At 46.6% G+C, this 70,154-nt stretch overlaps 4 protein-coding genes across 6 annotated transcripts; 2 read left to right on the top strand and 2 right to left on the bottom strand.

The window, feature by feature from the left end:
- The first annotated feature begins 9,507 nt into the window (after positions 1-9,507).
- On the top strand, positions 9,508-24,878 carry dapp1 (dual adaptor of phosphotyrosine and 3-phosphoinositides). The gene is made up of 9 exons (XM_028805112.2): positions 9,508-9,688; positions 15,203-15,325; positions 15,630-15,763; positions 17,538-17,668; positions 18,987-19,034; positions 20,528-20,590; positions 20,996-21,081; positions 23,587-23,674; positions 24,285-24,878. The coding sequence occupies exons 1-9, from the start codon at positions 9,636-9,638 to the stop codon at positions 24,306-24,308; spliced, it is 750 nt and encodes a 249-aa protein (XP_028660945.1). The 5' UTR covers positions 9,508-9,635; the 3' UTR covers positions 24,309-24,878.
- A 1,387-nt stretch (positions 24,879-26,265) lies between these two features.
- Positions 26,266-39,244, bottom strand: lamtor3 (late endosomal/lysosomal adaptor, MAPK and MTOR activator 3). Of its 2 annotated transcripts, none has more exons than XM_028805113.2 (7): positions 39,123-39,244; positions 35,129-35,158; positions 34,743-34,780; positions 31,908-31,966; positions 28,117-28,250; positions 26,837-26,900; positions 26,266-26,734 (listed from the first exon to the last, which is right to left on the bottom strand). In XM_028805113.2, the coding sequence occupies exons 2-7, from the start codon at positions 35,135-35,137 to the stop codon at positions 26,661-26,663; spliced, it is 378 nt and encodes a 125-aa protein (XP_028660946.1). In that variant the 5' UTR covers positions 35,138-35,158; positions 39,123-39,244; the 3' UTR covers positions 26,266-26,660. The 2 variants fall into 2 exon arrangements, with proteins under 2 accessions (XP_028660946.1, XP_028660947.1); XM_028805114.2 differs by having other exon boundaries at positions 34,743-34,777.
- A 91-nt stretch (positions 39,245-39,335) lies between these two features.
- Positions 39,336-56,226, top strand: gar1 (GAR1 homolog, ribonucleoprotein). The gene is made up of 7 exons (XM_028805115.2): positions 39,336-39,439; positions 45,140-45,313; positions 48,524-48,678; positions 50,907-50,966; positions 52,297-52,477; positions 55,119-55,196; positions 55,942-56,226. The coding sequence occupies exons 2-7, from the start codon at positions 45,145-45,147 to the stop codon at positions 55,950-55,952; spliced, it is 654 nt and encodes a 217-aa protein (XP_028660948.1). The 5' UTR covers positions 39,336-39,439; positions 45,140-45,144; the 3' UTR covers positions 55,953-56,226.
- A 3,334-nt stretch (positions 56,227-59,560) lies between these two features.
- LOC114655103 (protein TBATA-like) lies at positions 59,561-66,298 on the bottom strand. Of its 2 annotated transcripts, XM_028805986.2 has the most exons (6): positions 66,037-66,298; positions 65,596-65,687; positions 64,816-64,899; positions 63,515-63,596; positions 60,848-61,007; positions 59,566-59,765 (listed from the first exon to the last, which is right to left on the bottom strand). In XM_028805986.2, the coding sequence occupies exons 1-6, from the start codon at positions 66,293-66,295 to the stop codon at positions 59,714-59,716; spliced, it is 729 nt and encodes a 242-aa protein (XP_028661819.2). In that variant the 5' UTR covers positions 66,296-66,298; the 3' UTR covers positions 59,566-59,713. The 2 variants fall into 2 exon arrangements, with proteins under 2 accessions (XP_051785802.1, XP_028661819.2); XM_051929842.1 differs by lacking the exon at positions 64,816-64,899 and having other exon boundaries at positions 59,561-59,765.
- Positions 66,299-70,154: the final 3,856 nt, after the last annotated feature.

The following is a 70,154-nucleotide window of genomic DNA, read 5'->3' as shown; positions in this document are numbered from 1 at the left end:
CCATGCTAATCTATGTATGTTGTCCCAGTGCACTGCTTTGCCCGGGCACTGCCCAGCTGCCTTTCCTTCTCTCAGTGACCTCTCGTGATCCTCTGAAGATGTCCGGAAGTGATTTGAAGATATTTGTAGCAGGTGGGCGGGGCCGGGCGGATGACTGACAGCAAAATGTCCACAGGTGCGCTGAGCTCAGCACTCCACGGACCCCCTGGAATATTCGCCCGCCAGGGGTGGGCATCCAGAGTCTCGCAGTGGGTCGCAGCACACGACCCTGATGAGCGGATTGGGGACAATGAAAGCACGGAATAGTCGGGCTAGTCACGGCGGCGGTCGGCTTTTCTAGAAGTGCGCTCGTCAGCGATCCGCCATTAAATGAGGCTGGACTCTCGCTGATCACGTGTCTCGGACTTTCCGGTTCTTTGCCTGCTCCTCTCACTGAAACAGCAACACTGCAGTTAGGGTATCTTTAAATTGTCATTATGTTATACTTTATGTTCAAGTTGTTATTAGTTGTCAGATATTCCCTTCAGGACTCGGACTTCTACTGAGCTGGAAGCGAAGCGCTTTATGAACGGATCGCTTTCATTTCCGTTAAATGACCTCCTCAGTGTTAGAACACAGCGGCACTCAAGTCATCCATTGCTACCTGGGCTCCCAAAAACGATTTGTTCCGAACTTTCGCCGCCCGTGTCCTGATCGCTTATTCGACAGTCAACCGCACAGGCAGCTGCCACTCCAGCAGGAGGCCCCGCCCAGCCAGCGCACTAGTGGGCGGGACGACTGTCAATCAAAGTCGATTTTATCCAATCACCTTGTCGCTAGCACAGGCACGTCTATCAGGCTGCTCAGTCGCCAGCCCATGACGTGGGACTCCAAACCCCAGCACGTGTTTCAAGTTTATTTCATTTCGAGCGCTCGGGACCCCCGGTACTGCCGTCAGCGTGACCGAGGAGGCTCAGTGGATGGGCCGAAGCGCCCGACGGGTCCCGCTGTCCTCTTTGAGCTGACATGACATGACATGAGAGTCGTGCTCGTCTGTCATCACGCAGGTTTTAGGCGGCCCAACAGTTGGCAGAACTTCAAAGTTCCCGGCTGTGTTTTAATCAGGAGGGTCTCAGACTTCACGAACAAGCGAAGTGTGAAAGGAGAACCTCCGAAACGAATGGAGAGCCCATGTGGAGACATCCCAAATCTCTTGGCCTGTGGACTGTTTGTTAAAGTCCACCTTGGGCTTGACCTCGAGCAGCTTTACCTAAGGGGGCATGTGGGGGGCTCACGTCAGTCCCCTGACCCTTTGGGTGAGCGCCACACTCATTTGGAGACCATTAAGGCCTTCAGTGCTTCACTTACTTTTTGGCCACATGGGGTTCAAGGTGACTTTTCTGGTGGCACTCCTGGGGTCATTACTGCCAAAAAGATAAAAGTGTGCCAGCTGATGTGGAGGATGGGTAGACTCCTGAAAAAGTGGACCCAAACAGACACATAGATGATACCCCAATACAGGGGCAGTGGGTGCAGTGGGCTCAGCAAGCCGAGGGGCCATGTCACATGGCATCAGGTCAAATGGAGACCAAGTGACGTTTGTGGCCGAGGGCTTTGCCAGGCACCAAACCCCCCACCTTGTGTCCCTGTGCAGGCTCGTAAAGCGTCTCACGACGGAAAGGCGCTATAATAGATAAGGTAGTGCTGCCCTGGGTTTGAGTCCCGTGCCCCGTGGGTAACTGGTGGTCCCAAAGTGGCCATTTTGAGGGGGAGGTCTTGTGATGGACTGGCACCTCATCTAAGGCTGATCCCTGCTTTGTGCCCCAGGCTGCAGGGATGTGCTCCATCTGTACAGGGTGGTATAGCATCACTTGTCAAAGTGCTTCGGGTTCACTCCTGGTGCCAGTCTGTAGCTGGCATCTTCTCCCTGTGTCTGTCTGTCTTAGCTGCCCTCTGGGTGCTCCAGTTTAACCCCCAGACATGTGCAGGACAGGCCAACTGGTACTCTGGGATGGCACAGTGCCCAGTCCAGGGTGGGTCATGCCATGTGACTCACAAGGTAGTAAACAGCAACGCTGACAACAAGCCACAGGGGCCACTGGGGCAGATGGCCTTGCCCTGCATTTATACAGTGGAAGTGAGACAGCAAGTGGCACCCTGGGTGAAACTGTGCCATGCTCGCCTAGGATGTCAAAGGGGCATTGTGCCACAGCTTGTGCTCCTAACATTGTGATGTGCCAGGACTTTTATCTTTCTGCTTCAGACGCTGCCCGTCAGGATGCCCCCTCGGGACCCTCACCTTTGTGTTTTCCTTCCCGTGGAGGCTCCTTTTAAACGCCTCCTCCAGCAGGTTAAATTTAGCCAGCTATTTGAAACATGGGCCCACTTGTGCCCGTACGGCCGTATCGTTTACTTGGCGTTGCTGCATTAAAACAGCAGGTGCTAAATCACTGAGGCCATTAATCACGGTGATGGCGGGCGAGGGCTGCAGGGGCACAACAACGAGGGCAATGAGTGACCGGCCTGAGCCAGACTGGCATGGGACAAACTGTGCATCAAGACTGGCACTCAGGTCAGTACTCGGCCTGGCTGAGCCCACTTGATCATTCAGCTTTGGTTTTATATAGCGCCTTGAAGAGCTCACGGCAGAAGGAGAGCCCAGATACCTAAAGTGAACGTAGCAGATGCCCGCCATACACGGCACTGGAATAAGCAGGCTGGATGGGTCACATGAAGTGCCAACAGGTACAAGGGCACCCAGTAGCAGAGAGGACAGATGGGCAATGCATTTCTAGGCAACACAAATGAAGGGGGTCCCAGGTGCCCATTTTGCCATTTTTGCTGCTGAACTCCAGACATCTCCAATGGCAACTTCCTCTGTGCCTCTGGAAAAGAAAACATGAATGTAAGATTGAGTACGGGGCAAATGGTGCCCTGCACTGCTGGCAGCGCTTTAATAGAAGCAGGAGCAGTCCTGGCTACCAACAGGTGGCGCCCGGGGCATCACCAAAGCCTCACTGGAACTGGCAAGGGTGGCACACCTGCCAGTCTTTGAACACCTGTGTGGATGTGGGTGGGGGATTGTGACTTGGCTTTATGCAAATTAGCATTTGGCCCACTGTTGTATGAGTGCCCTCACAAGTGCCCATCTCATTATGGCTTTGGAGTGGCACCAAATCAGAGGCACACAACACAGCCATTGAAATATTTCTTGAATTTGAGTACCAGCAGGCGTCGTGACTCTCTTAGGGTGTCATTTGTGGGGGGGGGGGTGCAACGCAGCCTGCACAGTCCAATCACTAAGGCACAGGGGTTCCAAGGTGACACGCTGCATAAACCCCTTTACCAGGATGAGCGCCGTGTCAAGGCACCGTGTTCATGCCATGTTATTGTTTCCATGTTCCTACACCGTGCCACGACTCCCTTAGGTGACACAAAGAGTTAAACTGGCATTCACACTAGCTACCTTAGCTTATATAGTGCCTTGCCACAGAGACCACCATGCCAAGCTGATTTCCTGATGCTGTGCAGTTGTTCCCCTGACTCTGTTAAGACCAATTAAGCAGACTGGTAACCTGTGATCTCGTCATGTGCAGTCCAACACCTCAGCCACTAGAGGGAATCGCCCCTAAGGTGACAACAGGTGACAGTCATAATGGACTATTAGTTCCAGTGACCTGCTGCTCGGTGTGCCGTCAAAATTTCCTTTAAAATTTCTTCTAGTAGTTACATTGATAGCCACAGGAGGGCGCCACATTCCCATTCTATCTATCTATCTATCTATCTATCTATCTATCTATCTATCTATCTATCTATCTATCTTATATAGTGCCTCTCAGTCTATGTTTTATAGTGCCTTCAAAATTAACTGTCTAGATATTTATTATATAGTGCCTTTCATATTATCTATCCATTATATGGTGCCTTTATTTCTGTATGTTTTATGGTGCCTTCCACATTAACTGTCCAACTCTCAGTTATATAGTGCCTTTCATATTTATCAGTCTAGCTATCTGTTATATGATGCCTATGAATCTATTATCTGTGTATTATACCTTTTCCATCTGTTATATAGCGCCTTTCACACCTCTCTATTTACACGAATCTGTTTCCAAGCTCTCGCTTTTATTTTCATTACGATTTCCTTAATTTTCCACCGGTCCGGTGAGGCGGGTCGCTGGCGCTGCTCCAGGGGGTCCGTGTCAGACAGGCTATCTGTCCAGGAGGGGTCGGTCACTCGGGCTGGCTGGCTGTTTGTCCAGATGTCGGTCTCTTGTGTCCCTTCGCCTTTGGGGTCTTTTTTTTCTCATTTCCGTGCCCCCTTTACGAGTGCACTGACCGCCTGGTGCCCCCCGCGGTATAAGCGAGCTGTCACTCGGAGTGACGTGGCGGCCGGACGTGTCTTCATTACTTCTCTCTCTCTCTCCTTCTTTCTCTTTAGCTCCCCATTCGTGGACCCCTCGCTACGGCAGAAGCCGCGGGGCGCCGAGATGACGTGCCAGGCACTCCAAACGCGCCGGGGATGCGGTCGTTCGTTTTGCGGCTCCCGCTCGTCGCGATGGCCGATGACCCCGCCGCAGTCCACGAATGTCACCAAAGCCCGCGCGCGGACGGCGTGGACTGGCGGAGCGGAGCCGCCGGTGATCTATGAGGCTGTCATCGGGTTTTCAGAAATCTCCGGCATGTGTCATTCCTGCCCGCTGGTCCCACAGCTTCGATTTCACACGTCTATGAGAAACACGAGCCGCCATGCCAGCCTGACAAAGAGCCAAGCGAAGTGTGGAGGGGCTTCTTAAGGTGGGCCGTCCTCAATGGGGGTGCTCGTGTCGATGGTCTGATCCAAAATGAAGAGTGCGAGCAGCAGGGGGCTCCCATTGTGTTGGTGGTACCACCGGGCCAAAGGAGCAGATTGGCACTGCCACACACATACACACAATGCAACACAATCTGTACCACATGGCAGACAGGGGGGCACAAAAGACAGAAAGATGACTAGCGTGGTACGGCTAGTGAGTGGGCACACGGTGAGCACCAAGCATGCCACTTTTACTCAGAGTTTGGTTTCTTAATCTTAATCCATGTGCAGGTGCTGTGGAGCCAATCACAGTGGGCAGAACACAAGATCCTGACATGCCAACATTACTAGTGTAGCATGCTAAGTGATACATTGGCACATTGAGTATTGGAAAAGTAACCTGGAGATGCCAATTGAGAAACCAGACAAAGTGCCCACTCCAACTAGGGTTAGTGCTGCCCTATCTGTCTGTGCCAACCCAAACCTGACTAAATAAATTCAATAACGGGTAGACGCCCATCTGCCAAATATTTTAAACAGTCATCATCTGGGTCTGCTGCCCCTCAGTTGCCCATCTCTGCTTCGTAATGAAAGCTATGAGGGTTTGGTATAATGTTTGGCCGTCACTGCTGATGCCAGCCTCTTTAACTTATTGTAAGGAATGACATCCACTGTTCTTGTGCCAGCCTGGTAGCAGCACTGGCTTATCGTTTAATGCCAGGCCTGCCAGAGCTACCTGATGCCAACGAGCACAACATCCTCCATGACATTCTGTGGTCTTCCTTGCCAGGCTGCACTGTATGCCCACTGACCGACAGCTGGACTGGTCAGCTTTCCAGGCACCCATGCGAGTCCACTGAATGACTCAAGGTTGGCAAGATGGCAGTGATTAGTGAGGGACCAGGGTTCAATTTGCCATGTTGACATCCCCAAGCTTTACATGTTGGCTTACCTGGCACTGTCAAGTTAGCCCCCTCGTTAAGGCACCTGTGCCCCCGGGTCCCCTGCTATGAAGTTCACCTTCTTTGTGCATCGGAATAAGTGAAACTGGCCAAACGTGTCTGCAGCACCAGTGGCTGGAGCCTGCACTCTTCTCAGAGGGGACACTCGTTTCCATAGCACTGGGACCACCAAGGGGCAGATCTGAGCTCCACAAGCTGCTTATTACTTCTGACTACGCCACATTTTTATACCGGCTGTACATTATGAACCAAAACTGGAATTTAGACGTTGTAACAGAAGATCGCAGAGCACGGAAAGATGGGGGCACCGCATGGCAAACCCCCACTTGGCCGTGTGGCCAAAACTAAACCAAAAAGAAGAAAAAGAAAAGCAAAGTTGACTTGTGCAGTTGATGTGAGTCGCTGACAGGCAGGACACCGAACACCGAACTCCGATGTCCAGCATTGTGGGATCTGACATGGGGGGCATAGAGGAAGGGGCGGAGCTCCTGGGCGGGAGGAGGAAGTGATGTCAGTGGGGGCAGGCGGTCCTGACAGCGCCACCTCAGTGTTGGAGTGGCAGTGCATTTCAGTGGCTGTGCGGCACACGCTGATTACGCACAAGTCCTTGAATTCTGGAAATACAAAGCGATGATTTAGGAATTGCTAAGCGCGTAAGCCTTGAAGAACTTCCAATAATGCCCACTAGAGGGGGAAATCCTGTGAAAAACATCAACTACACAGAAAACGGCCACAGAGACTCTTCATAAAATAAAAGATTTATAACGGCCATTATAACAAAACCATCTGCCAATCACACTGAGGCTGCGTGGAGCACAAAAGCAAAATGGAACTTCCTGCCACATGAAAGAAATTCTGACAGCGACGTCAAAACACAAAACCAAACATCCAGAACTCGGACGAGCACAGAAGAGCAATAAACACAATGAACCACCAGGGACTGTGAGAGACCCTCCTGTGTCTAGGGGGACCACCCAAAAAACACTAATAGATAGATAGATAGATAGATAGATAGATAGATAGATAGATAGATAGATAGATAGATAGATAGATAGATAGAGTGAAAGGCACTATATAATAGATAGATAGATAGATAGATAGATAGATAGATAGATAGATAGAATGCACTATATGATAGATAGATAGATAGATAGATAGATAGATAGATAGATAGATAGATAGATAGATAGATAGATAGATGTGAAAGGCACTATATAATAGATAGATAGATAGATAGATAGATAGATAGATAGATAGATAGATAGATAGATAGATAGATAGATAGATAGATAGATAGAGTGAAAGGCACTATATAATAGATAGATAGATAGATAGATAGATAGATAGATAGATAGATAGATAGATAGATAGATAGATAGATAGATAGATAGATAGATAGATGTGAAAGGCACTATATAATAGATAGATAGATAGATAGATAGATAGATAGATAGATAGATAGATAGATAGATAGAGTGAAAGGCACTATATAATAGATAGATAGATAGATAGATAGATAGATAGATAGATAGATAGATAGATAGATAGATAGATAGATAGATAGATAGATAGAGTGAAAGGCACTATATAATAGATAGATAGATAGATAGATAGATAGATAGATAGATAGATAGATAGATAGATAGATAGATAGATAGAGTGAAAGGCACTATAGATAGATAGATAGATAGATAGATAGATAGATAGATAGATAGATAGATAGATAGATAGATATGTGAAAGGCACTATAGATAGATAGATAGATAGATAGATAGATAGATAGATAGATAGATAGATAGATAGATAGATAGATAGTGAAAGGCACTTTATAACAGATAGTAATGCAGGAGGATGGGTGGCAGCCAACTGGGCGGGTGAGATTGGGTGGATGGGGCCAGCGATTGGTGTTGGAGTCAGAGTGGGTGGAGTTAGATGCCTGAGTGGCAGCTGACTGGGTGGGGCTAGATGTGTTGAGAGGGTCCTTATTGTCACGTGTGATGTGAAATTCCCCTGTTTGTGCACAATGAGGTGTAACTTTCACGCGTGTCCAGTCCTTGGTGTTTCATATTTTCCATGTTACATTTTCCCACACTTATTACGTGAAGCCGTGTGTTTTTTAGGACCTTCTCAATCCACGCACACACTCCCAATACTTCCTAGTTCCCATTAACCCCTTCATCATTATTGACCCGAGTACTTAACTCATAAACTAACGTTGAACTCTGAACTAAATGCAACACGACAGACAGAACATACAAATGTTACTACAGCCCTCGGCTCCCACCTCTTCCATGCGCGTCCTAATCAACGTGTAACTCCTCGTCACCCTTGGGCTCCCTGATGTGACAGGCGCTATATAAGAGGTGCACGAGGCCTGATTGTCCTCTGTACAGAGCACAGAGTTGATCACCATGTGACTCTGACGCCAGGACTGCTAAGTTGAATTGCCAGACCCTCAAAACATCTGACTTTGTGACCTATAAATCTCAGAACGCATTCACAGCAAAGGCCAAGGTGAGCTTCCCTGCATGTCGTTCTTTTTACAGCAAGCGCCATCACAAGGCACTTCACGAAGAAGGTGACGCCTTCCTCACGAGGCCTTCATGCCCTGCCTGAGTGTTAATAAATGGACGGTGTGATGTTTAAGACCGAGACCCCTTGATTTCTTATTAACAAATAAAAACAACAAATGAGATACAAAATGAGCCAACGGACGTCCATCATACAATAAATAAAGAAAAGTGGAGGTCTCTGTAACGTCGATCTGCTCAGGTCCACAAACTCTTTTGACGGTGGTCTTAGCTTTGGAAACACCTGCTGGGGCAGAACGAGAGCAGCCACAAGACACGCACTGAAATAACGGGTTTAATTAACAGCAAGAGCCGCTTCTGATTAAGAAACTGCTTGGAATGAAAGGAGTTTGAGACCCCAGCCTGGCTGGTCACCTGTTGGCTCACTAACGTCACATCTCAGTCTTGTTTGGTTGACATTTAAGGGAACACAAATCAATTCAGAAAGGTTTGTCATAAAAAACACAGCAACAATTAAAATGGAGGATAAAGAAGTCAGTAGACAGCAGAGAATGAAGAAAACGGCAGGAATGGAAAACCTGCAGCCAGTGTGGCCCTCCAGGATCAGAGTTAGAGACCCCGGTACACGCCATCGCCATCACACTCCTCTTTCTCGCTCGTTTCTTCTGCATTTTAATGCTCTTTGCGTCTTTCAGTTCCTAGGCATCATGTTCATTGACTTCTAATGATTTGTCACCTTCATTTTGAATGGCGCTATATTAAAACTGAGGTTTTTTAATTTGCATTGCACATCTCCTACTAATTTTCCTAATTTTGAGTTTGAACTCAATTAGATGAGCTCGGCTGATTTTTAATTTGAGTTTTATGACTCTCCCTTTGAAGGAATTTGGGAAATCAGGTTTCCAAGTCACGTCAGACGTCACTCAGCAGCTCATCGAGCTTCTCGTTCCATGTTGTTTCTCCCTCCACTCTCCATAGACACGCCTGACTTGGCCTTGTGCGGTTATTTCCTGCCTTGTGCCCAAAGCTGCCAGGATGGGCACCGCCACCCCACAAAGTGGAACACATCAACTGGAAAGCGGAAATTGTGCCCCCGTACCGTGTGCGCGGCTCTCTCCCCCCTTACAACCCTGACCTGGGTAAGCGAGTTTGGGAATTGAATGAACGGACGCGGCGATGCAACTGAAACTCCATCTCCCATGAGGCCACGCGCGCCGCGTTCTCTCGAGAGGTGGGGCGCCAAACTTCCTCATTTCACAGAAAGCTGCGCTTCTGGTCGCGGGGTGCGCGTCTACCTGAGCGCCTCTCGGTCGGGACGTGCCGTTTCACTTGTTGTTGGTTTCGATTTGAGGCAGAAATTCCAAGGAAATGGGCGACTCCGTCCGCAGCGACTGCACCGAGGACGGCTTGGAGTCTTTAAGGTAAGAGGCGTGAACGCGAGGACCGGCGCACTCCGTCGGCACCCCGACTTTTAACTTCTTCAAAGGATAAAACGTTCAAAGTGCAATCGCCGAATTAATGAGCCAGACACCGCTAGCAGGATCCCTGACGTGGACTCGATTGCCACTATGCACTGCGACAGGGACGCCGCCCCTGGAACCCGCACAAGTGTGCCCCCAAAATGTCACACCTTTTGGCTCTTTTTTTTTTTTTTTGGTTATTTAATTCTTCCAAATCTGTGCTGGCTCGCCAAGTCTAAGGGAACTCCATAAGAGTAAAGCGACTTGCAAAGACTGGCACCCTGGCCAGACAGGGGGCGGCTTACCCACCGGACTGCTGAAACAAAAGCGAATGAGAAAGCGGGGGTGTGTGTGTGTGTGTGTGTGCGCGCGTTCACGCTGGTGGACAGGCGGCCCGACCAGGGCTTGGTCCTGCCTTACCGGGGTCTTCTCCAGCTGCCCCGCGACCCTCTCCTGGAGGTAGGTGAATGGCTGGCTGTGTCTGCGAACTTCTCCATCTGGCGTGGCTGCAATTGCAGCTTCCGCTACCCGACACGGGATCGAATAACGGAGGCAGCGCATTCAAAAGATGGATTACCGCAAGATGAAACTCCGGGACCTCGTCTGCTGTTAGAGATGGCGCAGGGGTTTCGAGTCCGGCCTCGCTGCACCCGAAACCGGAGTTCGCTTCCTACGGAAGCCGTTTGTACATCGAGAGGTTAGCAGGCGGCTATAAATGCACGTGAGCGCGTCTCGCCATAGCCGGGCGTCCCGTCCAGTCCGTTATCGGGCGAATCAGACGAGCGATTAGAGAGAATGTATGGATGGACAGACCTCCTCGGTGGTCTATGCGCCTTCATCCTCCAGACGTGAAACCCCTTTGTGTCCTCAGTTCAGGCAGCGTGCACGGTCTTAGAAAGATTAGGCTTGGTGGGCAGTTTACAGCACGACTGAGGAGCTCTCTCGGGGGTGTGTGAAAGGGGGCAAAAAATAAAAACCGAATACCCCCCGGTCGGTCAGTCAGGACCTTCTAGTTTGAGCCCCAAATTGTTTCTCCTCCTGCCTTCTTTACTTTGATTGTGATGTGCTGCATGCCTGGGCATTGGCACTTCGTATGCCCTCCGTATGTCATCTTGTAATGTCGCAGGTCGAGTGCACAGCTTTCTACAATGTCGTTATTGTCACGTGGTCGGAGGACACCATGCGCTAATTGATTAGATTATTTAATTGAGATATCAAGGTGTGTCGCTCAAGTGGCAGGTTTAGTAAGGAGTGTCGCTGTAATAAAATAATAAAAGTTGTATAGAAAAGCCTGACCCTCCGCAGCCCAATTTACTGGAGTCCGTCCAGGCGCCACTTCTCCTAACCAGCATGAGACAAATCCAAACTAAAATCCCGTAATGGCAGCTCACTGGCTTTCTTCCTAACGATCGAGGCAGATCTTCAGATGTAACCGAGTCGTCAAACTGGAAAGTCCGCTCCGCCTCAGGCAGACTGGAAGAGAAGGGAAGGGAAGGGAAGACTGCAGTTTGTTTGGTCTTTCTGGTGAACGGGCAGCAGCTTCTTCTCCGGTCAGCCGGGCTCATTGCAAAATGGCTTGCGACACACGGACTTCCGAACTCGACCGCCACACGTACGGCACGACTTGCTTTTAGTTAAAAAGCTCAAACTTTCGTATTTCGTCAGTGAGACAAATCTGTCGCAACAATAACCTTCAAAAATGAAGGGCCAGAGTGACACTTCGGAGCGATGCCACATAGCGGAGACCTTTTAGGGTTACGAAGGTTCCAGTAAAAAAAAAAAACTCAAAACAACGTTTCATAAATGGCCGGAGACAGCAGGTTTGCGGGTTCCTGATTTTCAGGAGGGCTCCTGCTGTTAGATTATCTTCACCTGTCATGTTATAACGCTGAAGATTTCTGTTTGGTGCCCAGAGAGTCCATTTTCAATGTCATGAACGGCTTCTTTATCAGGCAGTGGACCCAGTAAAGTGCCAGTACTGTCAAGGGTGAAGCTGGCAAGATACCGAGCTGCTCTGCACCCCGCCATTAGTGAGAAGGAAAGTCCAATGAGATGGGAGTGTAAACGGGGCTCACAAACGACCGCAGCAGATGGCGATGGCGACACAGCGACGCGTTGGGCTGCACTTCCTTTTCTTTGAAAACGCCCCGCGACTGCCGATGCAAGCTCGATAATTAATGGAGGGTGAAATGGAACAAAGGGTTAAAGACGGTAAGTTGGGGGGTCGGTTAGTCGGTGCTGCCGTCTCGTAGATGACGTTTACGTTTGTGAAGCTCATCACTGGCACAGCGCGGCCCTCCTCCCGTTTGTCACATTCCTCAAGTTGGCGGCGTGCGGGCACCGTGACAACTTCACAAATAAAACGCAAACTTTACACAGTGCGTAAAAGCCCGCGGTTATTTGTATTTAAAGAAAGGTGAAAGACGCAGAGGCACTAAACACACAGAAAGACAAACCAGTTTGAAACCAGTTAACACAAAGGAACCGTCGCAGTGCCCAACCAGACCAGTCAGTCATTGCTGTGCTGATTGTCGACGTCTGCGTGGAGTTTGCAGGTTCCTCAGGTTTCTGACATGACTGCGGTGGACTCTGCCAGGGATACGATTGAACCCCACAGCCCTGATATTTGGAATAAGCGGTGGTGTCACTGGGGGGCTCAAACCCCTGGTCTGTTGTGCCAAGTTCATTTTATTGTGTATCCATTCCTTCCTGTGATCTTTAAGTTTTTCCACGCACTCAAAACTCCAAAGGGGACCCCAAGCTCACATCCTCAAAACTTCAAGATGGCCGTAAAGTGGGTTAAAGACCCTGAAACATCCAAAACTGGGGGTGGTAGCAATAAGAAGACTGGGGTTCAGGTCCCGGGTTCCCCCAGTGTGGAGTTTGCATGTTCTCCTCGTCTCCTTGTGAGTTTCCTCCCACAGTTCAAAGACATGGAGGTTAGGCGGACTGATGACTCTAAAATGGCCCCCCGTTGTCAGTGTGTGTCTGTGTTTACCCTGCGATGGACTGGCGCCCCCTCTGGGTTGTGTTCTGGCCTTTAACCCCTTGCTTTCTGGGGTACGCTCCAGCTCCCCCACGACCCTGTTTAGCAGATGTCACCCCTTTTACCCAACTCTGGCCTTTGGGATAAAGTGAGAGAGAAAACGAGTTTGAACAACAGCAACATGAAGCCAAGGTGGGTGGCAGGGACGTGGCGTGGAGTGGTGGTCTTGACTCCTGTCTCACAGTTCCTGAACCCTGAGTTTGCTCCTCAGCCTGATTACGGATAGAGTTTAACAGGTGGCTAACCTGCTTGGTCATAAGTGGATGTGAGCGCCTCCCGCCACAGTTGGGCATCCCACCCTTTACCATGGGGCACAGGCCCAGTAACAGGAAATGGTGGACGTGTGGGTGTTGTTTCAGCCCACCTCTAAAAGCCCCTATAAACTGTTTGCTGCCTGCCAAAGTCTCCACGTCTTCCCCAGGCAGTGAGTCTATAAGGGCTCCATGTGTGTTTTATGTGGGCACCACATGGGTGACCCATCCAACTGTGCACCCAAGGATCATATGGAGCCATGGTCCGGGGGGGGGGGGGGACCCCAAACTGTCCAGGTTTTTGCTTGCATATCAGGCAGTCGGTAACAGAGTACACTGACCCCTAATGTCACCTTCAGAGTCACCCATTAGATTTGTGAATGTTCAGTGATGTCCCTTGGGATGGCAAAATGTAACAGAAGCTTCAACCCCCCCCCCCCCCCCGACCCCCTGCCCTCCCAGTTCGATTGCCCTCTTCAGCCACAGTAAGCCTGGATTGCAGTTTGCATCAGATGGCAGAATGCAGTGTCCAAACTCGACTGTGTTGGCACAGGGCACAGACTCTGGTACACAATCCTAATTTAGCACGAGTGCCACCTGAAGTTCAGTGTCCACGAGATGTGACGCTTAGTTGTCATGTGTCCTTCTAAGAGAAACAAAGGAGGAGTGAAGGACCAGGGCAGAGGCCCCCCGAGTGTCTGATCTGGATGCCAACACTGCGACCTGGAGGGGGCGCCACTGGGCTCAAGGCTTCAGAAGCAGTCGGGAGTCCTGCCACCCTCTGCCCACCATAGACGTGCAGGAACGGTGCTGAGGAGTGTGGAGTGGAGTGGGGTGACATCCTCAAGTGGGTGGGCCAGGGCCTGCTTGGTTTGGATGTCGGGGGGGACCCATTCGCCACTCTAAAGTCAAGCCCACCACCCTCCGGTAACCCACGGTGTTATGTGGGGTCATCACATGATGAACCCCCCCTCCCAGCTTGTGCTGAATGTCACACGTGTGTCCTGACAAATGGACGTGTCACTCGGTGCACTTGAACTGAAACCGAAATGAAATCCGTGAGCGACGCAGCACGAGGGTCGGCTTAGTGGGGGGCTTTCGTTTTAGTAGAACGAACCGGAGCTGCCCCTGATTGGCAGAGGAGGCATTGCCCGGCTTGTTTACTTCTTCAGCACTTTTCGCTCTGAGTGCTCCGCTGTTTGTGAAATGCAAAGCAGGAAAAAGAAAGCAAAAAAGAGAAGTTGACGCCGTTCTGCTTTCATCGGGCACTTGGTCTCATTGGCGGGTACCAAAAAAAAGCGCCACGATGAAGAAGTGCGAATGACGACCAAGTTCCTTTTTCAAAGCGCCTGTTGAGTGTCACAGCAGGTGCTAAAATGAGTCGAGGCTTGTGGGCAGCAAATTGCTGACTTTGGTGGGCTTCGAGGGTAAAGTAGACGCAGGGGCGGAGGTGGCTGGGAGAAGACGCACTTATTTTTGGGAACAGTGAACTCCCTGCGGCTCTGCCCCTGTGGAAGTGGCTTTAGAAGGCGGATGTTTTTGGACCAGGTTGACTTTTTTTTTTTTTTTCTTTTTCAGCACCCCCCGTTACCCCCTTTTTGTTACAAGTGCAGGACTGAAGCCTGCTGCTTGAGTTTGGGCACAGATCCCCTTGATGGTAGACCTCAGGGCAGCTTGACGCCCATTTTGAGGGTAGAGAGCTGGGCAGATCATAACAGACAGCAATCACGACACGAAAGTCAAAGGGGGGTCTCTGCCTGGCGCCCCTCGTACTCCAGATGACAGAGAGAGAATCGTCAGACCACGGTGGCTGTCCCTTGTCATCTGCTGTTGTCTGAAGGTTCTTTAAGTCCTGCCGCCCGCCTCACTTCTTGGTCACTTATTCCTGGGTTTGTGGTTCTCCGTGTGAAGAGATCGTTTCTACCATTTTGGGTGAAGTTTCCGGCCGTGTTCTTTTTGAAGAGCCTTTTTTCACAGTGACAGCCGGGCCACCTCGTAGTCTTCATCTGAAAGGTGGCGTTCCTCCTCGGTGGCTCTCCATGGTCCTGAATCGGCCGGTCTCTGGACCTTCTCTAGTGCTGCTTATAATGCAGAAACCCCGAAGTTTCTTTTGCCCACCAGGTGCCACCCAGCTTACTGCCATTTTAATTTCATTTAATTATTTTTTTTTTCTCCTAGTTGGTACCACCATGACCTGACCAGACACGCCACCGAGGCCCTGCTGCTCACCAACGGGACGGATGGCAGTTACCTGCTGAGAAAAAGCCATGAAGGCCCAGACAGCTACGCCTTGTCGGTGAGGTGCGTCCTCATTTAGACCACTGGGTTCAGCCACCGTAGACGGACCCTCATGCAGGGTGGGCAGCTGTTCATTTCATGGGTATAAGAGGCGGGGGGGGGGCTCCTTCACGTTAGCTGGGACCCCCATTCCTTCGTGGGCTTTACTAGGACCCTGATTAGCTTAACTTGTCTTCAGGTCAGCCCTCTGGTGTGCTCTCGTTGTGTTCTTCATCACCTTGTGGGGGGGGGGGGCTCTATTCAGAAAGACTGAAGCCCCCTCCCCCCCGTCTATATCAAGATGTCTGTTTCTGACTTTCCACTGCAGAGCAAAGGACTCGGTGAAGCATTTCCACGTCACCCACTCGGGCTTTACCTACACGTTTGGGTTCAACGAGTTCTCCTCCCTTAAGGATTTCGTCGGCCATTTTGCCAACCAGCCGCTTATCGGCAGCGAAACAGGTGAGGCACGTTTGTCATTCCTCTGTACGTCTTTCTGTCACCAGCAGGTGGCACCACACATGCTGTTAGACCAGGGGTGGGCTATGCTGGTCCTGGAGGGCCGCAGTGGCTGCAGGTTTTGTTCCAACCCGGTTGCTTAATTAGAAATGTCACGGCTTGTTGGTGCTTTGACGCCGCCGTGTCGGGCCGTTCTCGTATCCCAGATTTCCTGTTTTCCGTTCTAAGGATGTCACCCTAAAATGGAGGAGCACTTCTCGGTCCTTCACTTTCCTTCAAGCATTTAATTAAACCCAATAGTGCGCGATAAACACACACGGGTGTCAATGGAGGGCTGCTGCTTTCCTTTGTTATTGGCATCTTATTGCTAATAAGGAGCCTTTGAAAAGTGACTGAAATAAGCAACAGGGGTTCAAAACCTTAACGAGCGAGACCACCAAAATGTGGCAGAAGTGTCACTTAGGCAAGAAGCGCTTGTCATTAGGCAATTGGGTTGGAACAAAAACCTGCAGCCACTGCGGCCCTCCAGGGCCCACCCCTGTGTGAGAGATTTAGGGGGTCCTGATTGTCACATGTGCAGAGTGTCCTACTGGTATGTGCCAGATGACACACGACGTGCCTGCTGCTGTTGACGTAATGCCACTTAAAGTGCAGACTCGACGCCAAGCCACATGACCGCTTAACGCTGGTGTGCAGGGTCTGTCCTGGTGTGGTCACCGGATGCTGCCTTTACATACACCCCCCATTGTGCCGTTGACATTCCAGAGAGGAGGACATCAAATGTCACCAGATGTCCAGTTGTCATCGTTTAACTCGAGGAAGGTCGACTCCTTCAGTCCTCCCTCCTGGGTTGCTCTCCTTCATGTCCTGAGGCAGCCTAGTTGCTCTTCTCACGTGTGTGTGTGTGTGTGTGTGTGTGTGTTCACCCTGTGGTGGAGTGGTGCCCGGTCCAGGGGGTCGTTTCTGCGCTGGCCCTGCTCGGGTGGGGGAAGTGCATTCAAACACTTTATTCCTGTTGACTCCTCCTCCTCCTCACTGATTGCTCTCCATGGTCCTGACTTGGCCCCACATGCTGTCCTGAACGTTGCTAGTATGGAGACCCCAACTGCCTGCAGGATTCCAGATAAGTGTGTGCTGCACACATCAGGGCGCTATATAACCTAAAGTCCTATTTAGCTTTCTTACTGGCTTCTGTCCACAGCCTGGATGTAAATAGTGTGGCTGGCCCACCCCCCCCGAATCTTCACCTAATTCACTGCTGGCTGTCCCACTGGAATAATCAACGCAGACCTCAGCGTTAACACTTGTAGAGCGCCACTCGGTGCACACGTCTCTGTCATATGCCATCTGGCATGGGATTCATAACAGCAGTGCTAACGTTTGTGAAGCGCCATCTGTTGGAATGACAGAGACATGGCGACCCTACAGACACTTGTCCTTTTATTAAGGTGGCTTTCTCCTGGTTTGGTGTCATCCTCCACTTGTTACTGACAGTCGTCCAGATCATTAATGCATATTTTAAAGACCGGTGGCCCCAGTGCTGACCCCTGCAGGAGACCTGGGGCGTCTAGCGTCCTATCTACTGTAGCTCCTCTCCACTAAATGTGAGTGAGTGACCCCTCTGGTCGACAGTGGCAGGTAGGAGGAGATCTCTTTAATTCTGTATTCATTGGTGTTGCTCCCCTTTGTCCCACACAAGAGTGGACATTTGGACAAGTAGAATTGCCCCTCATGCTGACCCGTGGTCGGGTCTCACATGTCCTCTTCTTTCTTTTAGGCACCCTCATTGTTTTAAAAAACCCATACCCTCGAGAGGTGGAGGAGCCGTCCATTTACGAGTCGGTCCGAGTCCACACCGCCATGCAGACCGGCCGCACGGAGGATGACCTCATTCCCAGCGCTCCCTCGGTAAGTCCTCAGGTGGGAAGTGAAGGGTCTCTGGTTAAAGCTGGTAAGCTGAGCCCAGGGAGGCAGGGCTTTCATGGTGCCCAGTCTTGGTGTGCCCTTGAGGTGTCTATTCTCAGTCTTAAACCTTGGACCCCACTGGACCTCCAGTGGGCTTTTGGCCATCTTTCATCCTGTGACTTGAACCCAGGGTGTGTGTGTGTGTGTGGCACCACTAGTGGGCTTCTCAAGACTGGATTGTTACACTGCTGATTCGTTGTAAGAGACCCTCGACTGAAGATTTGGGTCATCTGACAAATGTTAAAAATGGTAAAGTGGGCAGTGATGACGTACCGTCCAGTCGCAGTGTCCTGAGAGAAGTGACCATGTCTTGGTGACCCCCCACCACCCCAGGCTAAGCTTTGCTTTTCCTGTTCTTGTCTCTGGACCACACTGACCTCTCTGCTTTTGTCTCGTCCCACGCTACTGACTGGCCACCCATCAAGTGCTTCTGTCACACAGGTGGACTGGACAAATGCTTTGGGTCTTAACGCGTGTGCCACTCATCGATAATCATCTGGGGGCATTCATGAACCCACCAGAATACAAAAAATGAGCAGCCAGTCCTTTGAAATTCATTGAGGCCGCGTCATTTGTGTCATTTTGATGTCCCCCTCAGGCCACCACATTCTGTGAGGTGATCAGGAATGGAATGTCCCCTGATGTCCTGGCTAAACTGTCTAGCATGGACTGACCATTCTGGACCCCTAATCACCCCCCCCCCCCCCCCATCTCTAATTGTCTCCAGCAGATACCTACTGTGTGGTGAGCACACTGGCATCAAATGGCTGCTGTCACGTCACCCAGGTGATTGAAGGGGCTCCCCACCGTCTATGTGAAGCACTTTATATAAATGTAATGAATCGTTCATTATTGTTACCCCGACATGTTATGTTCAGGGGTCCATGCCCAGGGCAGCCTCGTGCCTAGTAGTTCACCTGTCATGTGTCTCGGTGGATGCCACTTCATGCCAAGTTTGGCCCATTCATCACTCTTCGTTACCAGAACCCACAACTTCATCCTAATAAGTAAAGGTACGTGACATGAGCCTCCTGCCCATGAGACCCTAAAGTGGGTGAAATGGGCACCAGTGCTAATGTGCCAGTCTGCTGTAGTGGTAGGTCTTGATGTCATCTGTCTTTGCCACAAAGGTACTGAGTCTTCAGTCTTTACGAGTAGTGGCACCATGGCATCTCTGTGCTGTGTCACTGGGCCACGTTAGGCCACCATGACATTACTTGTTGGGGAGCTCACGATGTCCCGCTTCTCTTCTGTCTCACAGTTTGGGACAAAGGAAGGATACCTCATCAAACAAGGAGCCATTGTGAAGGTAAGACCCCAGAGCGCATCGCCTGGTTTTTTGGTTGGACCCTCTTTCTGACACCAATACCTGCTAATATTGCTAATTGTGAATTTCCCCTTGGGATTAATAAAGTATCTATCTATCTATTATATAGTGCCTTTCATATCTATCTATCTATCTATCTATCTATCTATCTATCTATCTATCTATCTATCAAGCCAACTAAAAACTGATGGACAGATGGAGCCTGAAAAGCTGGGTCCAAAGTCAATCCTGGCTCTTTGTGACATTGACAAAGTGACAAATTGGGAAATGAGCTCCTCAAGTGAAGGGGGAAATTTAAAAACATAGGGGGTAGTCCTGCTGATGAGGAGTTGCAAGGAGGGGCATCTGGCATCCTGAGGTGGGCACTGATATTTTGTTATGAGGACACCAGCTCATTTCAGCCACAGCGAGTCCTTGTGGTTGTTCACCTTTGCTCAGGTGTGTGAGGGTCTACCTTCAGCTTCTCAGTTCTGCCTTGACCCTTCAGGGCTGTGCCCCATTTAGTGGGTCTGCAGTGTGGGGATTGGGGTGTACAACACGTTGGAGCAGAAGCGGTAAGGTGGTGTGGCATCTGGACATGAGGACCACAAGCGCTGGGGTCAAAAGGGGATAACGGCTTGTTAGGCCTCCTGTTTAAGCCGCCTTCCCACCCAGTACTGCGGACCCATAGGTGTGATTGGCAAGAGGCTGTTGGCCCCCCACCTCAGTTTTCTATTGGGTGCTGCCCCCTTATTGCACCCTGGGCCTTATCAGGGTCCACAGCACAACTCGGGGGGTCAAGGAGCTCCCAGAAGGAGAGAAACAGCAATGCCACCATAGTGAGATACCATGGAGGAGACCCCCAATTGTGCAAAAACTGTGAAATTAAAATTTCTTCCAAATGAAACTGTTAAATAGTAAAGTGCCCCCAAGTAACTGGATATGCCGATGTGCCCCTTACAGTGCCCGTCTGTAAATTTTTCTCCTCGAGATGTAGAGTCTACAAAACGTCTCCATGCCAGCCAATCAATGCAGTTGCAATTGGCAACGGCTCAAGTGGTGCTAATCTGGCAGTTGCTTGCATTTTAATGGGGTGCCCGGCGTTTGTGACTCGCCATATTCACAGCACACCCCCTAATAACTTAGGGGCAGACTAGAGGTTGCCAGTTCATTCCCCTCTAGTGACGTCCCTGTCACTTTACAAACCTTCAGCCTGAAACACGCAGCTGGTCCTGGGGTTGCCAGGTAAACTCGCCAGATGGCACATGACTCCTCTGGGCTTCCACATTTTCATGCCAATCACAACACTTGGCCCTCTGTGATGACAGAGGGAGGCTATCTATGTTTTATATAGCGCCTCTCCATATTTATATATTATAGCACCTTTGTGAATTCTGAGGAGTTGCCCTCCCAGTGCACCTTTGCTGTATGGCAGGATGTCTGCCCGCATGTCTCCGGGCTCGGTTGGCTCTCATGTCCACTCTTTCCGTTTGCAGAGCTGGAAGACCCGCTGGTTCACTCTGAACAGGAATGAGCTGAAGTACTACAAGGACAAGATGGTGAGCTGAGCAAGCGTCTTGGGGGGTCTGCCAGTGAGGAGTGAGTGTCCGTGTGTGCAGACTGGGCACATACAGTAAATGCCTGGCACCCAGGTGGGCTGTTTCTCTGTGTCTGATGACCCCAGATTGGCTTCCATTAAGACCTCTCATGGTCAATCCCAGCATGCTTTCCACTGGAACCCAGTTGGGCTGACAGGAGGTCCCTACAAGCAGGCCGCTGATTCCCGGTCACCCAGAGAAGGGAAAAGTGGGGGGGTATGGGGGGGGGGGGTGGATGGACGACACACATAGTGTGATATTATGACCACTAACTCCCTCATTTAACCCGGCTGGTCCCGAGACCATCGCACTTGGAGTGCCACCGAGATGCCAGCCTGCCTGTGTGACACGCCTTTGTCCTTGCAGTTCACTGAGCCGATCCGCACGTTGGATTTGACCGAATGCACAGCTGTCCAGTTTGATTATTCTCAGGACAAAACCAACTGCTTCTGGTAAGTCGCCCCTCAGCTTCATTATCTTCATTTATTGGGGTGGTGGTGGTGGGGGGGCTTGGACTTGCCAGTCTCGAGTCTGCCAGTGGCACTCTGGTGACCTCCTACCAACATCCACAGACTCGTGTGCCACTGTGGGCTTAGTGGGAGACCCTCGCTGTGACAGTAAGCACTCCGTGTGGAGTCGGCGTGTTCTCTCTGTGCGCGTTTTCTATTTCCTTATCTCAGACGTGTGTGTTAATCGGCCCTCAGATGTGGTCTGAAATCCCATCCAGAGTTCCTTTACCCAGTCTGTCACCCATGATGGTGGTCTTGCGGTGTTGTTGTGGTGCGAAGTGTGCTCTGTGGTGGACTTGCACCCCCTTGTGCCCAGTGTTTCTCACTGACTCCTGAATGACTCAGAGTGGGAGAAGCAAATTAAGGAAATGGAGGAATGAATGTTTATGCCCACCTAAAGGCGCTATATAAAAGTTAATACTTGCAGCCTGCTGTTTCTTGTTACTGATTTGAATTTTTGTCATCTGTCCACCTGTTGTGTGACATCACAGGCACATCTGCTTGCCAAGGGTGGCTGCGCAGCACCCTCGCCATCCTGTGCCTTCCCAGTCATTATTTTCTTTTAATTTCCTCATTGTGGGGGTCCTGTTTGGTCACTTCATATAAAACAACACGCCGGTCAATGAGAGCAGAGTGGTGTGAAATGTAAAATGTGGTGGGTGACCATTTGGTGATGTGGGCCACTTCAGTGTTCCATTTCATGCCAGCCCGTGTGACGCCCCAGAATTGGCTCCCTGCACCAAAACAAGCAGCCATTCGCTGCCCTGTCTCAGCACAGCGCCCTCTGGTGATAAGGCAAGACCTCCCCTAGCAGGCCCACCATCTCTCTCCTATTATTATTATAGAATGTGGTAGGGTGGGCCTGGTACACTGTGTGGCGCCTGGGCGTCCTCGTGTCTCTTTTAGAGCTGCATTTTGTCACTTTTTACAGCAAGTACCAGCCAATCACAGGAATCAGATGTGTTCTGGGTGGGAGAGCCGGGGGGCCGTCGACTGAGACGCTGCAGTTATATTTAGACCCTCTATGGCTTCACTTCCTCCTTCCTGCAAAGTGCCAGTCATACTCTGTAGCAAATGCCACGCCGATCTGAACGGCTTGCCCACGAGATGAACAGATGGCAAAGCAGTCGTGAATCAAATGTCCAGTAGAGCAATGAGCACATGTGCTTCACAGATGAGGCACTGGGCTGGTTGTATATAGCGCCTTTCAGAGTCATTAGCTTTATATGAGTCAGTGCCCATACCTATCCGTCCATCCATCTTCTAAACCCACCCTACCTTGAGTTGGGTCAAGGGGCAGCTGGAGCCAATCCCAGCCAGCAGAGGGGGTGCAAGGCAGGAACACCACCAGGACAGGACAGGACATGTCGGTAACCAATGCCATAAAAACAAGCAGTATACCTAAGGCAGCCACAGCTTCAGCCCACCAGGGGTGGTCTTACTGTATATAGCTGCTCCTTCTGCTGTGATCGGGGTCCCTGGCGCTTTACAGTGTAGGAGGAGATCAAAAGGAGCGAAGTGGAGATAATGAATGAGGAAGTGTTACTGGAGAGCCGCCAGCAGCTTTGAGCCGAGGAACACATTGGCATCTGGACGTGTGAGCAAAGCTGAAAAATAAAATGCCAAGTCTGATGACCTCTCATATATTAATGCTGTGATGTTGTGGAGCTTCAGCGGGCAGGCAGGAGATCATCAATCGATGTGTCCTCCATTATCGATTTGGACCACTCGACAGCTTGTGGACACTTTGGGGTCCTACACCATGAAGCGATGTGGTCCCCTTTCTCCGCTGTGCGAGGTGTCAAGCCCCCTAACTGGGGACCCTAAATGGCCCTGCTGGCAGCACTGGACTGGGATGTCATTTCTAGATATTCTTGCATATTCAGTGAGTTCTCGTTTTCTCGATCCCCTCGTTATTCTTACCTTTTACCGTTATTTTTATCTTTTTTTTTTTTTAACTCTTTCTCGATCCCTCGTTTTTTGATCCGAGGCTCATTGGCCACGTGGGTCACTTTAACGTCAAGGTTTGCTTTCCTGGTGTCCCAGGTTTTAGTAATCGATTTCCGGGTGAGGGCCGTGGTGCCCAGCAGTGGTGTGTAGGAGGGCACATTGGTGATGTCCTCCAGGGTTAAAGAGTACAGTCCATGGAACTGCTACCCCAGTTAAGTTTACTGTGACGAGTACGACGTGTGCTGCGCTGGCCACAATCGTATACAACGTGTGCCGCTGCCGATGCCGCCTACACGGGATGGGGCAGAGCCACTTGTGGGCAGGTCAGGATGGCCAAGGTGTTTTGGCAGAGTTAATGTAACAGGCTGCTGTGCCAGTGTGGGGTTTCTCCAGCCGTAGTGATGGTGGCACAGAGGATGAGCAGGACAGTACAAGAATGGAATGGCCGATGTCAAGAGGTTACTAATGGACGGCGGGCTTTCTTGTTTCTGCTCTCAGCCTGGTGTTTCCTGAAAGGACCTTCTATTTGTGTGCCAAGACGAGTGTCGAGACGGACGAGTGGATCAAGATCCTGCGCTGGAAGCTGGTCAGTGAGGTTTCATTTCACTTCAGTTTTACAGCATTGTAGTGGAAGAACAATTCAGAAATGTCCTCTCCATGTTGGGAACGTTAACTGCGAGGCATGGATTGGGGGGGATTTGGGGTTGTGCAAATGATTATCACTAAAGGGGATGGGAGGAGACCCTCACAAAGTTGTCATCTGCATCTCCCTTCCTCCTTGGCCCTCAGGAGCCCCCCTACTGATTTTTAAACTCTGACCTTTCCAATGGTTGTCCCCGTGTGCTGTGCCCTCAGAATGACTGATGCGGGTCAGAGTGGCACCATCCCACTTTCACAATTTGGTCACAAACATTCTCTCCGTATTGGATTGTGTGGAGCGTTTGCACCACACAAGTGACTCTGGAGGAGGTTTTAGGTAATCTGTGGCGCGTCACCATTCACACGGCCAGTTGACGAGGTTGCGTATCCAGTGGAGGACCTCCGAGTTTCATAAATCCCATCACCTCGTTAACACCTTGGGAACAAAGTGGGATGCCAGGTGTTAACAAGTGGCACAGCCTGTGGTCCACGTGCCCACCACACCATTTAATACCACAAAGTGGGACTTTTAATGAGTGATTTTTTCTGTTTTACAGTCACAAATCAAAAAAGGCATCTGAAGACGACGCTGTGATTTTGTCATCAAGAAGCGGGAGAAGAATAACTGAGACCCCATTTGATGGTACCTGAACAGGACAACTCTGCGGCCAACAGCGTCACTGGACTTCTGCAGCTGTCAAGCAACACGACACGTGACGTCACAGGTGGTGACTTCCAGATGTGCTCACATCTGCTCGATGGCCTCAGTCACTGGACCTGGAGAATGGAATGGCGCAGGGTACCGAGGGCTTTAACACCCACCCGAGTTTTTTGTTTTTATTTCCGATCCCCTGCCGATAATTAAAGCTTCAAGCATTCAGGTGGTTCTCCGCGTCCACGGCCATGTCCTGAGATCTTTTACAAATCTGCGTTCCAAGTCCTCGTACTGCTTCAGCTCATGCCAGTCAGAGTCCATCATCACCAGCTGATGGCCGAGTCGCTAATTTGTGACATTTTGCGGGGTGTCCCTTGTGAGCACTTTGGCTGTAATGATGGAAGACCACCCTGGAGCACACCTCGACTAAGCTGCTCTTAGTGCTTTTCCTCTTTTTATTGTTTACAGTGACTGACCAATAAAATATTGAACTGCACACTTGGCTCGTGTTGGGTTTCAGGTCATAGCTGTCTTTGACTTGTGTGCCCAGTGACTGAGGGACTGGCACCCCATCCTCCCTTGGATCCCAAATTGTTCTCCTCACTGCAATGCTGAGGCAGAGGGTCAAATCAGGAGTGCAGCCAACAATTACTAGCATGTGAGAAGCACCAGGAGCCATAACTGTCATAATACAGGGCGTGAAAAAGTATTTGCCCCCATCCCGATTTCCTCAGTTTGCTTATTCATCTCGTATGCTACAAACGTCAACCCGAGTAAACACAATCCACGGTCTTTAAATGGTCATTTCATTCACCACTACCTCTATCACCCATCTGAAAATGTAATAGCCCCCTTAGTCAGTCACTCAGCAGGTTAAATGAGACTAGAGACACCCCAGCTTGATGGCTGCCAGCCCTACTGCATCTAAACGTCAGTTCAACAGCACCGTCTTAGCAAAGTTGGTTAAAAGGTCTCAATAAGCGGCACGCTACACCTTAAAAACAAAGGCAGTTACTAAAACGTATCCGTCGGAAAAAGGTAACAAAGCCATCTGTAAAACTGTGAGACCCCAGCAGACCATCTCGGAAACGGAGAAACTATGAAGAGTGGTACATCTGGCCAAACACACAGAAGAGCATCTAAGGGAGTGCAGGCCTCTCTCAGCCCAGTTAATATCGGCGTTCGAGATTCTACTGTTAGAAAACCACTTAAGCGCACAGTCAGACATGGCGGTGGTAGTGGAATGGTGTGGGGATGCTGGGTGAAGCAGCACAAATTCACAAGTCTGGGATCTGCAGCATTAGTGCAGCAGGCCGACGACAGTCAGAAACCCTCCCATGTGGCAGGAACTCAAGAAATTCTGTATTCAGGTGGTCCGTCGCGTGGTGGGTGCAGTAATGGAGCGATCAGCGCATACTCTCAACCTCTGTAGAAAAAAAGTGGGCCAAAATTTCGCCACAGTGCAGGGGCACAACCGTGTATTAAGCTGATGGGGGCAATTTTTTCACATGGGTTTTTTTTTTTTTCCCCTTCAATCAACCAACTGCTCCTTTAAAAACTGCGTATTGTGTTTACTCAGGCTGTCTTTTTAATGTTAAATCTGTTTGGAGATCAAGTGTTATGAATAAATAAATAAAACTAGAGGAAAGGGGCAAATTCTTTTTCACGGCCCTGTGTATTCTGATACAGGCAACAGCGGTGATAATTTCATTACAGCGATTTAGAAATGGTGCTGTAAATGTTCTGTAGATCCCATCATGTCATATTACATTTTATCATTCATTGTGGTATGGTGAGGGGGCAAATACTTTTTCACAACACAGAGCTCAATGCACAAGAATGAAAGGTGAGCGCTTGTAATGAAAACCTGCAGCCACAGGGGCTCGAGTCCAAAGATTTATTTTAACAGAAGACATAAAAAGCAACAAGTAGACAGCAGGAGAGACTTTGGGACGTGTGACATATCTGAGTGAATCAAGCTGACGGCCAAGTGTCCCTAAGTGGTGCCTCCGGCCAACAGACATGACAAGAAAAGCCTCTCACAGTGAGGGGCCTGCAGTTCCGCACAGCCTCAAAGCAGACGGACGACTTCTTAATTTGGAGCGGAGAGGGGAAGTTGCTTCAAGTTTCTCTTCCTCCGGCTTCTGGCAGCTTCATGCCATGCAGCTTGGCTGGCGATTTTCAAAATCGGATTGAGCAACGAGAAGTGCACACAAAAATGGAAGAGACGGCCATTGACCAACCACAACGTCCAGGGGCGCAGTGACGAAATCCACCTTTAGGAAACCTCCACCACTTGTCGCAACTTCTCAATTAGAGGAACGAGATCTTTTTCCAGGTTTATGATCAATCCTAGCGGGGATTACAAAAAAATAAAAAAATAAAAATGAAAGTGCTTGGTAAGCTAAAGGGGGAAATAAAAGGAAGAAAACAAAAGCAATGGCATCAGATTACCTGTGTTGGCGGTGCTGCTGGCTATGAAGCTTATGACAAGAGGCAGGCGGTTAAACTGCACAATCTACAAGACAAAAAACAAAGTCACGCAAGGTGGGCTCACTGGGGCCGCAGCCCACTTTAGCAACAGTAGCTCTGGACGGGACGCCAACATGAGCCGCTCATTAACCGAGACTCAGAGAGAACACGCAAACTCCAAACAAACACAGCCTGGGGATTTGAACCCAGAAGCACAGCTAGAGAGCGAGAATTTCAATTCATCACACCTGCTGTGTTAACTTGGCGTTGACGAGCCACATGCCAGGTTGTCAGTTTTATTTTACAAAGGCATTGTGGTCCTATGCAGGCTCCTCCCCCCAAAGGACTCGACTTGATGTGGGTACAGTTTTGGTGTTGGTCTTGATCTAAAGCTGATGACCCGACACATGCTGGTAATTCAGTTAATCTGAGCTGGCGGCCACCTGATCTCAATACATTTCCAAACCTCTCAGAAAACGTGACATGACTTTGTCATTATGGGTCACTGACTCTATCAAATGACACTTGTATCCATTGTCCTGATACGGACAGTTCAGGGTCCGTGTGTAGTTTTCATTAATATTCCCAGAGATGACAGGAGGACAGGTTACTCGGTGACCCTAAGTCAGCCCAGTACACGTGCGTGGATGTGTGCGTATGTCTGACCTGCAACGAATCGGCCTCTCATCCAGGGTTGGCTCCTGCCTTACGGCCAAGGCTGCTGTGACAGGCTGCAGCACCTGCAGGCCTTAAATGGACAGACTGGCTTTAGTAATGTAAATCCAGGCCAGACATGTCCACTTGCACCCGTTTCTTGGAGTTCCTGTCACATCTGGGTCCAAGGAAGTCAAGTTATGGCAGCCAGTGTAGCATAGTGCTTAAATCTTTGACTTTAGGCCCCGAGGATGCAGGTTCAAATTCTGTTACTGACACTGTGTGACCACGAGGGAGTCACTTCACCTACCTGTGCTCCAACTGGAAAGAACAAAGCAATGTAGCCAAAAGTACCCACATGATAAAATTATCAGTCAAATAAGTAAATGTCCTTAAGCTATACACTGCGTATAATAATGACATGGACTGATATCACACACACTTAAATGTATCAAGATAATACAAGAGCCGTGTTCACATACGCCACAGGCTGCCCTTCAGTCAAGTGCGACTGCAGCTTTCCATTCAATTACATTATTATTTAATATGGTAAATCGGAACAACAGCTACACGATTACTTAGAAACAAATAAACCAATAAATGAATACCTGGTAGGTGTTGTAGTAGCAGATTATGCTTTTATTCTTTGAAAGCCCAAGTTTACTGCCCTGGTCTGTTGCTAGTGCGAAAGTGGAAAGGAAGCCGGGCCTCAGCGCATATTCTGGAGCGTTATCGTTGGCCACTGCAGAAGAGAAAGGACAGCATGAGAGGAGCAGTTTGTCCAGAAGAATCCACTCCCTCCCTCCCAGTATGGTATCCCTGGCAGGCTCTGGTGTGAAGTGCAAGTGAATGGAGCCTGCTGGGTGCACACAGGGGGTTCTGTGCTGCCTCTTGAGGTCCTAGTGGTACTCAAAATGGAACTTACTAAACATCTCAAGGGGGGGTTTGGATACACCTGATGTAAGGTGACTGGAAGGCACCGTTCAAGAGAAGAGCAGAAAAGGAGGACAATCAAGACGCTGAAAATAAACAAGGACTGCAGAAAATACACCACCAGTGTGAAGTCACGAAGGGTACCTGGGAAGACAGGCTACTTAGGAGAGGAAGACTACTGTACAGGTGGAGTAATGGAAATATGGAAATCATGCAGCAGAAAAAACAACCCGAGATCTGGAAATGGCCGCGTTGAACGTCAACCCAAAAGAAATGACGAGGCAAGACCAGAAAATGGCCAACTAACAGGGAGCAGCAGCACGAGTTGGGTCTTTAAGGATGAACACACAAAATATGACCCGAGGCCGGTGTGAGGGGCTAATGCCTTATGGGTAATGCAGGAGCAACGGCTAACTTGATGGTCCAACTACGACCTCTGACCTGCTGTGTTACCCGAAAGGACTCAAACGCCGGTCACCTTCACTGCTGCCACATCAAGGTGCTGATCTGCGGATCTGTTGGACTGTGAAGAGTGACGATGGCAGGAGTACAAATGCCACGAGGTCTCTGAAGGTGAGCGGGACTCAGTCAATCGTTCAGTGGCTGAGGCTCAACACTCTGTGCTCCTGTATTAAGACAGGTCGGTTTGGATATATACCGAGGCTTTTAAATGGGAGCTTCTCCCATTTTCAAAAATATGTACAGCACACTCTTAGATATCCCAAGGAAATCCTGACAAACTTCTTTAAAACAAAAATGGCAGAATATTTCTTTAAATGTTACGTACTTCTTCTTGTATGTAGTCCTATCAGAGAAGAACCATTAGTGTCTTGTTGTCTGTTGAATGGACGTAACAAAATGTCTGATGGAATTGGTGACAATGAGGCGCAACGCTGAAGAGCAGCAAACAAACTCTAAACACGGATAAATAAAATCTCCAATGACTCCTGTCTCATTAGCCACCTGTCAGGTAATAACAATTCTTTACATGGATGTAGCGCTTTACACAGGGAGTGGGGAGCCACTTCAACCACCGCCAATGTGCAGCACCCACCTGGATGACAAGTTCACATTAGCATGAGCCGCCGTAATCCAGGGTCTTAATGAGGAGTTACTTCATGAGGTAGAAGTGCACACTAAACAAGAAGGGTTTCAGATATTTAAAGTATTAAAAGGTGTGCCTCAGTTTAAATGTTTGTAATACAAACTTAGCATTTGTCATCTTCTGATGGAGGTCCATAGAGGACTAGTAAAGGAGACCCTGAAATAGTCTTAAAACGATACCTCGCATGCTTAGGTTTGAAATTGGTCATTTAAAGCCCTCTGGGAGGGCTAGGACCACCAGTAAAGAATCAAATATCAAAAATATGATCGCGTAGAAGTCAAACAGGACAGCGAGGAGGGCCCGGCCTGGCTCCCCACTCCTGACGTCACACTTACACACACCCCTCCCCCATCCCCTTGGTCCGCAGCCTCTCTCTCGGATTAGCGCGAACATATCATTCCTGCAAATGAACTGTGATTCTTAGTGCGATGAGAAGTCGCAAAATCAACTGGAATGTTCAAGCAAATTCTACAGAAAAACCCAATCGAAATCTGTGAAGTAGTTCTCAGTTGAAAAGCAAACAGACAGACATCAGATTTTATATAGTCGACCCCCGCGAAGTTGCGGTTCAGAGTTCGCAGTCTCGGTCATTCATGGATTATTCCTTAGAACCTAACTAATGATTGTTCGTGGAAACCACAAATATCCTCCGCAATTTTTGTATGTCTTTTTTTGTGGCAATACTGTACTGTAGAGAGAACACAAAAGCAACGGTAGAGGAAAACGCGGCTTGGGATGGTGAAATACCCCTGTACTTAGAGGCAGGAGCTTTGAAAGTAGCCAACCCAAGAGCGTTATTCATTTCTCCTTGCTGCTGCCCTGTGACACATCTCCAGCAGATGCAGCCCAGCATTCCTGCATCATAACAGTTTACCGCGTGTAGGTCTCTTGAATGTTTCACCGAGTGTTCTCGTGTTTTTCATTTTGTTCTTCTTAAAGCCCTAAGATGCTGCCCAAGCACCTGAAGAGGCGCCACCCGAGGAGCTGTAAATCCTCTTCATTACATACCTTCATCGTACTTCACAGCTAATTCATCATCATCTTCAATCAATATCACTCATTAATGGCGAGTACCCGTACATTTTACTGTATTTTTATTAAATTACGTATTTACCCTACTTACCCCTTTATGTACTGTAATTCATGCAAGCGTGTTTTCTTTGGTGTAACATCGGTATTTTACATTCTAACACTGTGGGAGACATAGCAGTACAGGACTCTACAGTAGACGGGTTTACCTTTACATTCTTTTTTTAGGGTACTGTATTAAGCTGAGTTTGAAATGAAATTAAAGTGTTTTGGGGGCATATTTAGGGTTTAAACTATAAAAATAGGCAATTATAGGCATCTTTTGACCACATCCAAAATTTATGGTTTTTCACAATTTGCGGGTGCTCTAGGAACATAACCCCCACGAATTTCAGGGGTCGACTGTATAAAGAGATTTGTGAAAGAACATAAAACAAAATTCCTGCTGCACATTATTTTGAAGTTTTGTGAAAGGAGAAACTTGGACCCTTTGTATCCTATTAGGGCAGGGGTGTCGAACTGGAGGGCTGCGGTGGCCCTTTTTCCCTAATCAGTTTTCACTACTATTTCACTTCTTTTTCCCTGCCCCGTTTTTAAGGATTCAGCGCTCCGAGTTGATTCTGTTCTTCATTAACTGGCAGCCAAACAGAAATGAGACGTGAAACGAGCCAACAGGCGACCAGCTAAATCAGAAGATCAAACTCCAGCCAGATTCTCTCCAGCCAATCTGTTAATGAGAAGACGATTCTTGCCGTCGTTTAAACTCGTTATTCAATTCCACGGCTTGTTGCTGCTCTCCTTCTGCCACAGCAGACATTTCCAAAACTGTTCATTTTCTGTTTTTTCTAAGAACACCGTCAAAGTGTTTTGGTGACCTCAGCAGATCAGCCTTACTGAGACCTTCACCGTTCTTTATTTACAGATATTGTGTGACGGGCACAGGTGAGCTGGTCATGGTGGTGGCTCATTTTGTGTCTCCTTAGAGTTTGACTGCTTATTAAGGAAAAAGAAACAACAAAAGGGCCCGAGTCAAGTGAATTAAAATTAAAGCAAAAGAAGTTAATTTGCAGCCAAAACTGGTCACTAATGAAGAAGAGGGGTGGAAACCCAAAAAGCTGGAGGTCTTGTATAACCAGACATCAAGATGAATTCAACACATGTGGGGGGCTTTGTCATACCGCCGAGTCAGGAGGCACCAGAAATATTTCAAAGTGTGAGGCGATTCTTACAACACAAGACACGCAGATTAAACTCGAAAACGGTTTATAAAGAACCTGAACAATAATTAAAACAGGAGACAAGTCACCACAGTGCACCCAGAGTGAAGGTTACCTTTAATAACGGGAACGCCATCTCGGTCTGACACCACAATGGCATGAAGTCCTTCAACACTAGGAGGAGAAGAACAAAGTTTAAATGTTAGACACACATAATGCAAGATTCTCTTTCTTTTTTCCATTGATGTTTTCATATCGTTTCAAGTTGTCCAGCGTTAGCAACCATAGAGTCCTACTTTTTGAAAAACGTTATGTCCTTTCTCCATAAAACCATGAGATTACAATTTTCCCTTACTGACCACTACAAACTACATGGGGTAAGTAAACATATAAAACGTTAACTTTTTAGTGGAATATTCCTCTAAAAGCCAAACTCTCTGCTTACTTTACTTAAAAAGAAGAAAATGAAACCTTACGGCTGGACAGGCACGGCACAAACAACATATTAAAATGTGACACAGCCCAATCAGTTTGACATTTTTATAATATATTGGACTTGTTTACATGTGTTTTGGGTTCATGTTAGGTTTGGAGTTCTGAGGAATCACTTCCTGTAGTTTATTTTTGGATTCAATATGAATTGAAAGACTAACCCTCCATTAGCATTTTGGTTCCTATTGTCACAACAGCTTCATCAGGCATGACATATAAATTGGGCTGCAGCTCACTTTGTTTTCATCCCTCACTGGAGTCTACAGTCCATTGTGAAGTTCTTTAATGTAGTTCGCCGAATTCTACATAAGCCATAGCATTAGAATTAACTTTTTGGTTTCCATCTTCACTTCATATCCGATTTAACTTGTTTTAGACTTCATGGTTTTTCACTTCTGTCTGCCTGTTGACTACGTCCTGTCCAGCGTTCACCATTTCCTGGTTATTTTTCTCATAATAATCCTCAGACAGCTAATACCATCTAAGACAGACACAGTAGTGCTAGTGGTGTGCATCAGGACAAAACATTTGGCAGTCAGCAAGAATCGGATAGCGAATCAGACTGAAGGTCATCAAACCAGTCAGCCAGGTGGCCACTTAGGCCGGCTCATACATGTATCACACAGGACTGATGCTCATTCACAAAAGACTTCTTCGTTTTTTTAGAACAATTGAGACAAGAACAGGCCATTCGGCCCAAAAAAGCTCGCCAGTCCTCTCCACTTATTTCAAGTTGAGTTTTGAAAGTCCCTAAAGTCTTACTGTCCACCACACTACTTGGTCACTTATTCCATGTGTCTATGTAAAGAAAAACTTTAATGTTTGTGCAAAATTTCCCCTTCAAATTTCCATTATGTTAGAGAGAATGCTCAGAAGGGACTGGGCGGTCTCGTGGCCTGGAACCCCTGCACATTTTATTTTTTCTCTCCAGCCATCTGGAGTGTTTTTTTTTTTTTTTTGTTGTTTTTTCTGTCCTCCCTAGCCATCTGACCGTACTCTTATTCTATGTTAGTGTTGTCTTATTCTAATTCTTACTTTGTCTTTTATTTCTATTTTCTTCATTATGTAAAGCACTTTGAGCTACATTATTTGTATGAAAATGTGCTATGTAAATAAATGTTGTTGTTATTCACAAGTTTCCAGCTGTGTCCCCGTGTTCTTGATGAACTAATTTTAAAGTCACCGTCTCGACCCACTGGACTAATTCACTTCATCATTTTAAACACTTCAGTCAGGTCTCCTCTTCATCTCTGTAAAGGCTCAGCTCTTTTAATCTTCACTCATAACTCACCCCCTGTAGCCCCCCGTAATCACCCTAGTCGCTCTTCTCTGGACCTTCTCTAGTGCTGCTATGTCCTTTTTGTAGCCTGGAGAACAAAACTGCACATCCAACACTCCAGATGAGGCCTCACCAGTGTGTTATAAAGCTTGGGAAGACCCTCCTGTGACTTGTACGCCACACATCAAGGCGCTATATAACCTGACATTCTGTTACCCTTTTAAATGGCTTCTGAACACTGTCTGGAAGTGAATAGCTTAGAGTCCACTACGACTCCTAAATCTTCTTATATGGTTGACTTTTGATTTTCTGACCGCCCATTGTGTATTCAAACCTCACATTTTGACTTCCTATGTGTAATTCTTTACATTTAGTGACATTAAATTCCATCTTCCACAAGCCTGACAGCTGTCCAAGTCCTTCTGTGATGATATAACGGATTCCAAATTATCTGCTAATCCACCTATCTTGGTATTATCAGCAAACCTAACCAACTTGTTCCTTATATTCCTATCTAAATCATTTCTAAATATTAAAAATAGCAGCAGCCCCCGCACTGACCCCTGCTGGTCACCACTCTTAACTTCACCCAATTCTGATGAGGTTCCTCACACCATCACCCTCTGCTTCCTGTCTGAGCCAATTCTGCACCCATCGACATCACACCCTGAACCGACACTTTTTTTTAGTTTGATGCCCACCTCTCATGTGGCACCTTATCAAATGCTTTCTGAAAGTCCACATCAACAACATCATGAGCTCCACTCTGCTCGTATCCTTTTGTTGCCTCCTCATGGAATTCCAGCGTGTTAGTAAAACATGACCTCCCACTTCTGAGCCCATGCTGACTGTCCTGTCCTTACCAGGTGTTGCTCAATCTTATCTTTAATTCCTTCCATTCATTTTCCTGTGATGCCCATTAAGCTTACTGGCCTGTAGTTGTTTGGATCTGCCCGGTCACCTTTTTTACATAATGCGATGATATTTGACATTTTCCAGTCCTCTCTTTCCAGTCCGCAGTGACTTCCTAAACATATAAGTCAAGTGTTTGTATCAGCACTCGCTAACCTCCTTAAGAACTTGAGGGTAAATATGATCTGGTCCAGTGATTTGTTTTGCTGGATTTCAGCCTAGTTGTTGCACACTACACCAAACTGAAACAAAACAAAAAGCACCTACCTAGGAAGCTGTTTATAAAGATATCTTTTAAGGTCCTGCTGTTAAAAAAGAAAGACAAAAATATGTTTAAGTTAAATTGTTTATCTTTACAAAAAGGAAAAAAAGGGGTCAAATGTGGTGTTTCTCTGGAAATAAAAATGTAATTAATACAGAAACAGAATATAAAAGTCACCTTTAATGAACCAAAAGCACAAACAAATGCTAAACATGAATTGAAAATGCAAATGATCTTAAAAGGCATGATGAAATCTCTGTCAAAATAAATAAAACAATTTATCTTTTTCTACACAGGTGACAATTTTAAAGCAACAATAACAAATTAATTAAAAGATTGAGAAAAGACATGTACACTTCAATTTTCCAAGACTGATGAATTAAATACTTACATCTGCCATACTGCTTTAGGTAAAGCCAATCTGCATGCAAAAAAGAAAAAAAGTCAAATGAGAACAACCAAAAACGTGCACAGAGTGGATATAAAGTGATGTGACCTGCGCACGGACAAGTTTCAGGTAAAGCCCATGTCATATTACGTGACGTTTCCAGTGACTTTCTTCATTTACTTAATCTTAGCCAGTCCAGGCCAGTCGGCAGCACACTCCCATGAAGCCGGTCACCATAAAACTCAGACCAACTAATCTGTGACTGGCTACGACATTTTTGATTTTTCTCACTAGTCGGAGGGCAGGCCATGTGTGTGTGTAGGAGAGTTCACAGCATATTCGTGAAGTAGTGACGAGGAATAAGGAATACGCAGGTCTTCAACTTCACAAACAGGAGAGGGGCTCGTCATTCTCATGTCTTGTGTTTTAACATTCTTCAACAGAATAGAAAAGGAAAAAGAGCCGAGAGCGCAGCTCAGCTCGCTACAGCTGTTAACCCTTCGCATGGCACAGGCCAGGAGTGGACTGGGTCTCAAAACCAGCCCGGGCATCCTTCAACAAGTGAGTTGACGAGGTCGACCCACTAGGCCCATTATTCATTGTAATTGTCTTAAACTTTGTGACGAGTATGCGACTTGCTACTTGCTATGAGCCTATGATATGAACTCTATCTAAACTGTTGCTAAATTTAATCTGTACACTGTTGTTTAGACAACTTAAAATTTGATGACATGCTTAGAAATAAAATTTAATGAAAAATAAACATTTAGTAACACAGCTTACACGTTATTAGAGTACATGTCAAATGTCAATGTCCAAGTGCCAGTACCCTAGTAGGCTAATAGCTGCTCATTTACAATGGAATAAATGATAAGTTCATGGAACATTTCAATCGTGTGAGGTTAACGATAAACTGGAAATGTTCTGTCCCAATATGAAAAATTCCTATCCTGTGCTTTGTAACTTTATTTCATCATACTAATAATCGCAGCTGAAAAACACCAATTATCACTAACGCCGACGACCAGATGATAATAAAATGCATAATACATAAACCAATTATTAGTACTGAAGAATTTATAAATACGAGATAAAATTGCAATAATGTGCTAACCAAAAAGTAGCGGCTATCGAAACAGAAATCGGCAGAAGGCAGTTTTGACCTAATTTTTTGCTGCAACGTTATGTACGGACAACTAAAACAACCTGATGACGTAATACAGTCTATTATATAGGACTATAGAAATCGCAGTACCTGACAGATAATGCTTAGTAGTTTGGAAAATTAATTTTTATGTCAAACAGTAATCAGTACATAAAATTTATTTCATGAAACGACCAGCCCATGACCAGACCAGAGTCCACGGCCCACCTGGCATTGCCCTAATGGCCAGTCTGCCCCAGCACAGTGCCAGCTCTGTCAGGCAGCAACGGGGGCTTTGGCCCTCACAAACAGAAGAGAGGCTTGTCTGTCTTTTGTCTCGTGTTTTACGTTCCATGACAAAAAGAAAAAAGCAGAACTGGCCACAGTTGTTAATCCCTTCACATAATGCCAGTACAGCACTCTACTGGCTGTCAGAAACAGCCAGTAACCCAGTCGGTAAAGCAGACATGCCCAGCGGTTTTCAGTCATGTAATTTAACATGGAGCAGTGACGAGATCAGCAGGTGACAAGTCCCACATGCCCCACCACACAGTGTCACATAATGGGACATCGACTTAATGAAGGTAGAAGTTTCAAGGTATGTTAGTTCTATTAATAAATCATAGTGCTGGTGACTGCCAGGGTGTAGCATGTTGATTGGCACAAGCAGGTAAGAATATTAATGGACTATCACTCAATCTAAGCACACCCAGGGATCTCATCCCACAAACCCAAGCCTGCTGCATTATTAATAGTCCTCGTCCTCCTCATAATTTAGATGGACCAATAAAATGTATTTGTCCCATGAAGAATATTTAGCTTTCTACAGAAGCTCAATAAATGCATAAATAAATAAATAAAATTAATCAAACACACACTAGAATCACAAAACAGAAAAAAAAAAGTCCGACTTTGAAGTCACAGTAAGGCTTTATGCAAAGGAAAGACTGCCCTGAAAAACCTCCTGTCTATCGTAATACAGTCACAACCTCCGAGGACAAGTCCTAACAACAAGTGCCCAACAGTGTGGCAAAATGGACAACTGCCTGTAACAGAGCAGCTGCTATCAAAACAGAGGATGAGACACAGGAGAGGAGTCGGGAGGAGAACGTCGTTTCTTGGTGCAGAAAGAAATTACTGCAACTTAGCATCAGCTAAACCAAAGACTGACTTTTGCCACACTAAAGAGCCTCTACTCAAGGAGTGAATGTGGAGGTGGTGCACTGCTACAAGCGCTTGGGGGTCCACATTAATAAAAAGCTGAACTGACACCACATAAGAACAGGCAGAATACTTGTCCTGAATAATAAGAGATTGTGCTCTTTTAACGTGGGAAGTGACATACCCCAAGTACTGTGTGCCAAGTGACATTACACGTCAGTGTCACCTTTGCCATTACAGTACATTGGATATTGATGGTTAAATAAAAAAAAGAGAACAAGTCCCATCACACAGTATAACTGAACAACCAGAACAAGACACAACACACAGTGATGTCTGGTAATGCAAGTCTGCCCTTAAAACTAAAGAGGCTATCGAGGTACAGGTCTGAGAGTGACACATCGTGTCAGTGGGTCAGCCATGTCCCTGGGTATGAAGTCATTTATCGTGGAGCGGACTTTGGTCACCCATTGAGGATATCTGACCTGAAACAGCACGGTGAAGGTGCCACACATGTCCGAGCGGCTAATGAGCTGATGACACGGGGTGGATTCACTCGATACCTTATACCTCACCCTCACTTCTCCCAACGCTGACATGGTATGTTAATTAATTGTATGTTACCCCATGTAGCACATACTATAACCTACATTACTGGATACTACACTAGAACCAATTAAACTAGGCAATTATCAATGTACTTAATTTATCCGTTTATTTATTCATCTCCTAGAAAAAGCCAACTATCCCTCTGAGGGTAAATAAAGTTCTAATTACCTGCGACGGGCGTTGCAAAAGTCCGTCGCCTTTAGTTCTGGTGCGCTGCCACTGTGTACACATGGATTGGAGATCAAGTTTATTCCTTCCTCAGTTAATAAATAAACATTCTTACTCATAGGAAGTTATGGCGAGCGCTAAGGTGGGGGAGATTGTGAGGTCGCCCTTGTCCGACTCTGACAACGTCGTTTTTCCACCATGACGATGCGCCGGCGCACACTGCAAAGCGGACCGTTAAAACTTTGCACGAATCCGGCTGGTCGGACCCCCTCCTTATTCACCCAATTTGGATCCTTATGATTTCTGGATGTTCCCGAACATTAAAGAACCTTTGCGTAGTGAACTGTTTAGACGCGTGGTGAATTAAATGATGCGGTGAAAAACCAAATTGAGAGCCGAACTCGAGGTCACTTGGCTGCTGGCTTGAACAAACGGAAAGTACTGCTATGTGGAAAAAAGCTTCACTGCTGTGGTGAAGTCGCCAATAAATGAACAGCCATTGGCGACAAGGTTTTTTGCCTTGTTATTTCTCTCATGAAAGGCTAAGGACACTTGCAACGCCCCTCGTATCTAATTGACGTTGTAAAACGTTTGAAAATAATTTAACCAAACCCACCGCCATTTAAACACCCCAGTTTGCCCCATGGTCTGGCAGCAGGACTGCTTTGCAAATACATCTGTCTGCTGGAGAAAACTGAATTACAGAAGAGATTTAATGACACAGCAGGTCGTTTTTAAAAGTCGCGTTTGCCTGAAGTTGTCCAAAGCCAGCCAGCCAGCGAGCGAGCGAGCGAGCGAGCGACCCCAAATGAACGCTAAGGCCGAGTCTTTCAGTTCATGCCCTGCCTAGACGGTAATAAAAGGTCGCAATCCACGAATAACAAAATAAAATACCACAATGTCTGTTTTACTCACTCAACTGTCGTCCTGATTAACTGAAGAACTTATTGGAAGCCAACAGCATCCGCAAACCACAAGCGTTCCTGTTCTGTTCAGACTGAAATGTTTAATCACATGACTGGTCCCAGGAACAGGACGTCATTCCAGTGGTCTGCCTCATTCACGTGACAGGAAACCCTTTGTGCGTGTGTTGTAATTGCCATAGTAACCTACTTGCGCTTCGCTTTACGGCAGTCGTTCAGTCGCGCCGTATGTACGTCATCGCCTTTCGATAGTGTGCTTTGCAGCCGAAGAGCGCACGTGTCCTGGGGCGGGTGCTCTTTTCGATAAAGGTAAGTTTCTTTTTATGCTGAATCTCTTCCATAACTCCAGATTTAGTTTTATTGCACATTCCTCATCATTGGGAACTTTGGAGTAGTCAGTTTACTGTTCGCAATAAACCAATGCGCCTCTGCTGTACACACGGGCTGTGCGGTGAGCGAGCGCTGCGAATCTCCAATGGACGGCATGTGGCGGGCAGTCAAAGGCCCAGGGCTTGTAGTTAGGATTTCACTTTTTGGGTGCCTTTTTAGCTGTGCGCTGCACCACAAAAAGAGCACAAGTACGAGTGGCATCCCGAATTTGTGTGTGTGGGGGGGGACTGAGCTGTGAAGAAGTGCGTGCACCCCATGAACAGGTGTATGTTCTTCATCGTGTTATAATGTGCGGATATAGTCTTCATTTAAACAGTACTGATAAATACGAGTCACAATTTAACAAGTAGTAGTGACAAATGCCATTCGCTATCGTTTATTCAATAAAAAGTCAGATATGTAATTGTTTTTTGTGGGGGAAAAAAATTGCAGCTGGTGCTGCACACTTTTCCAGGAATAACTTCCAGTAATTGTTTATCGGTCAACAATAAAGTTTGGAAATCAGTTTGGCATCCCCATATCTTTGTGATGTCGGGGTGTTTCTTGCATGTTATGCCCACTCGGTCGGGGCTTTAATTTGGCCCAGCCGTCCACCCTTTCTTTTTGATTTTGTTTCGGAGTTGCTCTCTTGTGGGGCTGCTTGAATGTTTCGGGTCATTCACTGCATAGATACACACACAGGAATAAGGTGAGTAACCCAGTTAAGAGAGACACCTGGTTTCTTACAAACCTCCGTTTCCATGCGCAAGGACGCTTCAGGAGTTCTCATTTAGTTAAACGTCATCATCGGTCGCCGTGAATCCGAAAACAAGATGAAGCCTGTGACGATTTTCCTTGTGTGTTACCAACACGTTTAGTTCTTTACGCGCAGTGATGTAAATGACATCCATTCTCGTGTTATAATCCTTACCTGAGCCACTTATTATTCACGGTGTGACCGCTGCGTCACCCGATCACGTTGTTTCAACACATCAGTATAAAAGGAACTGCATTAAAACTAAAGTGACACTTTAGAAATAGATTTTATTTTGCGGATTTCATGCAGCACATTCTTTTCTGCTTGGCTGTGCGATTGAACCCCGCAAAGGAGCAGCATGGTGGTAAGTGTCCTACACCAGTGCTGTTGCAACAATAATAACGCAGGTGTTTTTACTTCAGTAAAGTGACTATTGTGTTAGGTTATTCATCACTTTAAAAAGAAATTGAACTACATGACGCACATTACTTTTAACGTATCACCCCCAAAACTGCTCCTGAGATTTTACTGCTGAGTTTAGCACTGTACATTCAGCTCTTCGATTTAAATGTAGCCATTTCTGATACTGAGACAGATTATTTCAACCAGGAGAAGGAATAATGCGATCAGCCTCAGGACATTGATCCTGTGGATCCTTCCATCTTCTTCTAAATGTGGCTGCGCAAAGCACACAATTGCAAATCGAACAGACTACACAATCTTTAAGTGTTACCCAGTTAAGGGTTTACATGGCCAAATAACCGGGTTAATCACAGAGAAATCTGTGCCTGTTAACCTGGTTTCTCAGAGACCAATAACTTAGTTTCTCTAACCGGAATATGGGTTTACATGGCATTTTTGTAACTGGTTTCCTTACTGGGTTATTAAAGCGCATGTAAACACACTAGCTGCCTTCTTGCACACTCCACTTTCAGTTTAGCTTTGCCTTTTTATCAGATGAACTCACATTCTCCTCAAGTCCCCTCTGGTCCAGTGTGGAGTTCATTGCTGACCAGAGCTGGAAGAAGAAGAACTGCCCCAAACCATAAAGCTTCCATCATCATGTCTAATGCCAGGGCATACGCTGAGCGATCCTGGCATGATTTTAGCTTGAATTTCAGCTTCATTGGCCATTGTTTCCTGTACAGTTTGTGAGTGGCTGCAGTGGCAGATTGCATCTTATGATCTGAACACTTTCTGTCATGTCAGACATTCTAGTTAGCTCTCTCCTAGTGTGGGCAGTCTCGTAACTTGGCCATTACACTTTCCAAAATGAGTTGTAATTTGACCGTAAGGCATTGTGTGTTGCGTATTGCTGTTATGCTTATTTTCACCTAATTTAATGGCACACATAAAACTAAGAGACCAATGAGAAAATCCTCTTGGGAAATATTTACTGGAAGAACCTGAAAGAAACACACACAACAGTAAATCACATGGATTGTGTACCTTCTGTTCTTTCTGTCAAATAGACACACCACGTTGTCCAGGCCTCCCCGACTATCCATGTGTCCAGTTGGGCCTTTTCTTTGTAGTTTCAGAGCGCAGTGTGGCAGGAGTCGGCAGCACAGCTGTTTCTTTACATTTTGAGGAGCCTGTGGTCGTATTCTTTCTTTCAGTGCATAAATCTTTATTACAAAAGTTCAATGGGTGAAAGTGTCCGTCTGGGCCGTGTATACATTTAGTCTGAGCAGCCTCGTCATGGCATGTCAGTCGGACCGAGTGTGCTCCTACTGTTTGAGCGCATGTACGAGTGGCGACTCTTGTGCAGTGTCTCGTATCGTAGGCCCAGCATTACAGTTGCTATGTGATACTTTTGGTTGATGCCAGTTTTAATTTGTTGCCAACCACGACATCAGGTGTTCTGTCCAAGTAGAACATGTCCAGAGCAGTCCTGTTGTTCTCCCAGGGCTTGTTCATCAAGCATCAGTTGTGCTTCTGTTTTAGATAGATAGATAGATACTTTATTAATCCCAAGGGGAAATTCCCATACTCCATCAGTAGCATACTGATAAAAACAGTAAATTAAATTGTGATAACAATGCAGGTATACAGACAGACAATAACTTTATATAATGTTAACGTTTACCCCTCGGGTGGAATTGAAGAGTCGCATAGTGTGATGGAGGACCGATCTCCTCAGTGTGTGAGTGGAGCAGGACGGTGACAGCAGTCAATAGAGCCTGCCTTCCTCACCAGTTTGTCCAGGCATGAGGCGTCCTTCTTCTTAATGCTGCCTCCCCAGCACACCACAGCGTAGAAGAGGGCGCTCGCCACAACCGTCTGATAGAACATCTGCAGCATCTTATTGCAGATGTTGAAGGATGCCAGCCTTCTAAGGAAGTATAGTCGGCTCTGTCTTTTCTTGCACAGAGCATCAGTTTTGGAAGTCCAGTCCAGTTTATCATCCAGCTGCACTCTCAGGTATTTATAGGTCTGCACCCTCTGCACACAGTCACCTGTGATGATCACGGGGTCCATGAGGGGCCTGGTCCTCCTAAAATCCACCACCAGGTCTATGGTTTTGCTGGTGTTCAGTTGTAGGTGGTTTGAGTCGCACCATTTAACTAAGTCCTTGATTAGGTTCCTATACTCCTCCTCCTGCGCACTCCTGATGCAGCCCACGATAGCAGTGTCATCAGCAAACTTTTGCACGTGGCAGGACTCCGAGTTGTATTGGAAGTCCGATGTATATAGGCTGAACAGGACCGGAGAAAGTAAAGTCCCCTGTGGTGCTCCTGTGTTGCTGACCACAATGTCAGACCTGCAGTTCCCAAGACGCACATACTGAGGTCTGTCTGTAAGATAGTCCACGATCCATGCCACTAGGTATGAATCTACTCCCATCTCTGTCAGCTTGTCCCTAAGGAGCAGAGGTTGGATGGTGTTAAAGGCGTTAGAGAAGTCTAGAGAAGAGACTTTGAGTGAAGAGCCCTCTTCCTTCTTGACCTGATATGTACGTCAAATGCACACAGCCTCTCTTGGATGGTTGACTTCTGCACTTTGCCTAAGTGGTATGGTTTGTCTGTGGTAACTCTCTGTGACCTTTGAGGATGTGATAACACGTCCATCAGTCTGTCCCTTCTCAAACTTGCTTAATCCAGCTCGGTGTCATGGGGAAGCAGCAAATCACTCAAAGCATGAACCAACCTCCGCAGGCTGGCAGTTTATAGCATGGCATGGCATGGCATACTCTGGCAGGCACAAGCACACTCTCCTACTCCTCAACAATTAGCATAACCCAAAAATCTTGGGATGTGCAAGAAAACAGGAGTGTCCAGGCAGACTGTCCCAGTGAGACACCATAAAAGACAGGTATATTCAGCCCTGTCATCCGCTGATCGGTGTGGATACTCACACACGTTGCTTTACCTTCTGCTGTATCATGGATTTCTTCTAAGTAAGAATTCTGAAGTCACTCTACAAAGTGTTCAGTGTGTCTATGAACACACTGTGTTCATAGCAATTATATAAAATTGCTATGGATTGTGTCCATCTGTGACACGACTACTTGATCTTGGTTTTATTTAAACGCTTCTGATACGTGCTGGTGAAGCCAAAAATGTAGTTAGCTGCACAAAATTATCAAGGTTTTCTTCTTTCTTATAAGAAACTGCACAAGAGGGTGACGTGGTGGAAAGGAAGAGAACAGCAACAACATATGCTGAGTGTGAAGCACATTGCTGAGGCCAGTCATACCACAAAGAACAGGAGGGCCACCTGCAGAGTGTCGAGTACGGGGTACACAATGCAGCAATGGCAGACCGACCTGTGCTCCTGGTCATCACTGGGACTGCAAAATACAGGGAGCCATGCACTGTGATGGCGCTGTAAAGAACTTCAGTGGCAACATCCCGTGATCATCAAGCCAAAGTCAAAGGAGGCAAGTCTGACAATACTGTAAATCCCTTCAGCAGCTGGCACACCGACCGACATGCCACACATACACCGTGATACAGCATGGAAAAGCAACACTGACAGAGAATTGTGTGCCAACAAACAAGGAGATCGTCAAATACTCAGAACTCGTGCCCATAAGCGCGCCTTGTGTTTGGTGGAGGAGCTCAATTTACAAATGGTAGATTTGTGCTGAACTCGCAGCAGGGCAGTCAAAAGTAGAAAGTCATCCTGTACACTGTGTAGAAAGAGCTCGAAACTGAAAGTGCACAACTTATCACTTTATCCAAGCCATGTCACGCCACCTTCTTCCATCTTTTTAAGAAAATCTTTTGCTCTTTAATAGTAATATGAGCATACATATGTGTAATTGTCAGCGTATCTGTAATGATATAGAACAGGGGTGGGCAATGTCGGTCCTGGAGAGCCACAGTGGCTACAGGTTTTCAATCCAACCCAACTTCTTAATTAGAAACCAATCCTTGCCAGTCTCACACCTTATTTAATTTTATGGCTTGTTAGTCTGTGATGTAAGGATCTTATAGCGTAGATTTTTTCCTTTCCAAGAATATCATCCAAATGATTTGAAGCCTAAAACAGATCATTTTTAGTCTGTCACATTTTCTATTAAGGGTTTTATTAAATCAAACAGTGCGTGATGAACACACACAGATGGAAATGGAAACAAACTGCTGGCTGCTTCCTTTTACATTTTATTGCTAATAAGGAGCCATTAAAACAGTGAATGCAGCTGTTTAAGATTGAAATAAGCAGCTGAGGGTGGGGAAAGCATCAAAATGTCACTTAAGCAATAAGTGTTTCATCAGCAAGAATTGTTTTCTCATGAAGAAACTAGGCTGGCACAAAATCCTGCAGCCACTGTGGCTCTCCAGGACCGACATGACCCACCACTGAAAACAATACAAACAGAACAGTATTCTTCACAGTCGCGATGCTTATTGATTGCTTCTGTTCCTGTTTTGTAGGCATAATGTCTTTCCGAGGAGGAGGAGGAGGAGGTAGAGGTGGAAGAGGTGGCGGCTTTAACCGTGGAGGGGGCAGAGGTGGATTTGGATTTGGAGGTAGAGGTGGGGGACGCGGCCGTGGTGGAGGTGGAGGTTTCCATCGACAGGACTTTGGACCCCCTGAGTATGTTGTAGGTAAGTAAAGACCTGGCTGGCTGCAGGTATTTTGTTATTTTGCCGTTACCTGTAATAATATGTTGTCTTGTAAACAGGGTGGCATATGTGTGGTTCATTTCAAACGCCAGGCTCCTCTGGTATTGATTCTGTCAGCTGTTCTTTCTGTGGTACTCGGGTGTTGTACCGTGTTAGCCATTATGAATGTAGAGAAAAGCCAAGCTTATTGGCTAACTAAAAAGATTACAATATGCAGGCTTTTGAGGCAACTCCATCTCACCTGAAGAAGGGGCCTGAGTGGCCTCAAAACCCTGCATATTGTAATCTTTTAGTTAGCCAATTAAAGGGGTCATTTTGCTCGACTTTTCACTTGACTTTCTGGAAACACAAATCTATTTAAGGGATTTAGGTGGCTGGACCAGAGAAACACTTTGAGCCGTAGTTCACAGGAATTCATTACAGCTGTTAGTGTTTTGTTGTCTCATTCTGGTTTTTATTGTACGACTACCATTGGTACTGGTGATAGTGGAACACGCTCTTTGCATATCGCCTACAAATGAGGATGTTAACTTAAATCAGGGATGCCCATCTCCATCCTGAAGGGTCACTGTGGCCACAGTTTTTCACTCTTAACAGTTGCCGTGTCTTCATTAGTGATCAGTTTTTGCTGCTAATTAACTTCATTTAATTCATTTGCTATTTAAGACTGACCCTTTAAATGAACGTCAGTCCCGGGGGCCGCAGTGGCTGCAGGTTTTTGTTCCGACCCAATTGCTTCATTAGAAGTTTATTGCTGATGAAGTGCGTATTGCTCAAGTGACGTGTTTCTGCTTCATTTTAGTTCTGTCACTTGTTAAGATTTTGAACCCTTAATTGCTTATTTTATGCTTAAACAGCTGCATTCATTCTTTTTTAAAATTGCTCTTCTTTAACAGTAAGATCCAAATGACGGAGAGCTGCTGGTTCCTTAGTTAAGCTTGTGTCCATTTATACCTGTGTGTGTTCATCGTGCATTGTTTGGTATAATAAAATACGTAGAAGGAAAATGAACACCTGGAACTTACTCATCTGTTTTTGGACTTCAAGTCATCAGGATGATTAGAAGATTACAGAATGATTACAGAATGACTGGACATTGCAGAGCAAGTTATGATATGAAATGAGACAAAGATTGGTTTCCAATTAAGCAACTGGGTTGGAACAAAAACCTGCATCCCCCCCCCGGTTTAAATTATTTAGGCCGCCTTCTTAATGAGCTCACACTCAGAATGCCATATATATATATATAATATATAATGTGTGTGTGTGTGTGTGGTTCATACGGGTCCTGGAAAACCTGTAAAGTCATGAAAAATAAACAAGCCCAAATCAAGAATTGAAAAGACCTTGAAATTCTTAAAAAAAAATGTAAATGGTACTCAAAAGTCATGGAAAATATTAAAGTGTATTCCTGTAATTGTGTGTCATGAGATAAAAACATCCGATGTTTTGCCAACAAAGCATCCACATCTCACTATAATATCACATTTCATGACCTTGGGCATTAATGCCAGCCTGTGTAGTGCTCTGTGTGCCAGGGCGGACTGGTGTCAATCTGCAGTAGCCGTTAGTCTGCATATCGAGTTATTAGTGAGGAGTCAGCATCAAGTGGTAAGTAGTTAGCAAGGTACGTGACTTTGTGTATTGGAGTTTATCGAGCAGTCAGAATGCCAAGAAAGTGTGTGTTTAACTTGAAATGGTTGGGAAAATGTGGTCTACAAAGACTGGCTTCAAAAAGACAGATGAAATAAGCGTATGGCAGGGTGCTGTTACTGTATGAAGACGATGGGGATACGGCAGAGTCCACTTTGAAAAGCCGCATGGAAGGAAGTAACCGTTGTGAACTGAGGAGGAACAAGGAAGCCAGCAGTTGTGTTAAGAATTTGTTTGGACCTTTTGTGGGTCTGTCGTCACATCTGCCCCCGCCTGCACACCTGTGAGCCGTTCAAGTGCCCAGTGGATTAGCCACAGTAGCACTAGGGGGAGCTCTAGTCAGGCTAGTGATCCTCTACTGGGCCGCCATCTTTGTCTTCATAAGTGACTGAAAGTGAATGTCTGAAATTCTGTGGACGGACACACACTCATCGTACAAGTCATGCTGACAACATGGGTAGGTTTTTTCAGGAAACGTTTCCTGAAGATAGTGAGATCATAGATTGGACGTCGTTCCCAAGGTATAACAGTTTACTACCTAAAATATGCCAAAATTATTTTTTTAATGATATTTTTGGGTCACTAGCACCCCAACAGAGTAAAGTTTCTTTATTTTTATGTGAACTTTAAATGATTAGATGGCCCTTGAATTAAACATGCCCTTTTTTCATGATTTCTTTGTATCTTTTGCTTGCACACATCAAAATGCTGGCCTGAGCCGGCTCTGTGCACACCACATGTACTGTATAACGGCACATCTGCTCTCCAGAAAACTGTACGTCTGTTTTTAACATGTAGCTCCCCTGCCTAAAATTGCATAAATAGTGCGTGAATGTGCTAATTAGTGTGAGTGAATAGCAGGAGCGTCAATGTCTGATTTAGTAAGCGGTCAGCAGTTTAATATACGCCTCGTGTCTGAGTTCATCTTATTAGGTTCGTGTAGTTTTGCTGTAGATATTCACAACCAAAAGTTTTTTGCCACATTTTTAGCTTAAACAAAGAAGTAATCTCATCTGTTTAAGTAAGTCAGCTGGATGTCATTAGGCCGCTTTACTTTCTTCAGGTAAGTTGTGACTAATCTATAGGCGTCTGTCTGTCTTTCTTTATGTCTCAAAAGTGTTGAAAATTAAAAACAGCTTCCGCAAAAGGTTTTGTTTGTCTGCCTGGAACACATTCAGAGTTTTGCAGGGTCAGGATGAGACTTACTGCTGATAGATAGATAGATAGATGCTTTATTAATCCCAAGGGGAAATTCACATACTCCAGCAGCAGCATACTGATACAAAAAAAACCAATATTAAATTAAAGATTGATAATAATGCAGGTAAAAAACAGACAATAACTTTGTATGATGTTAACTATTAAATTATGTTATTAATTAATATTAATTAATTCATAATTAATTTAACAATATTAATATTGATATTTGTGGGTTTTTTTTATTTTACTGTAAAGCACTTTGGTCCTCGTGTAGTTGTATTAAATGTGCTGTGTAAATCAAGATGACTTAACTTTTCTGTGTCTCTTTTGTTTGTTAAGCTCTGGGTGAATTCATGCATCCATGTGAAGATGACATTGTGTGCAAATGCACCACAGAAGACAACAAAGTGCCCTACTTTAACGCCCCAGTCTACTTGGAGAACAAAGAACAAATTGGGAAGGTGGACGAGATATTTGGACAACTTAGAGATTTTGTATCCTTAACCTTGTGGTGGTGGACACCTGAGCTCAGTTCAAACATTAGGATGGCCTGTTTAAGCTTTAGTCTGCTGAAGATTTGGTTGTTTACAGATGTTTGGGCATAAAAATGACAAAAAAAATGGAAAAATTAATAGTAATAATAATAACTTTATTTCTATAGCACCTTATCATAAATTTACATGCAATTTGAGGTGATTTCCACAGATTAATCAGCAAAACCAATACAAATATACCATAGTTAACTGGATATTCTCATTAATTAATATTATGATAATTTCTAATAAATGTAAGTATACTAATTAGAACATCAACCTGTGCATCGTTAAACAGAATGTAAACACAAAAGTGCAAAACAAGCCTTCACTCCTATCAGAAACAGGTTTATATTGTTTTCTAATTAAAAGCCTTATAGATAAAGATGTTAAGAGAACAACTAGATCTAATTTACATATATATATATAAAAATACATAAATAAATATAGAGTATATATCTACATTTGACTTAGACATGTGTACATGGAAACACGTTATGTAGAGAGCGTTTGACGTTATTAAATTCAGTGAAAAGGTACAGAAGCCAATTAAACAGTCCATAGCAGTTTTGGTTGATTAAGGGTGTAGGCGGAGTTCTTGATTCCTGACTGTGATTAGTTGATCAGCTGACACGGAGGAGAGGAAAACCAAAAAACTCCTCTAAGATTGGTGCAGTAGGAGCAAAATAAACCACTGGAAGGCCAGAGTCGGAAGACAGAAGTGAGCAAATCAAATAGTTAAGTCTGATGGTGGTCAGGGTCTGCGTCGTAGAAGTCAGAATGCCCTCAGCCAGCTGGTTGGCCACCCTCCACTGGGCACAGTTGGTACAGTCATCAGTAATGGTTTTTCAAGGCCTTCTCATTTCCTCCAGTGTGGGTGGCACCACCATATAGGATGAGCGACCAATAAAAATAAAAGCAAATCAATGGATTAATGCTGGGCACTTATTTATAAATCAGAGAGCTAAACGTATCATCAGATCATTATGTTTTAATTACTGGAAAGACAGATTTAAAAAAAAAAAAAAAAAAAAAAAGGGTTTTTAGAAGTTTTTTGAAGTGTTCAACAGATTTATCCTGACGTATATCTATTGGTAAATTGTTCAAAATATAACTAGAATCTAGAGAGAATGTCTTACTTTTCAAAAATTATTAATTCAGTAAAATGTTAAGGTAACTGGGATTCATATTTTTTCAGTGTAGTAACTTTCATGTTACGAAAAAAAAAACGTGTGCCAATCCTTCAGTTTCTCTCCTGCTCATTCTAGTATGGGCGACGGCTATGGGTGAGACACCAATCGGTATACAGGATTGTTCGTATTATTTTCTAAAATTTCAGTTTGTTTTGCTGTATTACTATATAAACCACACTTTAGCTCTAAACTTCAAACTTTATGTAATAATTACACAGTAGCTCAGATTTAATACACCAAATACTCAAGTTGGAGATAACAGGACTGTCACAAAATGTTTGGAGACAAACAGAAAACTGCGGCTTAAGTGATTGCTGGGGTCGATTCAGTAGAAGGTCAGCTGGCTGGCTTGGTGGCCGCGCCTCATGAGGGTCCACACACAATACACAAAGGACAAGTGAGAACAGCGATACAACAAAATGATTAAAGTCACAAATATAATGACCAAAGAACAGAATTGACAGCACATTGTGAAATAACAAATTGACTAAACCTAAAAAGAGAGATGACTGGCAGCACCATAACAAGAGTGTAGGGGAGGAAGCACTCCAGGATGGTGTGCTGGGCTTCCTGGCTCTCACAGAGGGCTCATTTAGAGTTGGTGGTTAACCTAATGTGCACGTCATTGGGAAGGACCTAAAGGTGAGCCACACAGACAGGCAGTGTGATCTGTTTGTTTTTTTAATACATTTTCCGTCTTATTGGTAATACCATTTTATTTTTCAAACATCTGCATTCTGGTGTCTTCTTAATGAGAATTAAGTCGTTTTTGACAAGTGAACGCTGTTGAATTGTAGATGTTAATGCCTCAGAGGTGTCTCCCTCTAAATCTTAGAGCTGATTTCTACTCAAAGAGCCCCATCAGTGCTCAGTATTAAATAGGTGTGCTGCCACGTTCACTGCCTCTCTGATGAAATGTCAATTATTTGTTGTTTTGATTGTAACAATTTTCGGTTTGAATTTTTCTTTTCTTGCCCTTAACTGATGTTATTGCAGTATTTCTCTGTCAAGCTCTCAGAAAATATGAAGGCGTCCTCATTCAAAAAACTTCAAAAGGTTAGTCAACACAGAGTCGTGTTTTATGTCATAAAAATGTTTTCATCAATCATCGTTTTCATAACAAAAGTATTTAATAATTTCGCTTGTCATTCGTGGTATACAGTCCATCCGTTTCCTGTTGTCACTATTCAAGTCAGAAAGCACGTCACACTTAAAGACTCATCACCTTCACCATATCCCATTACATAACGGTGTTGTAGGAGGTGACAAATGACGCAGCTCCCTCAGCACAGTTTCACATTTTCCAAATGTCACACCATGGGCCAATTTTGACAGAATCTTAAAAAGTGTGCGTGGCCATTTGAGCCACAGCCTCGGCCCGTCTTTTACCATACTGTAGTGGCACAGCAAACAAGAGGCATTGACCACACTTTGGGTGCTTTTCCAGTCTGCTCAGCCCACCTGTCTCTCTAGTCTCCTGCAGTGTGACTTTGACGCTGATTACTTCCCAAGTGTATGGATGCTCACATGTAGCTATGTGCCCAAGTACTTCTTTAATTTATCACTGAGGGCTCAATCTGATGATAAAAGAGGGCATGAGCAGCCATCCAGAATTTTGACTTGCAATCTAGCGTTTACTTAAAGAAGGATCTTTTAAAATGTCTGCCTGTCAGTCATTTTCCAACCCACTATATCCTAACATAGGGTCACGGGGGGGTCTGCTGGAACCAATCTCAAGCCAACACAGGGCACAAGGCAGGAACAAATCCCGGGCAGGACACACACCAAGCATATACTAGGGACAATTTAGGATTTCCAATGCACCTAACCTGCATGTCTTTAGACTGTGGGAGTAAACCCATGCAGACACGGGGAGAACATGCAAACTCCACGAAGAGAGGACCCGGGAAGCGAACCCAGGTCTCCTTACTGCGAGGTAGCAGCGCTACCATGGTGCCACCGTGCCACCCATGTCTGCAAGTGTTTGCTGAAAATAGTCAGCCACGGTTCAATGTTTCATGCTTTTTGGCACAGTGAATATTTTTACAATTGTTTGTATTTTGAAACCAAGTCCCCTCTGATCCTGTATAAAAACGAGTGCAAACAAAACACACGCAATCATCGAATGTCGTCGGTGCTTCTGTAAGGAATTCTGAATACCAAGCAAATGTCATCCAGTCTTGGGCGTTGGCGTATTCTTCTCTCTCTCCATGTTGATTTTCTTGAGCATTTGTGTTCAGTTATTTTGCTCAAAGGTTGCTGTTGTCTTTGAGGGGCCATGATGTGAATTTATTGCTGTTTTTAATACCTGAAATGTCTGTGATGATGGAGTGAAGTGTCGTCTTCTGTGAGGTTTCATTTATTTTACTTGCTGCTTTTCTTTTAGTTTTATATAGATCCAGCCAAGCTACTTCCTTTACAGCGTTTCCTGCCAAGACCACCAGGAGAAAAGGGACCCCCTAGGGGAGGTGGAGGCCGTGGTGGAGGACGAGGAGGAAGAGGAGGCTTTGGGCGTGGAGGAGGTTTTGGCGGCCGGGGAGGCTTTGGCCGAGGAGGTGGAGGTGGAGGTCAGTCTTAATTGCTGTATAACATTTAATTCTCCTCTTTTTGTAGTTTAGTGTTTTTAATAATTCAAATGTAACAAAATCCTGTAATGGAATTTATTTTTCTTACTGCCTAATGATGTGGCAAAATTGTAGAAATTATTATCTGACAGAAGGAAAAAATAACCAGAAGATGAAATCGAGAGCATGAGACCAAAGAATAGTAAAAGATTAGCCAAAGAGCAAAGTCCGAAAATGCATTTCATAGCTGAAGCGTCCTGTTTAAGGGGCAGACGACAAACTTGTGAGTTGAAAAGAGAAGGAGGGTCAAAACCAGAGCGGCGCCCAATTCTCAACTTGATCGGATAGTAAGAACATACTAACTGACAATAACAAGTACCTTTAACAAACTGGTATCCAACAGGGGACACTGAATATGCCGAATGCTGCCATGTTCACGCTGGAAGATCGCTGACATCATACAGTGCATCCAGAAAGTATTCCCAGCGCTTCATCACTTTTTCCACATTTTGTTATGTTACAGCCTTATTCCAAAATGGATTAAATTCATTTTTTTCCTCAGAATTCTGCACACAACACCCCATAATGACAACGTGAAAAAAGTTTCCTTGAGATTTTTGCAAATTTATTAAAAATAAAAAAACTGAGACATCCCATGTCCATAAGTATTCACAGCCTTTGCTCAATACTTTGTCGATGCCCCTTTGGCAGTAATTCCAGCCTCAAGTCTTTTTGAATATGATGCCACAAGCTTGGCACACCTATCCTTGGCCAGTTTGGCCCATTCTTCTTTGCAGCACCTCTCAAGCTCCATCAGGTTGGATGGGAAGCGTCGGTGCACAGCCATTTTAAGATCTCTCCAGAGATGTTCAATCAGATTCAAGTCTGGGCTCTGGCTGGGCCACTCAAGGACATTCACAGAGTTGTCCTGAAGCCACTCCTTTGATATCTTGGCTGTGTGCTTAGGGTTGTTGTCCTGCTGAAAGATGAACCGTCGCCCCAGTCTGAGGTCAAGAGCGCTCTGGAGCAGGATTTCATCCAGGATGTCTCTGTACATTGCTGCAGTCATCTTTCCCTTTATCCTGACTAGTCTCCCAGTCCCTGCCGCTGAAAAACATCCCCACCACATGATGCTGCCACCACCATGCTTCACTGTAGGGATGGTATTGGCCTGGTGATGAGCGGTGCCAGGTTTCCTCCAAACGTGAAGCCTGGCATTCACACCAAAGAGTTCAATCTTTGTCTCATCAGACCAGAGAATTTTCTTTCTCATGGTCTGAGAGTCCTTCAGGTGCCTTTTGGCAAACTCCAGGTGGGCTGCCATGTGCCTTTTACTAAGGAGTGGCATCCGTCTGGCCACTCTACCATACAGGCCTGATTGGAGGATTGCTGCAGAGATGGTTGTCCTTCTGGAAGGTTCTCCTCTCTCCACAGAGGACCTCTGGAGCTCTGACAGAGTGACCATCAGGTTCTTGGTCACCTCCCTGACTAAGGCCCTTCTCCCCCAATCGCTCAGTTTAGATGGCCGGCGAGCTCTAGGAAGAGTCCTGGTGGTTTCGAACTTCTTCCACTTACGGATGAAGGAGGCCACTGTGCTCATTGGGACCTTCAAGGCAGCAGAAATTTTTCTGTAACCTTCCCCAGATATGTGCCTCGAGACAATCTTGTCTCGGATGTCTACAGACAATTCCTTTGACTTCATGCTTGATTTGTGCTCTGACATGAACTGTCAACTGTGGGACCTTCTATAGACAGGTGTGTGCCTTTCCAAATCATGTCCAGTCAACTGAATTTACCACAGGTGGACTCCAATGAAGCTGCAGAAACATCTCAAGGATAATCAGGGGAAACAGGATGCACCTGAGCTCAAATTTGAGCTTCATGACAAAGGCTGTGAATACTTATGTACATGTGCTTTCTCAAATTTTAAATTTTTAATAAATTTGCAAAAACCTCAAGTAAACTTTTTTCACGTTGTCATTATGGAGTGTTGTGTGTAGAATTCTGAGGAAAAAAATGAATTTAATCCATTTTGGAATTAGGCTGTAACATAACAAAATGTGGAAAAAGTGATGAAGCGCTGGGAATACTTTCCAGATGCACTGTAGCTGTGATATTCATGATCATGTGATCCATCCGAATTAATGTTACATAAAAATAAAACTAGCAAGACGTCAAAATAAATCAAACTTTATCAGAATTGATTCTAAAACACCCAATAAATGTCAAACTGAATTGAAGATATCTAAACAAACCTATTAACATTAACTATTTGGCGTTGTCCCCAAAGGCCACACTCGCTCACAGCTGGACGGTTAAGAGCTGCCATCAGCCAATCATAAGCGTCTTTGGGGGACATAGATGACATGCACAGACTACACTGTCTCTCTTTGATCTGCCTTTCCTGAGGTTTCTTCCATTTTTTCCCTACAAGGGTTTTTTTGGGAATTTTTCCTTGTCTTCTTAGAGAGTCGAGGCTGGGGGGCTGTCAAGAGGCAGGGCCTGTTAAAGCCCATTGCGGCACTTCTTGTGTGATTTTAGGCTCTACAAAAATAAATTGTATTGTATTGTACACTGACAATGACGATCAAGCTCAGCTTGAAACCCAACCCTGGTCAATTCTGCATGATTTGCGTAATTCCAGGTTTCAGAGGTGGCCGAGGTGGAGGTGGAAACTTTCGAGGATCAAGAGGTGGCGGAGGAGGTGGACGTGGCTTCAGAGGTAAGTGTGATTTGCATGGAAGGATAGATTTGATTTGTAACTCTTACACTGAGCGTAGGAACCCCCGTTCAGTATATTTTGTTTAATGTACCGTGGTAAAGATGGTCGACTATTCAGTGTGGTGGGGAACTGTGGTCTTTTTTTGGGGGGGGGGGGGGGGGGGGGTTATGCAGTGGGTCATTGCCATGTTTTTCAACTGTTGACTGTAATTTAGAGCCTGCTTTTCAGAAGATGTAGGGCACCCTTTACAAGTAGACCCAGACCCTCCATCTACTGTACTCTGTGGTGTGAACACATCCAGGAACTTGTAAATTGTAAAAGTCAAGAATGTTAGACAATGTCATCTGTCTGGAGTCGGTATGTCCTGTTATCAGCTTGCTTCTCTATGATTACAAACCAGAAGGTCTTTAATTCATCATTTCTTCAAGCGTTATTTCTTACACTTGCACTATGAAACGTTCCTGTTAACGTTGCCTTAGCAAACTCAATGTGTTTTACTGGCCGTCAAGATTTTGGGTCATTTGTGTTCTCAATTGTACTACAAGAACATTTACGGTGCACAGACTGGAGGAAATGAGCCATTTCTGTGGTGGATTTCGCCGCTGTCCTCTACCCGGTATTTGAGGAGTTGTCCTGAGGATCGCATCTGGCCCAGCGAGACTACTCAAGAGGACTCGAGTGAATTCAGAGGTAATCTTCTTGGAAAACTGAAGATGTCATTTTTTTGTCTTTTTTTTACCTTTAGGTGGAAGATGAGAAGACCAGGATATCTGACTGTAGATATGTTGATAACCGTATTTTGAGGTCCACCATAAAGTTGTTTCTGTATAAGAATCAAGATGTTTTCCTTGGACTGCTGGTTGTCTGGCACGTAAGGAGAGGACTTTTTTTTTTAATGTACATGTAGGATCTGAAAAGGATGGATGTTTTGTTTTTTTTTTTTACATAAAAAGATTCACATCTTTACATGAAATGTATTTATTTTCAGTACTTGTAACTCATTTTATTAAAAAAAATCTGGTCATATTGACTGAATCCACTGCTTTTAGCTTGTTGGAATAGCCCACTCCTGCATGGCCACCTTGAAGTCGAGCAGTTATTATTAGAGATATTTATTTCTCTATGGATGTATGATATGCCTGCCATACGTGGCTGAAGAGAAATAGCATTGAGGCTCACTCGGCCTGCATACACATCTGTTTAGGTGTCCTCCCTGCTTGTTGCATTCGTTAGTTGTGACCTGCATATTGACATCTGCTAAGAGAAAACCAAATGTCATCCATCATGAGTAGAGCCCAGGCCCGCTTGACTGTGTGGTGGTCATCTTATCAAGCTGCTTCACAGCAGAATTCACCCTGGTGTCCTCTTAGGTGTGACGTGGAGTGACATACATGGAGAACGGCTGAGAGGCTCCCAGATTACGTTGTAAAAGCAGGCCAGAGACTTCACTGGCCAGCCCAGACAAGGCTCAGCCCTCATCTGCTACCTGCAGGCTCCGGCCTAAGCCAGCCTGTATATGGGGAGCTGGTGTTAAATAGAAGGTACAGTACCGCTGACTTCTAGTAGCAGGACATGATGTGTTCCTTGATGCTTACCTTCAGAGTAGTCGATGGGTCAGTAGCCTTGTATATGGAGGCACTCGTGAGGTCCTTCTCATCCATTCAGGTCTGCTAATGCATGGATTCTGGTGATGCCTCCACCTCAATGTGGCACCAAATCTCAATCCAGGCTCTTCATGGAATGAGCTGCCTACCTCCATTCTGACTTTCCCCTCGTTTTGTCTATGAAGCCTTTGAAGACTCTCGTTCTGTGAATGTCTTTCTGATTGTTGGATTTGCAAGGTTCTTAATAGACAAGACGCTGGTCATGTGGTGTTCTGTCTGGTTTAAACTGCTTCACTTGTACTGGTCAATTTTGTACCATCGTCTAGTCACACTTGTTCTGAAACAGCCCTCCAAACTGATGATCACTTGATTTTGTTGACCTCCTTTGTAAGGCACTTTGGATAAAAGAATGTGAATGTAAATATTGATGTCCCCTCATTTTTAAGGAGAAGATTTGAGATTAGCACATGCAGGTAACAATTGCAGCGTACTCTGCACATGTGACAGTTATGACCCTAGAAACCACAGCCTTTGAACGCTGCACCAGAATGAACCAAAAATCCAAGAGAGAGAGTGAGACCTGCATAGGGTGGAGTTGGACGTCATCCAGCCACGCCCATGATAAACTCCAGGTGGTGACGCGGTGGGTCTAGTGGGTGGAGTCGGCTCTAATCCAACCCATCCCTTGGACTTTGGGTTCTGCAGCAGCATTTCCTCCTTAGACTGACATTAAGCCCCACCTCATACTTCATGCTCCACCCCTTTCCGCAGGCTGCAGTGACGTGTACTGTCAAGGGTGTTAGCGGCCACTTTTGAAAATTAGTACCATTTCATAACCACAAAAAATGTGGCATCGTTGTGGTCCGTAAGGTGAAAATCGAGTTTGTTTACCTGAATTTTTGTCAAGAGGTGGTTGGTAATTTGGGGAACACAAAGAAAATTGAAGGAGTTGAGAGTTGGTTGATGTCCTGCACTATTGGAATGTTCAGCTTTGAGGTTTATAAACGGTGAAGACGCTCAAGTGGTTGAGTCACATTTGATATAAAAAAACAACTTGGAAGAATCCGTCAAAGAGAACGACTGACGCTGTCTTGAGAGAATCAGAAGGGTGGGACTGTGTGATGTCAGCCATGACACGAGGGGCTGGCTGTTCACAAAGTGATTTAAAGAGCTGCGGTTATGACCTCCATAGTGCTCTTCCCTTAGGCCAATACTCCATCTTACAGACCGTCATTCCTGAACAAAAACAACTGAAAATGATGAGCTGTCGGGGTCATACATTTTTATTTGTGACAAATCGTTCAAGCTGCAGGGCCAATCTCTTGAAGTATTTGATTTGCCTCTCGTAGCTCATGGCCACACAGGTCTGCGTGCCCAGCTGACTCGGACCTTGGGATGGAGAAGCACACAGATGATTAATGGGACCCCTCGACATGGGCAGCTCGTTCTCAGTGTTTACCACAGTGCCAAGCGGCCGCCTGCCTCACCAGACATGCGACACAATGAGGCAGGCCCGACCCAAGAGGCTGGCACCTTGCAGCACTTGATTACTGTGGTGCCCCTTGGGCGTCTCGAGTTGCAGATCACCTCTCCCTGACCCTCTTGTCCACACTCTGTTAAAAAGGCCTCACCATCCTGTGGGCGACACGTCACTCATCACCAGGGCCAGAGCACAAAAGGCAGCCATGACAGCCGCTTCACAAGACAAATAATACATGGGCCCCCCCCTGCTCGTCCATCATTTATTCATCGTTGGCCCTCGGCAGCGATCATTAAAGTCAAGTAGGTGGTCTGCAGGACGATTGGGTTTAGGCAGTTGGACGTTTAATTTATACAGCTGTGTAAGCCCGGGCCCCTAGAAACCATGGATTCTGGCACTTCAATCGTGCATTAGCGGCTAAGCGAGGTTCTCTTCTGGCGACAGTCTCTTCCTGTGAGCGTCATGCATTATTATTATTAAAAAAAAAATTAATTATTAGCCTTGCACTTCCAGGCAGGACAGACAGACACATGCGCGCACACACACACTCCCACGCATAGACGTTTATATATAAGATGGCGCCTTTACATTCTCAGCCTTGCCTCATTTTCCAGAGCTATACTACCGTTGTGTGTGTGTGAGCGAGATTTAAACGAGGACTCGGCGACATTAGAAATGTTAAAAATGATTCCGACCCTTTCTCTGAGGGTTTGTTTCTCGTCACTCTTGAAACTCATGAACTCTCAGTCTGCTGAGCTTCATCTTCACTCCGCTAAGAGTTGGCACTTCATTGGCTTAACGTAAAAAGTACAACTCCCCCCAAATCAACTGAAAAACAAACACACGGCTTGTCGATTTAAACCAGACTTGCTGAGTGGGCTTGGTGGAATATCCCCAGTCGAACCCATGAGGGTCGTCCTGCTCACACGGTCACCACATTTTAAGATGTCCTACACCTCGATAGGGGGCGCCAGTTGCTGGTTTAAGCCAGGCCTGCTGACTGAGCGCGCTTTGTGCAGTGCACCCTGGTTGGACTCCTGAGGTCCTTTAAGATAGCTGATGACAGTAGACCTCTATAGGGGGCGCCACATGTCCGTTTTAGCCAGGCTTACTCGTGGAGTGCGTCTAATCAGACTCCTGAGGTTCTTAAGACTCGTGTGGTCACAACATTTTAAGAGTTTGATGACCATACACCTCGACAGGGGGCGCCACCTGTTGGTTTAAAGCCAGGCTTACTCCCTGAGCGCGCTTCATGCAGTGCTCCACAGTTCAACAGTCGCAGTGCTTTAAGATCAATAGGTGGCGCCACTTCGTTCTCTGTGCTGTTTTCAGTAGTTTGGTGGCCCAGAACACAAATCTCACATTTTAATGACAACAATAAAATGACACGCACTTGCCTGGCACGCGGATGGCAGTAGAGGAGCCGACACTTACTAGGTTGGAGGGTTCAAGTCTCTCGGCTTTTTCTGTGTGGAACTGGAGATCCTGCAAAGACAGAGGAGCCGGGTTCAAGACTGAGACACCGCACATGTGCAGTAGGAGGCGCTCTGACGTGACTTTATACAGGCCTGTGACATTGAGCGATTCATCTTATATAGCGCCTTCTAGAACTGTCCATCCTATAGATGCCAGACACTTGGTGCCCAGACCCCTGAAGATGAGCGTTTCTTTGCTATTTTGTCACATCCCTTGCCCAGTTCTGGGTCGGTTTAACCCAACACTTCATCTCTGTCGTTATGTTCATAGCGCCTTTTGTCCCCACACCTGCCAGTTCATATTTTACAACACCCTTCATGTCTTTTTATTTTATATCCCCCTATTCCATTGGGATTAATAAAGTATCTATCTATCTATTCTCTTATATGACCCCTGTCGTTCCTGCCTGTCCACCTTCCTCGTCAGGGCTTATCTTATATAGCTCCTTTCGTTCCTCTTGCATATCCTCCACCACTAGTTGTCATTCACTGCCCCTCAATTCAAACCCTCATAGACCCCCATTTCCAGCTTTGGGGTGTCCATCTAAACTGATACTGCTAAAGATTCCAGTGCCCCCCGATGGCTCTTGCATATACTGCCCACTAAGTCTGTGGGTTTTGTCCTTGGCTTTATAGTAGGGTGGTCTCAGTTTAAGCCCCCTTCCCTACTGGGGTGCTATTTGACTTGAGTGAGCCACCTCAGCTCACTCTCTCCCTTATATAGCGACTTTCATCTCTTGTCTCCTGTATGTGTAAAAAGCTTTGTTTAGCTTCAGTGTTGGTCCAACATTTAAAAGATCTCATCTCTAGTACACATCACTATTCGGGGGGGGGCTTCTGTAATATAGCGCCATCTCGTGGTAAGCCAGCCATGTTGGACTGAGGAGCTGCAGGCCTCCGTCTCCCACTTCCATCATTCACACTCACTCATCCAGCCGATGGTGAAGGAAGCCAGTGCCAGCAGCTTGGGCCCAGTACAGGGCAGGACTTGATGCTGGTTGGGGTGCCAGTCCATCGCAGGTGCACAGTAGTATGTGACACCCGTAGTGGGGACCTCAGAAGATGGGCACTTCAGACCACATGTGACCTCACCTTACTTTCTTCTGGCTTTTCACTGGTGTAGTTGGCAAGTCAGATGAAGTGCAGGGCACTGCAATCGCTGGAAGCTTCTGCTCCTCACTGTGGGTGGGCTGAACCTCAGGCTGGCAACCACTCGTCACACGGTGGATCAAACTGAGCACTTTGTCTTTTTCTGAAAGAGAAAATGGAGGACAAAGTGACAACTGCATGTCCGTGCCAGGGACCTGCCCCATCAGAAAATGGACGATGAGTAACAAGAAAACCAGGTGCCATGCCTGTACTATCACAGGGCACAAGTGCAGTAAGGTGCACCAACCTGGGCGCTCAGAGGAAAATAAGGTGGCATCAGAGCACAGACAGCTGCTGCTTTTCCAAGAACTGCACTGATTAAATTGGGAGTGAGAGTGTGCCCATCGACTCACTCCACTTAACACCAGCCTTTGTGACTGGGAAAGACTTGGACATGGGCAGAGCTGGGCAATGCCACACAGATGGCAGCTCAGCCAGGAATTGACCCTCACCAGTCTGGATTCAAAGCAGCTCATTCTACCGAGACTGCACTTCTTGCTGTCTCTGAAACACTTCACACAGCCAGATCTACCAACCTGTCCTCAGTTCTCATACTTTTGGACCTATCTGCAACCTTTGACACGGTCAACCATCAGATACTTCTGGAAACTCTCTCTAGTCTTGGGATCTCAGGCACCGTCTGGCAATGGTTTGCTTCTTACCTTGCTGACCGGACCTTCCAGGTTACCTGGCAAGGCTCCCAGTCAGCTCCACGAAGACTGACCACTGGTGTTCCTCAGGGCTCTGTCCTAGGACCCCTTCTCTTCTCCTTATACACAGGTTCTCTTGGGAAGGTAATAGCTGGACATGGATTCTCTTACCACTGCTATGCAGATGACACTCAACTCATTCTCTCCTTTCCACCAGATGACCAGCAGGTTTCAACTAGCATCTCAAACTGCCTTGCTGATATCTCCTCTTGGATGACATCCCACCACCTCAAGTTGAATCCCAGCAAGACTGAACTCTTGTACATCAAAGGCAACTCCTCTCCGAATCTTGACCTTGCAATCTCTTTTGACAACTCGGTTATCGTCCCCTCAAAAACAGCAAGAAGTCTTGGTGTCACTCTAGATGAAGAATTGTCTTTTTCTCCACACATCAGCAACCTCTCCAGGTCCTGCAGATATCTTCTTTACAACATCAGGAGAATCCGCCCCTTTCTCACTACAGAGGCTACTCAGCTTCTCGTCCAGACCTTGGTCATCTCTAAGCTGGACTACTGCAACTCTCTGATGTCTGGACTTTCACTAAAGGCAACATGACCACTTCAATTGATCCAGAATGCAGCTGCAAGACTCATTTTTAATGTTCCCAAATTCTCACACACTACACCTCTGCTGCGGAACCTGCACTGGCTCCCTGTGGCTGCCCGCATCAGGTTCAAAACCCTAACCCTGGCCTTTAAGGACAAAACTGGAGCTGCACCACCTTACATATCAGCACTGGTTAAGCAGCGTGTCACTTCTCGCTCTCTCAGAACATCAAGCACTGCTCGTCTCGAACCTCCCTTACTTAAAAGAAGAGGACGACATGCATCAAGACTCTTTGCAGTGTTGGCTCCTCAGTGGTGGAACGAACTTCCTCTTGCTGTACAAACAGCGGAGACCCTCACTGTCTCCAAACGTCGTCTGAAGACACACTTCTTTAAACAGCACTTGGGGGACTAAAGTCACCATACTTTTTTTTTCTACCCTTTTCTCAAAAAAAAAAAAAAAAATGTACTAACAACTTACTATTATTTTTTTCTAGCATGGTTTTGTGTACAACTTGGTCAGCGGTAACTTGTTTAATGACAGTAGATTTAATCCTAGCCTTAAAGACTGAAGAACAGTCGTAGACTACTAAGCACTGTTGTAAGTCGCTCTGGATAAGAGCGTCTGCTAAATGTTGTAAATGTAAATGTAAATGTCGCTGCACTGTGCCACTCGGCCTTTGATCTGAGATGAGTAAGCTGTCAGCCTATGATACTGGAGCTTTGCCTTCTATTGGTCAGTCTATCACTGTTATATAGTGCCTTTCATGTGACATTAATGGTACACACAGTAGATCAGATAGTGCCCATCATATCTATTTATGATAATGAGCCATTCCTGTCTATGAGCCTAACACTCCATTATATAGCGCCTTTCATATCTATTATCTAGATGACACTGTTATATAGTGCCTTTCTACAGTGCAGGCTGGCCATCCCAAATGTCTCAGTGTCCTGATTTTAAGGCCTTCAAAGTGCCACTTTGTCCCCCATGCTTCTTACTGTTGCGTACCCCTCACTCTAAGCCTGTCCTATGCAGAATGGCATCTTGAGGCTCACGGGGTGGCACAGCTGGCCATTTATTAACATGGGCACTTGAGGTTGGGTCCAGTTGTGTCCACTAAGATGTCAGGTGGTGCCCCCTTGCTAGGCACTACACTTAACACAGTGTGATGGGTTGGCCTCAAGGTGGCACTTTATTTTACTCCACTGCCACCCTCCTGGCATGAGACCAGTGCCCATTCAGGCTACTCTACTTCTTTTAGATTGCTGAGGGCATGTGGTGGTCTGCCAGGTGCCTGATGGCAATGGGACAGAGTGACCAAGGTGAAGCAAGTCTCTCTTTGTGGACCTACCTGTGTCACTCGCAGTGAGAAGCCACGTCTGGACTGCGGTCAAGGAGTCGGTGTGCAAAATCTGGCACAGCAAGTCGAGGACCTGCAAGAGGAAGCATTGGCAAGAAATGAGGGGAAGCAAACAACCAGAATCGGGGGCACGTCTGGGGTCACCCTACAGGCTGCCAGTTGTCCAGCGTGACCCCCACTGAGTTACTTTTTTCAATGATCGAGAGTGTAATGCAAATCCCTGGGTGGCTGCACCTCGCGCCAGAGCCATACGGTGCTAAGCCACCGGCAGTCACGGAGTAGAAGGTAGCCATGGGAAGGAGGTGACAGAGGATCTCCAACGGGCAACTAAAGAGCCTGCCAATGTGGGCAAGCAGGGGGCAGAGGGCCCTATGGGCCTAAGGAGTTGAGATGTCTGGGGGCTGGGCTGGCAATACGGCTCACTCACCTGAAACAGGTATGGCAGTGGACTGTCTTCAAGGGGGGACATGCGGTGACACAGACCCCAAGGGCTACAAACTCTTGCAGTGTAAGGGGGTTAGGCCACCAGAGGGAGCTCCATGGAGATGGCTAAAGGGCCATCAGGGGCCCACCGAGTGTGGAGCGGAGGTCAAGCGGGTGGGCTGACGAGACCCTGGAGGTGTCACCGCATATGAAAGAAAAGTTGGGCCTGGCAAGACCAGCAAGGTTTGACTTGACTTTTATTTAGTTGTCATCTCCTTTTACTCATCCCTCCTTTGTCTTTTCTGGAATAATAATAATAATAATAATAATAATACTGCGTTCCATGTTTTTTTTTGATAAGACTGAGGTGAAGGCAACAATCTACAGCGGGAAATGACATTTAAAAATCAGGCTGGAGCTCATTTGAAAGGCGCTACGTTCTCACATTGACTTATTAGGCTGGCGTCTTTATCCAAAGTGACTTACAATGTTTATGACACAACGGGCTCCTTTTCTTTTGGTTTGTCCAATCGGAGCACACAGGCAGGACAGGTGACTCGCTCAGGTGTTGTCAGCAGTGAGATTTGAACCAGAAGGCCACACTGCCTGCCTGCAAGGCACTATATAAATGACGTGCATAATAAAGAATGTAAGATGTGTCCTGTTTAAGAGAAATGCTGTAGTTATGAATATGAAAGGCACTATATACAATACAATATTCAGAAATTAAGCATTAAATCACCAAAAAAGACAAAAAAATGCACTTTCTGAACCTAAAAACAGTGCTAGCTGGACATGAGGGGCGCTATATAAACAAACCCGAGCACTCGCTCTGCGCTGAGCGCCACCTAAAAGAGCCAGTGACTCACCAGCAGCTCCTCACTCCGGCGGCGCTGGTCTTCACGAAGCCTGCCTGTGGAGGTGACTCGCCCGGCCAGCTGCTGACCACCCTGCTGTGGGACAGGAAAGACAAAATGAGCAAAGAGCCGAGGCCAGCATCCGGCCCCCCGCATGTCTGTCTGGCTGTGTACATCTTACTTTATAGCGCCTTTCATGCCTATTCTATACAGCCTTTACGTCTCTCTTACTATGTTGTGCCTATCAGATGGACCCATTATAGCGCCTTTCATGACTGTCCACCTCCTTATTTCATATCGATGGTATTGCACTTTTCTTCTCCATCTCCTGCACAGGGTTCATCCTCTTTATCTATTATATAGTGCCTTTCATCTACTGGTCTCCCTGCCTTTAACATTCAGTCCCCTTCATGCCTGTCCATGTTTGTTACTTGTATAGCATCTTTCATATTTGTATAATATAGTGCCTTTCATCAGTCTGTCAGCCTGCCTGTCATTTCTAGCTATGTATTGTATAGTCAGTGTTTGTAAAGAATGTCAATACGTATATTATATAGCGTCTTTCATTTCTTGCTATCCATGCTCTGGTGTTTTTCCATGGGTATCCATTGTATTTATCCTCTCACCTGTATCTATTATATAGCGCCTTTCCCATCTCTCCATACATCTCTCTATTATATAGTGCCTTTCGTGTCTCATGCACTGCCCTTCCCAGCTCTCTGCCAGAACAGATGCATAAGACAGCAGCGCCTCCCTCTGGTGGACCCCGAGGTTGTCCTTTGTCCTGCTCACCTCCAGTGTTGTCACCTTCCTCTTCTCTGCCGCTGTCCCCAGCCCCGCTCTCTCTGTCAGATTTCTCAGTTCTTCTCTCCACAACTGCAGCCCTGCGTGACACACAAAGAAAGAGGATGATGGCCAAGTTTTTCCTTAAGAGCCAATGGCGCCTGTTGGCGTGGTGGGTACTCGATATGAGGGCTGACCCCAGGCCAGTCTCCGTTTTATAAAGTGCCTTTCACAGCAGGTGCCATCACACTGGGCTTTCTTCTCACAGCCTGCACAGTCACTGGCCGGCTGGCGCAGATTTGGAATAGAAGATGCAGAGCCTCGGCTTTTAGACACCCAGCCACTTGCCCACTACTTTCATTTGCATTAAGGAGGCCAATGGGCTGGTGACATTGGCATGGCAGCTGGGCTCCCCAGACTTCTGTCCCAGTGCCAACTCCTCAGACTCACCCATGTGTAACACCGGGAGGCCCGTGGCTGTCACCGCTGCAGGGCCCGATGCCATCACAGGCTTCCAGGAGCAGCAGGCGTACTCGCTGCCCAGGGCTGTGGAAGGGGACATCATCATGAGGTAACTCCTGGTCAGTCCGGACTTCTCGAGGCGGCATGGCATGGTCAGAAACAAGCAGTCGTCATTCACCGAGCAGACAGGGGCGTCACTGACACCTGCAACACACACAGCAATGCTGATAAGGAATCTGAGGGTCATCAGGTGGGCCACTTGGTGGCGCTGTCCTGATGACTGTACAGGAGTGGGCACCCCGAGACGGATTCTAGAACTCGGATCACGTCTTACATTCCAGTCCTTGTTCAGAGTGACTGTAACAGAAAGAGAAAGAAGCACATGTGGGGGTCCGGCCATCTAAATGGTGTCCACTGGTGCAGAGTGAGTAGTAAATGACAGGCCTGAGCAGAGATGGAGTGGCCAACACAACCCACATGCTACCAGCGGGGGCAACAGAGAGCAACGCGACAGCAGGACCCTCAGCACAGGGGTGGGTAGCTCCAGTGTAAGGACCACGTCTGACCCTGCATGTGAGCACACCAGGAGGATGTGCCCTGCCATCTGCTTAGTAGAGTAATAAGCTGGGACCCCTCTAGTGACCAGTGAGGTCCCGTGGACGGTGTGGACAAGCAGCTGCTCACAAAGCAAGACTTTCAGAAGGTAATGTCTGATAATAATGGGCAGCAGCCGAGGGCATGAGGGTCTCCGGCTCGGGTGGGAACCCTCACACCCTCTGTTGGCTGCTAGAGGACTAGAGGTGACAGGCAGAATGAGGTGGCACTTCAGCCTGTCGTCATGTTGAGTCACAAAGTCTAATAATAATAATAATAATAACACAAGTAGTTTAGTCTTACAAGTTTAAGAATTGCTAAGCAGACCTCAGCCTGGACTTCACCCTTAAGCCTGAGCTGCACATCCGCTCAGCAGAAACAAATAAGGAAAGAAATCAAAATAATAACATTAAATTAAAAAAGAAAGCGGAATTGTGGTGTTGTTCTGTAAAGGGGTCGGAGAGAAACTGAAGATTTGAAAGGCACTATATAATAAATGGGAATGAAAGGCGCTATATCAGAGGGAGATAGATAGGTAGATCTGTATAACAGTGAGGTGGTCACCTCTGCAGAGTGACAGTTGAGGGGTCTTTCAGTCTGCACAATGACTTGCCTTTAATGTGGCGCACCCTCTGCGGCTGGGGGTGATGCCGGGTGAAGCTGCCATCCCACGGGTGCCTTTCGCTCGGTTCAATCCAAGTGATGAAGGGTGGGAATGCCGGCGTCCCCTTCTTCATCCTCTTGCTTCTCGTCTCTGGCATGGGACACAGGGAGGGTTCAGTGACAGTTTCAGAGGACTTGATCTCTCCACCCCCCTCCACCCCCCAGCACCCGTGTGACTGCTGGGCAGACTTCACATGGCGAGAGGATGCCCAGAGAAGTCGCCCGGTCTCTCCGCTGGGGTCGCCGCCTGCTGACCATGTGACGTCACTGACGCTGCTTTTCCCAGCCCCTTCAGGTCACTCATTTGTTTTTTGTCACTTTTTCTGGTCCCTTTCTGCCACAAACACCATAAAAGGAGAAAGCGATCAGGGGACCCCAAACGGTGACTTGGGGCTCCAAGTTAAACTTCGAGAGGCTGGGAAATGAACATCAAGCTTTGGTCTGAAAATTAGAAATCAAATGTCACCTAAGACGTACCTGAGACACCGGACATGTCGGGGAGCCCAAGCGTGGGGCTTAAGGACAAAGAAAGGTCAGAAGGGGACGGTGGGTCGTGCGGTGGGCTGAGAACAGTGTATATAGCGCCTTTAAGACTGGGCTTCAAGCGACTGGTCGATCTTCAAGCTACCTTCACGCATGCCAGTCTATGAAGGTTTGGGGTTTGTTTAGTTACTTTCACTGCCCACCTTGTGCGGCCCCAAATTAAGGAAGCGGGTGGATGACGGGAAGCAACCGGCTATCTGAAGGGGATGTGCAGGATTTGGTTTTGAGCCCCCATTATTCATAGGACTCAAAAAATGTGTGTATGCGTACTGTTGGTGCTCGGGGGTCCCGATCTAACGCATACTCTGCACACCCACAATATTCACCTCTGAATGGATGGACGGACGGATTATAGCGATGGACTTCCATAATTTGATTATGTTTAGCTCTATATGGTGCCTGAGTGGTGTAATAAAGACCCCCGTCTTCTCCATGAAGTACAGACTGAGCCTGGAATTGTGGTCTTCAGTCGGTCACTCAGTCCTTCTTTTAGTTTCGGGTCGTAGCTCATCTCATTTACCTACAGCTGTCACACTGAGGACCACAAAGAGACTCCATCTTGTGTCACACACTCGGCCAGTTCAGGCGCACAGGAGGCTTCAGTCCATCGCAAATGAGTTTCTGAATAAGAACACTTACGGGGGGTCTCCTGTCAAACCAGTCAGCTTTCTTCATAACAGCATAATGGGTGTGTCCTGCTGGGTCATCTTTAGTTGATGTCACCGTCACTGTGCTCGTCCTGGTGAGGGTCTCAACACACCGAGCTAACCTGACAAGACCCCCCACTCTCCCAGTACCTGAGGCTAGCAAGTGCACTGAGAGATGCAGTCCTTCCACATTGTCCGGGCGACAGTGCCCGGTGCGCCCACCGTGGGGGTCCATCCTGCTTTCCTGCTCCATCGACTCGTTTCTGTGCGGAGAAGCAGCACGTCATCTACAGTACACGAAGGAGCCTCATGTTGTCCACAATCGCATTGTTTGGACCAGCAGGTGAGGGTGGGATGTGGGCCGACCGGTAAAATGGCAGTGTCCCCTGGGCACTTGGACGTGTGCCACCACCGTGCCCTGTTCGCAAAGAGATTCGGTGGCCAGTCGCACAATGACGTCCTCCAGTAAGTGCAATCATGAAAGAGCTCTTAACAATTTGATTTATATAGCGCCTTTTACTAAATATGTACAGTTAGGCGGCCTTCATTTTTAACCCCTTCCAGTGTGAATGGTATCCGACTACCGACTTGCTACGTCACGAGATCATTTTAAATTAGCACTTGTTAATAAAGCGCCTTTAGAAGAAGCACTTAAATAATCAATCGATCGCCCGTTCGGATGCCTCTTTTTATTGCTGTATTTATGTGTATTTACGGTAAAGCGCCTCGTCCTCCTTTCGTGTATTTAAAGAGGCTTCATATGTAAACGTTGATGTTGCCGATTTAACTCATTTAGGGCCCCGCGCATAAATTAAAGACGCGTGCAGCGGACGGACAGGCTCGTCCAAGTAAAACAGATAAGGACAGGTAAGTCAAGACCCCTGGACGACCCGGGGACACCAATGAGGATGCCGAACGTTTGTTTCCAGACCTCCGCCGTTTAAAGCTGCGACTTGGCAGCAGAACTTTCGGCTGGACGTTTCTTGCTGAAGTTCTTCACCCGCTCGCATCTTCACTACAGGACCCTGAGGTCCACCATTCGGGACGAGCCAGGAGGGTACAGAAACGAGGCGACAGCATGGAAACGGGCGCCTGGTACAAGCAAACGGACGGCTAGAACCTGAGCCCGCTCGAGCTATGAGGCTGTGGCCTCATATATCTGAAAAATGAAAAGAAAAATGTAAAGGTGAGGCTTCAGTCAGGTACGAGGGGTCTTACCTGCGGATGGAAAACTCCTGACTGGGAACAGCGAGAGCAGAGAATTTATAATGGGGCGCAGGTGGGCGCGGCGTTAGTGATTATGATGGGGCGGTGACTACATCAAGATGAGGATGACGTCACCTGTCAATCACCTCATTAGAGCGCTGCCTTACCTCTGCGGTTGGCCGTTGTGGACGAGCACGCGCACGCGCACGCGCACATGGAAGGTTTTTAAAAGTTTTGGGTAACTTCAGAGGGTGGGGTTCAAATTGCGTGTTCAGGTCCAGGACTTTGATGGTCCCTCGCGTGCTAAGGACGAGCATCCAAAGAATTGTCCCTCGCGGATTCACAAGATGGAGGTGTCATTTTCCAGTTTCGTACATTCATAACCCGAACGGCCTTCACTTCGTCCAGCCGAGCGAGCAGAAAGTCCTGCAGCTCGATTAATATTTAACGGCC

The sequence above is a fragment of the Erpetoichthys calabaricus genome, chromosome 7, assembly GCF_900747795.2.
Source record: "Erpetoichthys calabaricus chromosome 7, fErpCal1.3, whole genome shotgun sequence".
In the NCBI taxonomy this organism is placed as follows: domain Eukaryota; kingdom Metazoa; phylum Chordata; class Cladistia; order Polypteriformes; family Polypteridae; genus Erpetoichthys; species Erpetoichthys calabaricus.
Note: the sequence above shows the minus strand (reverse complement) of the source record. Positions and strands in the feature narration are given on the sequence as shown.

Bases quoted from the DNA above. Each gene is read 5' to 3' on its own strand.
- dapp1 (XM_028805112.2), top strand. From the start codon at position 9,636: ATGGGCGACTCCGTCCGCAGCGACTGCACCGAGGACGGCTTGGAGTCT. The intron at 15,764-17,537 runs GTGAGGCACGTT...TCTTTCTTTTAG, and splicing joins GCTTATCGGCAGCGAAACAG to GCACCCTCATTGTTTTAAAA. The intron at 21,082-23,586 runs GTAAGTCGCCCC...TTCTGCTCTCAG, and splicing joins GACAAAACCAACTGCTTCTG to CCTGGTGTTTCCTGAAAGGA.
- lamtor3 (XM_028805113.2), bottom strand. The intron at 31,967-34,742 runs GTAGGTGCTTTT...TTCTCCTCCTAG, and splicing joins CTTTATAAACAGCTTCCTAG to TGTTGAAGGACTTCATGCCA. The intron at 26,901-28,116 runs GTATTCATTTAT...TTTGTCTTGTAG, and splicing joins GCTACTACAACACCTACCAG to ATTGTGCAGTTTAACCGCCT.
- gar1 (XM_028805115.2), top strand. From the start codon at position 45,145: ATGTCTTTCCGAGGAGGAGGAGGAGGAGGTAGAGGTGGAAGAGGTGGC. The intron at 50,967-52,296 runs GTTAGTCAACAC...CTTTTCTTTTAG, and splicing joins CATTCAAAAAACTTCAAAAG to TTTTATATAGATCCAGCCAA. The intron at 52,478-55,118 runs GTCAGTCTTAAT...GCGTAATTCCAG, and splicing joins CCGAGGAGGTGGAGGTGGAG to GTTTCAGAGGTGGCCGAGGT.
- LOC114655103 (XM_028805986.2), bottom strand. From the start codon at position 66,295: ATGACCCTCAGATTCCTTATCAGCATTGCTGTGTGTGTTGCAGGTGTC. The intron at 63,597-64,815 runs GTGAGTCACTGG...TTCCTCTTGCAG, and splicing joins GCCGGAGTGAGGAGCTGCTG to GTCCTCGACTTGCTGTGCCA. The intron at 59,766-60,847 runs GTGAGGTCACAT...CTGTCTTTGCAG, and splicing joins AAAAGCCAGAAGAAAGTAAG to GATCTCCAGTTCCACACAGA.